This window comes from Crocuta crocuta, unplaced genomic scaffold (assembly GCF_008692635.1).
Source record: "Crocuta crocuta isolate KB4526 unplaced genomic scaffold, BGI_CrCroc_1.0 scaffold163, whole genome shotgun sequence".
Classification (NCBI taxonomy): domain Eukaryota; kingdom Metazoa; phylum Chordata; class Mammalia; order Carnivora; family Hyaenidae; genus Crocuta; species Crocuta crocuta.
This window is the reverse complement of record NW_027529533.1, coordinates 233,943-306,031: the sequence shown is the minus strand read 5'-3', so window position 1 is coordinate 306,031 and position 72,089 is coordinate 233,943. Positions and strand designations below refer to the sequence as shown.

Here is a 72,089-nt window from a genome sequence, read left to right as displayed (position 1 = left end):
CTCCGGTCAGATGCAAGATTTTTGACTCAGAAGAGAATGTTAGGAAAAGCTATTGTTAAGGAGAGATAGAGCTAGGGATAGGGACTGAGAGGAAGAGGAAACTCCAGGCTGCTTTGAAGTTCTGGTTCTTGACCTGGATCATGGTTATGTGGAAGCTTGTTATGCAATAATTCTTTTATGTTTTGTGCATTTTTTTGCTTGCATGTTATTCTTCATTAAAAAAAGTTTTTTTAACTCAATTCTGGCCAAGATGGGGGAGACAAGGAGCTTCCACAAGGCAGACAGCAGCCCCGGGATTTGTCCCACGCCTTGGTGAGCAGTGTGAGCTAAAGATAGATCTCCCACCGTGCTCTGTGGAAGCCGTCCTGCAGGGAATGTGGGTGCAGCTCTTAGCCTATAGCCTCCACATCTATTTCTCGGGCTTTCCTAGTGTTCTGTGAGCCATCTTTCAAGTAAAAACTCTTTCTGCTCTAACTAGCTACAGAAGGTTCTTGGTTGGCAATTAAGAGCTCTGGCTATACAAGGGAGTTAAGGTTCTTTTCAGATGCGATCTTAACTTGATGCTGAAAATGCTGTCCTCGGGGCCGCTAGAATGCTGGCCTGGTGGTACCTCCAGAGTCTAGGGATTCCTTTATTCTACAGTCAGAGCATATAGGGCTGAAACTATGCATAGCATAGTTTCCACTGCTTTGAATTAGTAATTTCTGCTATTTTTCTTTGTCCCAGAAGATACAAATACAGACACACACACACACACACACACACACGCATCACAACCTGGGATACCCAGGAATATGTGAAAATCATGATATACTCATATGTCACAAGGAGGTAAGCTTCATGGGCAGAGATATTTGTCTATTTTGCTCAGGGCTGCACCAGAGCTTTTAGAATGGTGCCTGGCACATATTAGATACCCTATAAATGTTTGAAATTAATGAGCACCTTCCTAAAAGGCATCTGTCTCTTAGTTCACCTACCAAAGACCAAATGCTTATGCAGACTGACATGGTGGTGAAGGCACTGGATGTCGAAGATGTCAAAATGATTAAGGCACAACTCTGTCCATGAGCAATTCAGAATGAGCTGCTTATTCCAGGAGCACTGGTACCAACCCTCAGAATATATTTTGTCACTCCTATGAACCCACTGGGAGCTTCTCTTTAATGGAGGTGTGGGGAGTGCAGGTAGGAGGAATTTTTAAAAAATCAATTAGTAATGCCTTCTCTCTGTTAATTTCAGTTTCAGGCTAGACAGGAGGGAGGCAGCAACAATGCAGAATGGTAGATGAGACATTCAGATGCTGTTCACACCTTTTGTCCAGGCTAGTGCCCTGAATCAATGGTTGTGAACCAATTGTAACCATAAATAAGGCAATATCAGGGTGGCTATGATCTGATCCGTAGCAGATCCTATCACACTCCTCAGTGGCTTTTATTTACACGTGGAATTCAGCCCTCCATATGATCTGGCCCTTGTATGGCCTTGCCTGCATCTATGACTGCCCTGCGGTTCTCTCCTCCTCTCCAACCCCACTGGTCAATAGCACAAGCTTGTCCCCACCCTCTGTCCTTTATCCTCTCTTCTAGGTATGTTCTCTTTCTCCCTTTTCCCTCCTTTCCTTCCTTCTCTCCCTCTATCTGCCATCTCCACTAGATTGTTAGCTCCCTGAAAGCAGGAGCTTGTCAATCTGAGTCACCCATGTGTCCCCAGCGTTTGAAACAATACTTCACATACAACAGGCATGCAATTACACATTTGCTTGAGGAATACATTAATCTAGACCTTTAAAGCCAAGCATAACGTCACTCCCAGGGTAAAATATTAGATGACACATGTTAAGCAATCTTGGCAGAATTTTCATAATTCTGGAGAAACCATGTGTAATGTAAAAGCAAAGCTTCCTGAGAAAAGTGTCTGTTAGAATTATGGTCTCGGATATCACTGGCTGAAGGAATATAAAAACAGGAAGTGGTCTGAGCCATGAAAATTCAAGTTAATCTATCTGGAGGACCAGAAAGAAAGTAAGCATTTCATTGTCCAGAGCATTAAATTTATTCCTTTTTAATGTAAAAGTTAGAAAAGCTCAATGTCTTCATACACAGCTCTGGGAACAATTATGCAAGTAAACATGTTCTCCTTCCTAAGGACCAGCTTGTGCATTACTGCACTTAACAGCAACCCTTTGGGGAGGGACTGTTATCCCATATTTTAGGTGAAAAAACTGAGGTTAGTGAAATTAAGCAATTTGCTCAAAGGTGCAGAACCACATCTGTCTTCAGAGCACTTAGAAATTTTTATTAGGCTCAGAAATGGACAGCAACAATAATGTATGTAGGCTAGGAGTCCTTGGAGACTCCAGAAAAAAATTCCTAGCTTACTCGAAGGCTGGACAACAATGACTCTGTTACGGGCTCTGCAGCCCACCAGGTGTAACGGTGGATGGTGGATGAGACACTTAAGATGATAGATGAGAAAAGGCATAGACTATAGGAAAAACCTATTTGACTCAAACATTTTTCAGCAAAACAGTCAGAATATAAAGGTTCTTGGTGCATTTTTGGTTGATTTTACAAGATTAGCTTAATCAAACTGACAGTAGCTGAGAGAATGGGAAAAAGAGTGGGAGATACTCAATCATGTATGACACATTTAATTACTATCTGGCAGAAAAATAGGAGGAGATTTCATAACAGGAGATTTGTAAGACATCATCTGGAGCACATGATCCACTTTCCATTTACCAGAATAATGGATTTACTGTGAGCCCAACCAAGCTAAAGCTTCAGGTCTCCTTCTTGCACAGTATCTTTCAATTTTGTATGCTTTCTATATTTTATCTTAAAGAAAGGCTTCACTGAAACTTAAGTAAATGCCCACTATAGCTTTGGGGGAAGGTTCCCTCTTCTATAGAATGAGTTAGCATTTAAGTTACAGTTGCAGTCTTAAAAATGATACCATGTTACAATCACTTTTTTCCTTTGATTAGACATTAATTGTAAGAAATAAAATACAAGATGTGAGGAAAGAAAGAGAATGAGCGAAAACAAAAGAGTGAAAGAAAGACAGAAAGAAAGAAAAAGAGAGAGAGAGGGAGGGAGGAAGAAGAGAAGAGAAGAGAAGAGAAGAGCCACGTAAAATCTGGTCAGTTTGTGTATGTCCCACATGGGAAAAAGAGCTAAAATTAAATAGTCCTGAGAAAGCTAACAGAAAATTGGCCCTGCTGAGAGGCTGCGCCTTTAAGTCCCAAATCTGCTTAAGTGTCTTTGTTCATGTTTAGGGTTAGGCTAGGTTGGTGGGTTGTTTGGTGTTTATTAAGTGTAACACAAAAATGAGATTTTAAATAAATTTTTGTTAGTCATTTAATGTATTTTAGGGGCTAACTTATAAGGTTATCAAAATGGATTTCAATAGGACAAAAATGACACTGTATTTTCATTTTAGATACAAAAGCAATGGGGGTGCCTGGGTGGCTCTGTTGGTTGAGCACCCAGCTCTTGATTTTGGCTCAGGTCCTGATCTCACAATTTGTGAGATGGAGCCCCTCCTCAGCCTCTGTGCTGACAGCATGGAGCCTTCTTGGGATTCTTTCTCTCCTTCTCTCTGACCCTCTCATGTACTCTCTCGAAATAAATAAATAAACATTTAAAAAAAGAAAAAGCAATAAACTTGAACATGCTGTCACTCTTAGCTCAGACCTCAGGATTTTGTGGTTTGAACTGGCTCTTAGACAAATACCATTCCTTCTTTCTTTGGTGACTTGGCAATAAATAGTAGAGAAAACCTAGAAGAAACATTGTTGTATTATTATAGTTATTCTATCTGAGTCTGTTTTGCATAGAATTTTTTAAACATCAACTGATGATGTTTACACCCAGTTATAAAGACAGTGGATAGGGAGCATTCACGTTCTAACTGGTCTCAAAATGATGTGAACAACATTGGGTGGGGCACACAAAAAGTGGTGAGAGAACATTTACTTTGTCAATCAGATTAATAGAACCAACACAGGAAATGGTTCATCCAGAGGGTCATCACACCCATCAAAATGATGAGCATGAATCACTTTAAGGTTTGTATTTTGAAAGCTTCTGTTGAGGTCCAAGAGTCATCAGAGCTTTATTGCCTGAACAGTAGAACAGGGAACTTTGTAATCCTTCTAGCCAGTCTAAACTGGGGGGCGGGGTGGAGAGAGGAAGAGTTCTCAGAATCTTAGATTCATAGGTTATTTCTGTGGGAGCTTAAAGAGAAAAGAATAGAGCACATACTTGTGCTTCCAGTACTTTCTTCCACTTTTCCATTTCCTGTTAAAACCTGAGTGTGATGTGTGTACATGTGGGTGTGTGTGAATGTGTGTGGGTGATTGTGTGATTACCCCAAATCTTGGTAAGAAGAGCATATTCTCCATCTAATCATGATCTACACACCACTGTTCCCCACCCTCCACTTCCCTACTCATCCAACAACCCATCCCATGCTCACCTCAGTGTCTGTGGTTTACTTCTTCTGACCAAAAATGGGCTCTAAAGGGGGAATGAGGAAGAGAGGGAGAGAGATACATAACAAATGCTAGCTACCACCACGACCATAATCACCAACCAACCACTGATACCTGTCATGGCCCACCTCCTATCTTGGAAAGAAAGGCATCCCCCAGAAGTAGAGTTGGAGACTATTATCCCTCCTGATTATAGGTACAAAAACCCTTTAAAAATATTAGCAAACAGAATTTAGCAATATACAAATAACTTACACCATGACTAAGTGGGTTTCTTCCTGGAATGCAAGCTGGTTCAATATATGTATACCAATCAATAAAATCCACCATATTAAATGATACAGAAAAATCATCTGACAAATCCAAAAATCATTTGTGATTTATGATATTAAGAAAAAACTCTCAGAAAAGTAGGAGTAGAAGAGAACTTCCTCACTTCACAATAAGCATTTACAAAAAACCTATAGCCAACATCATACTTAATGGTGAAAGACTGAGTGAAAGCTTTTCCCCCTAAGATCAGGAACTAAGCAAGGATGCCTACTCTCACCACTCTTGTTCAATGCTGGAATTTCTATTTAGTGCATTAAGAAAAGGAAATGAGATTCATACAGAACAAAGAAGAAATAAATTCTTCCTATTTGCAGACGATATATACAGAAAATCCCAAGAACTACAACAAAGAAACTAACTAACTAATTAACCTTCTAGAGTTAATGAGTGAATTCAACAAGGTGGTAATATACAAGAAAAACATATAAAAAATCAATGTATGTGCTTCTTTTCTAGCAATATATACATAGACACCAACATGTATAATCATTTTAAAAAGAAATATTTGGTATAAATCTAACAAAACATGCGCAATACTTTTTGTGCTAAGAGCTACACAATGCTGATGAAAGAAATCAAGGAAGATCCAAATAAACAAAGAGACATTCTACGTTTACAGACTAGAAGACTCACTCTCACAAAGATGTCAATTCTTCCAAAACGATATTGAGATTTAATACAATTCCTATCAAAATCTCAATGACATTTTTTTGTAGATACAGACAAGATTATTTAAAACTTATATGGAAAAGAAAGCTGCTTTCTAATTAAAATAACTTTGAAAAAAGAAGAATAAAGTGAGAAGAATCAATCTCCCTGACTTTAAGACTTACTATGTTGCTACAGTAATCAAGATTGTGTGGTATTAGTGGTAGGATAAATATATAGATCAACAGAACAGAGCAGAAAACCAAAATAGACTCACATAAATATGCTCAAATGATTTTTGACAAAAATGAAAAAAGCAATCCAATGAAACAAAGATAGACTTTTCAACAAGTGATGCTTGAAGCAATTTCACATCCATAGGCAAAAAATGAACCATGACCTAACTCATACCTTATACAAAAATTAATTCAAAATGGATCATGGAAACTATAAAACTTTTAGGAAAAAGAAAGGAGAAAATCTACCAGGTCCAGGGTTAGGCAAAGATATCTTAAACTTGACACCAAAAGCTATACCCATAAAAGAAAAAATTGATAAATTGAACTTCATCAATATTAAAACCATTTACTCCATGAAAGCTCTGGTCAGAAGATGAAAAGACAAATCACATAGTGGGGGAAAAATATTTGCAAGCCATGCATCCCATAAAGGATATCTAGAATATATAAAGAATTCTCAAAACCCAACAGTGAGAAAGCGAACAACCATGGACAAAAGACATTTTACCAAAGATCTATAGATGGCAAGTGAGTACATGAAAAAAATGCTAAACATCGCTAGCCATAAGAAAAATGCAAATTAAAACCACAGTGAGATACCGGTAAACACGTACCAAAATGGCTAAAACAAAAAAGAGTAAAAATACCAAATGGTAGAGAGAATGTGGAAAAGCCAAATCACTTGCGCATTGCTGCTAGGAACACAAAATGATACAACTACTCGAGGAAACAGTTTGACAGTTTCTTTACAAAAATAAACATGCAACAATCATATCCAACAATTGCACTCCTGGGTATTGGCCCCAGAGAAATGAAGACTTAGTTCACACAAAAATCTGTACATAGATGTTTATATTAGCCTTACTCATAATTGCCAAACAACCCAGCAGCCCTTCAATGGGTGAATTATTAAATAAACTGTGGTACTTCCATGCTGGGGGATATTTCTCAGCAATAAAAATGGATGACTGATTGTTACATGCAACAACCCGAAAGAACCTACCAAGAGTCATGCTGAGTGAAAAATTCAATCTCAAAAGGCTTTTTTCACATGTACGTAAATATACGATTCCACTTATAATACATTTTTGGAATGACAAAATTAAGAAATGGAGAACAGATTAGTGGCTGTCAGGAGCTGAGGAAGAGGAAGGGAGGGGAGGAAACTGGGGGTGGTTGTAAAAGGGCAACGTGAGCAATTGCTGCAGTGCTGGAACTGTTCTATATCTTGACTCTATCAGTGTCAATATCCTGGTTGTGATATAATATCATCTTGTAAATGTTACCATTGAGGAAGATGGGTAAAGGGTACAGAAAATCACTCTGGGTTATTTCTTACAACTGCATGTCAATCTACAAGTAGCCCCAAATTAAAAGTTTTACTTAAAAACTCAATATTGAAATTATCAGTTTAACCACAGATCTCTGTAAAAACTGCCTTATCTCTACTGTATCCTGTTATACATCATGCCTCTTCCCACCCTTCCTCACCCAACCCACACATGAACTACACAGTATCTGTGGTTTACTTTTCTTGACTAAAATTGGATCCTAAGAAGGTGAGAGTAAGATAAGGTGAGAGTAGGAGAGATAGAGACATGTAAAATATGCTACCATCAGGACCATCCCTGCAAATCAACCATTGGTTTTCCTCATGGCCAAATCTCCCACTTTGGCAGGAATGATGCTCCCAGAGGGAGAGTCAAAAGTTAGGATCCATCCAGTGCTTGAGTTTACTATCTGGTGACATGTCTTGGGCCTAGCAGACTCCCTGGCTACTTCTGATTATTTCTCATTGACCTACTAACCTATTTCCCTTTCCCACTGCCCACACCTGTTTCTTACCTTTGACATTGTTTTGTTTTGTTTTGTTTTTCTACTCAGCAACAATAGTCTCACTATTTGTCTCTTCTTTGGGGGGGAACATATAGGCTTTTGAGATGTATTAAGTATTGCATTTCCTTTTTGTCTTAATAACAAAAGGAATGTAGTCTGAGATAAAACAATGACAGTATTGTCTCCTTCATGCCTCAGCTTACTCTCTTTAATTTAGAGCAGGTAGGAAAAGACAATGGGCTACATACATATTTGGCCCTCCAGCGGTTGCCAGTTCTGGTTATGCATAATGACCCCTAAAAGGGTATGGGGGGGCGGTTAAATAAACATGACTCCACCTTCATGGATTCAAAACTCCAGGGCTGGGACCCATCACAGGTGTCTTTATAAAGCTCCAAAGATTATTCTGATAGCCAGGTACTATTGAGAACAATGATTCTACAAAACACATTAAAGCAGTATTCATCTCTAAATCAAAGGAAAAGCAGATACTCTGTAAACTACTCTGAGGTCAACAGGCTCCTGGGGCGGCAAAGCCCTAAGACAAGACATCTGGAATGGAAAAAGCTGAATCAGAAGCTGGGAAGCTGGGCTGACTCCAGGAGGTGTTGATTTTTATCATTCCTTCTTTCAACCGGAACTAAGGCACAAGTCTAGTGCATTACAGGGGAAACAGAGGTATCCTGTTTCAATGAGAGCTGACGTCATCTTCTTTAAGATAAACATCAGTAAATGTTTAAGGAATGTTGATTTGAAGGGTCCTGTATTCATTTGCTAAGGCTGCTGTAACAAAGAATCACAAATTGGATGGCTTACATAACAGAACTTTATTGTCTCATAGTTCTAGAAGCTGGATATTTCAAATCAAGGCATTGGCAGGGCTGGTTCCTTCAAGGGCTGTGAGGGAAGGCTTTGTTCCAGACCTTTCTCCCAGGTTTTGCACCTCAGATATTCCTTGACTTGTAGATGGCCATCTTATCCCAGCATCTCTTCCCATAACCTTCTCCCTGTGTTCATTACAATCTCTGTATCTGAATCCCACCCCCCACCACCCCCACCCCCCCACTTTTTGGACACCAGTCATATTGGATTAGAGCCCCATCACACTCCAGTATGGCCTCATCTTAATTAATTACGTCTGCATTGACCCTATTTCTAAGTAAGGTCACATTCTGAAGTATTGGGTGGGGGTAAGTTTTCAACATATGAATTTTAGGAGGATACCATTCAGCCTATAATAGGGCCCATTGTTTTAGCTACCCCAGGGGTGCTCACATGGGTTGGTGAGGCTTTGGGATGGGGAGAAAGATAGGAAGAGTCAGGGGGGCTGAGGAGAATGAGAGGTCTGGGAGAGGGATGTGATTGAGAGAATTAATTAACCAGAAAGAAGGAGGGGAGTTGTATGACCCCTACTCTCTCCCCCACTCATCTCCCTGCACATGGTTAGCACTGAACAGAATGGGAATGAAGACATGCTAAGCCACGGAAGAGTCTACAGAAACAATGGGAGAAACAGAAGAGAGACAGGTCGTTCTTACTTCCAACTAGGGAACAACAGTGAAACAGGACAGCTGTTGCTAACGTTCCCCTCTAAGGGACAGCAGGAAACTCCCTGAATTTTGTTTTTAACATCATGATATGTGGGTTACTTAATTTTTTTAAAAAGTCAAAGAAGCTTTAAAATACTAATGAAATAATAAAAAAGTAATTTTTTAAAATATTACTTTACCATGATAAGTTGACTATTTTAAGAAGAAAACCAGTATATGTACTTTAGACTCATTTTTAGGAGTCTTCTTGAAAAGCACATGTTATATAATTTACAGGCATGGCTGGTTTACCCAAGAAAGGGGTCATATTTAATACTAACCCTACTTCACTTTGTATCAAACTAGCACATTTTTCCCCTGAAAACTTGAAACAACTGTCATGTGTTATCTCTTCTAGGCTGATCATACATAAAGATAGACACTATTAATATCAAGCTTTATAGGTCCCCAGGAAGATCAAACTGCTTGCCTAACTCAGTCCACAGCAAAGCTCTAATTTAAACCTGCTGGGTTGTTTTGTGTTGCTTCAATGGAGATTATATTTCTTTGCTGTCTGTTCAGGAGGATGGAGGTCTCTGAGAGTTAAATTAAAATTCTAAGCAATTTAGGTCTTAGTTTCCAGGAAGAAATCAAGATATCAGTATACATCTAACTGTATGGGAAGACAGGAATAACATTATATAATGGACTGGATTAAAAATATGGAGTTAGGAGACAACTGGGAAGTAATAAACAAATACATAAAAGATGGCTTATGTTCAACCATTTTCCCTTATTCTCTGGCCACTTTTTGTACTTCTAGGTCCTTTCACTGCTTGGAGTTCACTGAGTTCACTTCAGCCTAATTGACTCAACACCATAATGCTTTTGTGGAGGATACTACAGGTACCAGTGTTGTAGCCCTGAATTTGTGTCTTCTAGCCAGGCACAGCCCAGTTTTACAAAGTATTTTCCTTTTATGAACATGTATTTGATATAGTGTTGTCCTTTATTAAGCTTTCTATTTTTGTAAATCTTATGATGTTCATGTCCTATAAGAAATATTTGATACTTAAAATGACCCAGCTGTCTTTCTTAAAAGAGATTTATAATTATTAATTTTGGACAGTTATTTGTGATTTTTTTATTTGACCTTGGTAATTCCTCCAATTTTTTGATAAATAAACTTTTGAGGATAAAAGTGAACCCTTTGACATTACAGAAGGATTGTTTACAAGTATCTCTGAAGTACATTGACCCTGTGCTCAGGAGCTCATGTTCAGGGAAATGTTTTTCTTCTGAAGATGCATTGTACACTACTCTGAATGCTTTGAGTTTAGTTAGTCCCAAGAATTCTCTTTTAGTATATCAATTAATTCAAATCTGGATTTTGTAACCATGTTACAAAAATCCCCCCAAATTCTTTTTATTAGGATATTTCTAATTTAAATATGAGATTCATCTTTCTTCAGGCAACGTCTCTATGGGGAAAAAAACATTTTTTTTTAGCAGAGAACTTGTGGTTTCAAAGTTGTTAAAATTGGTTCAATATCCTGTTCCAATTTCTGGTTCAAATGTCAGAGTAGAACAAACATTTAATATCATGAGTTATGTCTAGACTAATGAAATCATAGATTGAATGGTTGAGTCAACAAGAAGCAAACTTTGATTTGGTACTATACCTTTTGCTTATTTATAGGGAAAATAATAGTATTTTTAAATATAAATGTCTAGGGTACCTAGGTGGTTCAGTTGTTTAAACGTCTGACTCTTGATTTCAGCTCGGGTCATGATTTCACAGTTCTTGAGTTTGAGCCCTGCATTGGGCTCTATGCTGACAGTGCAGAGCCTGCTTGGGATTCTCTCTCTCTTCCCCTCTCTCCCTGTAACTTCCCCCTGCCCCCCATCCCCTTACCCATGTATTCACTCTGTCAAAATAAATAAACTTATTAAATAAATAAGTCTAATGTAAAATATAAGACATACAATCAAAAATAATATTTGTACATGTGCATATTTTCATTAAATGTGTTTGGTGTTTTGGCTGAAAGTACTATAAGCTATAATTTTATAAGATATTAAGAAGGCTTTACTTGTCATACTCAGCATGCTTAGATATGAAATATCCATACAGGCAAGGGTTCGCTTTCCACTTAAAAACTCTACAGGATATCAAGATGTTCAAGAATTCCAACTTAAACATTGTGAACAAGGAAAAAAAAGGATAGAATCATAGCAAACTCACAAAGATAACATTTACTTGGAGAATGTGTCTCATTCTTATTCAATATTAGTCTCTCCAAAAATATTAAGTAGTGACTTAAGAGAGTTAATATCATGAGCTGTGTGCTGCAGTGTTTGTTGAATCTTTCTAATTTTCTACTTCTTATTTTAGCAATGGCTAATTTAATACCACTGACTTATTTATATTTTATGAGATCTTACTCCAGTTATTCCAAGATCTTTGCTGGTCTCTGATTTTGTTCCAAACGTATACTTTAATGAGCACTTTATCTTAGCTATTAATTTCATTCAGCAACATCTAAGACCAATAAGCTGGCTGGACCATCATTTTTTTTCCTCATTTAAAAGTGGAAAATGAAGTTATGATGTTTTCCCTACCACTGTCCACTTAAAAGTCCTAGAAGCAATGGTCAACCCATTGAAATGAGAACAGTTATCACAAGATAAACCTGAAATATCTTGTCATATCAGAAAGAAAGACAACAATCAAAGAATGTCAAAGACAAATTGAAAAGCTTTGTACTGATAAAAGACAGGCCATTTGAAGCATCAAAAGTAATGCAAGGTTTAAAATTTATCAGGTTAGACCCCATGAGTCCATAATGATATGTTTCTAAAAAAATCAATGGCTGTCTTGGGAGATAAGTAGAACACAAATTCATTAATATGAAAAATGGTAAGTAAAAGGATAGAAACAAGTATTTATTCTGCTCTTCCTATATAGATGGGATTTCAGCTAATACAGCGAGATGGAATGATAAATTATCATCCATTTATAACCCTTAATGAAATAATGGATCTTTACTGCTGAAGTTATCAGGTGAAAAACTGATAAATAGCATCATAATGAGTGAATTAGTCTAACAACACCAAAACATACAGATCAATCTTAACATCATGAAGAGAGAAAGCCAGGCATCATTGTTTCCTGGTGTGACACAATGGGAAGTATACAGCACCCTCTGGGAACCTAAATCATGCATTCAGAATGTGGGCAATTTTACCGGACAAATGACCTGCAGGGGAAACTGGAGTAGACTAAAAGAAATTTGAAGAAACTCATCAACAAAATGCAACATGTGGACCTTGTCTGGCTCCTGATTCAAACAAATCTACTGTAAAAAAGACACTCGTAAGACAATTAGAATTTGAATACGGAGTTCAATTAGACAATGTTAAGTATAATAGATACTAAGGAATTTAAGAATATGTTTCAATATGTTTATTTTTAGGGAAAAGAGCATTGTGGTCATATTAAACCAAAGGGAGCCCTTGTCTTAATCGGGATACATACTGATGTGGTAGAGGAAGAAATAATACAATATCTGAGAATTGCTTAAAATGATCTAGTGGGGTATGAGGAGTGTGAAGTCAGTTGTTGCACAATATGGGGGTTTATTATACGTCTTTCATTCTGTTTTCATATAGTTGAATATTTCCTTAATAAAATGTTTTGAAGACAGACAAAATACCTACGTATTCATTCATTTTGACAATGACAACAGGAGTGTCCTGCGTGTAAGGTTCGAAAGCAGGTTCTAGGCGTAGCAACAAGATAATGACTCTCAGCATATTCCCTTCTCTTATGTTGACACATTTACTTTTGGTGGAGGGAGAAGAAAGTTGCTAAGATGATAAAAACAGAGATAAAAAGGTAAGTTGGAAAACATTTCATTAGAGAGAGAACATTTGAACTGGGCTATGAAAGAATGATACTCTCTAAAGAGTCAAATCCTGTTTTATAACAGTTGAAGGGCCATTCCAGGGAGGTTCTCTTTCTTTCATGTATAGTAACATGTATTATCATTGATGTTCAGTCCTACAGATTTTGACAACTGTATAAAACTGTGTATCCACCATGACAGTCAGGATATAGAATAGTTCTACCGCTGCAAACAAAATTCCCCCATGCTACCCTTTTGTAGTCAAGTCCTTCCAAAATTTAATCACTGACTAACATTGACCTGTTCATATCACAATAGTTTCACCTTTTCCCTAATGCCATAAAAAGGGAATCACACAGCCTTTTGAGTCTGGCTTCTTCTCACTTAGCACTGAAATTCATTTGTGTTGTTGTAAATAGTAGTAATTCATCTCTTTTTTATTGCTGAGTAATAGTCCATTATCTGGATGTACCACAGTTTGTTTATCTCTTCCCCATTTGATGGGTATTTGGGTTTTTGTTTCCAGTTTGGGGCCATTATGAATAAAGTACTGTTTAGGTTTTTGTGTGAACATAGGCTTTCATTACACTCAGGTAAATACCTTAGGAGTAGAACTGGTAGGTTGTATTGTAAGTACATATTTAACTTTATTTTATTTTTTAAAATATTTTTAAATCTTTATTTATTTTTGAAAGACAGAGAGAGCATGAACAGGGGAGGGGCAGAGAGAGAGGGAGACACAGAATCTGAAGCAGGCTCCGGGCTCTGAGCTATTAGCACAGAGCCTGATGCAGGGCCTGAACTCACAAACTGCAAGCTCATGACCTGAGTTGAAGTCGGCTGCTTAACCGACTGAGCCACCCAGGTGCCCCTATATGTGTTTAGCTTTAAAAAAAAAAACCACAACTGTCAAACTACTTTCCAAAGTGGCTGTACTATTTTGCATTCCAAGTATCCATGTATGAGAGTTTCTCTGTCTCCTTGTTACAGCACTTGCTATAGCTGTTGCTTTGTTGTTTATTTTAGCCATTCTGATAGGTGAGTAGTGGTATCTCTTTGTGGTTTTAATTTACATTTCCCTGTTGAGCCAGGCAGATTGTTGATATTATTATCGCTTTTCAAAAGTCTACACCAGCTATTCAAAAATATACACGAGCCTCCAACTCCACTCCATTCCTCATCTGCTCACCTACTTCTTCAAGAACATAGAAGTGGTCAAGTATGAAGTCCTTAACTTTCTTCCCTTATACTTCCAGACTTTAAAAAAAATTCTGGGAGTGCCTGGGTGGCTTAGTCAGTTAGCATTGGGCGCTTCATTTTCAGCTCAGGTCATGATATCATGGTTTGTGGGTTTGAGCCCTGCATCAGGCTCCATGCTGACACTGCAGAGCCTGCTTGGGATTCTCTCTCTCAAAATTAAAAAATTTAAAAAACTAGTTAAATTTTTTTTTAATTTATTTAAATTCTATTCCCAAATCTCCTTTCTCAGAGAGGGTGATATCTCTCCCTGCCAAGACCGGTCTGTCTTCTCATGTGTCTGGGTCCTTCCCAGCTCCCACCTCTAGGAACCTCAGTGCTGACAACAACCCCTTTTCTTCTGTCAGTCTCTATGCTCTCTAAGGACTCCTTCTCTAAGGCCCACTCCTTCTGGGCTAGGCCTTTTTTTTTTTTTTTTTCCCCTATCAGTGATTCTCAAATGTTTGCATACACCAGAATCACCTGGAGAACTTCTTAAAGCACAGATAACTCGGCCCTATCTCCAGACTTCCTGATTTAGTAGGTCAGGGGTGGTGCTGAGAATATGCATCCAAGTGTGCAGGTGATGCTGCTGCTGGTTAGGGACCAGGATAACCTCAGAAATGCCCCACTTTTATATAGGTATTGAGGTGAGAGTTTCAGGGTACCAAGACACGAGTCAAAAGGTTTCCCTACTACTCTTTTTATCTCTACCTAAGACCATGCTAACTGCAGGTCACTGCTAGCAAGATGAGAGTATTTGACTGGAAAGAAGGATAAACACAGATGACTTTGCCTATAATACAAACTCCAGGAGTGATACCAAGTGGGGAGAACTTATGCCTTCTGTTTCCTCCCATGGACACATCTGATCATAACTTCATCAGTTCATTTGAGGCCAACTCAATGGGCAGGCTCTCTCTAAAATATCTTAAATTTGGGAAAAAGCAATACATCTCATAGGTATTTCTTAAGCATTCAGTTTTCTCTCTTTAGTGCAATATGTATGATTTGTCTTTTGGGAAAGGTACACACAAATCTGTGTGTGGCTTACTTAAGAAAAACTCAGGGCGCCTGGGTGGCTCAGTTGGTTAAGCATCTGACTTCAGCTCAGGTCATGATCTCACAGTTCGTGGGTTCGAGCCCCACATCGGGCTCTGTGCTGACAGCTAGCTCAGAGCCTGGAGCCTGTTTCAGATTCTGTATCTCCCTCTCTCTGACTCTCCCCTGCTCATGCTGTCTTTCTCTCTCTCTCTCTCTCAGAAATAAATAAAAAATATTAAAAAAAAAAAAGAAAAACTCAATGATCGCTATTTGCTCCTCCCATTTATGTTCCAAAAGAAGGGAGAAAATAACTCATTTTATTGAAATTACAAAGGCAGCCTCTGGCCTATAAACGGATAATTAGGCTAGCATCTCCTGAAATAAATCAGAATTTAGAAGGTATTTTTTCTAATATTAATGGGGAAAAGATAATTATCCCATATCTAGATTACCATCTTTACTGACATTTATATTTTGTAGATACCATAGATATGATTCTAGGGAAAAACTATTAGCCATTGCTTCCATAATTTGTTTAGATATGATAAAGCCCTTTCCTGGGAATAATTGTGTTTTTTCCCCTTGACCCCAGTGGAAAAAAAACAACACTGGCTATATCTTCATAGGACCACCAATTATGAAGGCACTGGGAGGCTTTTGAGGTTTGGGATTAGGGAAGATTTTGATTGGCTTTGCCCATTTGGGAACTATTAGTGAATCATCTTTCTCATCACTGACATCAGTATATATACACATTTAAAATCCTTATATAGTAAAGGATAAACTCCTAATTGTCACTGCCCAGGGAAAAGCATAATTGAGACTGATTTAATAGAGCTTGAGCTACTGGGAACACACCCAATTGCTCTGAGATTGATCCCATTGGCATAAAAGTCTGGCATGTCTCCTCAAGGCCACTCCACATCATGACCCCTTGACCTTGGTTGTTGTAGGGAAGACCCAGCAACCAAATCTGGTTGAAAGCCACGTGGCGGTAGCAAAGTATTAATATGCAAGATCAGTATTTATAGATCAAGATGCTATGGAGTAGGATGAGGAAAAATAGGATTAATTAAGGCATTTGGTATGAATCAAAGCTAAATCAGTAGATCATCTTTGAAGCTGAAGAGAACAAAGAGTTTCCTAGTTAGACCTGTCAGGAACAGGTCAGAATCCCAAAAGGTGATTATCTGACCTGAAGACCTCCAAACCAATAGAGCACAATAATAACAAATTCTTTCTTTTAAGCTTTTTAAAAAATGTATTTTGTAGACAGAAGAATAACAAACAGCCAGTATCTTGAGCATAGCTAAAGAAAATCATCCCGTTGCACAGATTGGTGCATTGGTAGAATGTTTTTCTATAACCTTTGCCGGAGCCTCAATGCTATTTCCTTCTTAGAGCCTCTTTGCTTCTTAGAGTCTATTCAGAGTCTCTTAGCTTTTTTTCCTGTTCTCCACAAAACTTATTTTAAACCTCAGCACCTACTCTAAAATCCCTGGTCACCCCCCACACACACACCAGTTATTCTCAGTAAATGAACTCAGCTTCCACTGAATGCTGTCAAATGGAACGTACTCCAAGTCGGTGAGCCCCAACAATCAAATTTGCACATCTGTAGAGGTGCTTTCCCTTCCACCAGCTTGGCAGAGGCATTTGCTTCTATAAAGCTAATTTTTCATTTCTGTTTCCATTCCCTCCTGCCTCCTCAGAAGCTTTCCTTTGGACATCAGCACTTTGCTTCTCTGTCTTTAAGATGTCTGTTCTGCTGGTGTTTCCTGTCAGCATTAAATATGTGCTTTGATTTTCTTGTCTTAAAAAAATCGACCTACATTTTACTTTACCACCTTCTCTTTCCCTTTAGAGTCAAGCCTCCTGAAAACTTTATCTATCCCTGTCTTTGCTTCCTTAAGTCCCATTAACTCTTCAATCTGCCACAAACTGGATTATCTGGATCCAGTCCCTCTCTCCCTGCTTCCATCCACTACCATCAAAGCTGCCCTGACAAAAATGCAAGATAATAATGCAAGATATCAATAATACTTGAAGCTGTATGCATGAATGAGGGGAGTTTATGGGAATGCTCTGCTCTTTCTATTCAGTTTTTCTGGAAACCTAAAAGTGCTCTAAAAATTGTTTATTAATTTAAAAAAATGAACAAGGGTTCAGTGACCTTTTGAAGAACACTTAGTGATGTAGCATATGTGTAGTTGTGTGTACTAGGAAGTGTGGGGAGGAAGAAAATAGTTGGAGAAATGCCAAATTTTAGGGAAAATATTAACACACAGGTCAAAGATATTTAACAAACATTAAGAAGGATAATCACAAAGAAAACCGCTCCAAGACATATTGTAATTACACTGTTGGAAAACCAATGATAAGAGAAAATCTTAGAGAAAAAGATACACACAGGGGACTATAATAAGAATCATGGCCAATGTCATCAAAACCAACACAAGTCAGGAGTCAAAAAAAAAAGGAGGATATAAGAATAGTATTAAAGAAAATCTACAAGGGAGAAGCATACATAACCCTACCTAGATTCTTCATGCAATTTGGATTACAAACAAATATATTTTTTATTGTTGTAGTAACACTATATGTGTAATTTTGCATCTCACGTTTGTACTTGATACTAAATGATTCCATTTTCACATATCTGTAGAATACTCCACCTTCTAGCTTCTATTCTTTTATTCTTTCCTCCATCACCTGTGGTTAGGAGCTTATTTCAGTTTGGATTTTTTTAGTATTAATAGGTAGTTTTAATGGATAACACTGAGTTCCCATGTTTTTGATTTTACTTATTCTTGAGTGAACTCTTTCTGATCTAAAACTGGTTCTTGTAATATCTCATTTACACCTGAATAATCAAACATCACAGGTTTATTTTTTCAACTTTCCCATCTCTGCATTCTACCCCCAAAATGTGTAATTTCATCCATCCTACAGTGGCCATTTCAAATCTTATCCTCTTTATTTATCTGCACTTCTCTGATCCTCTGTAGGACAAGATATGTAGTGATGTTCAATAAATATGTAGGTGTGTTGAGTTAAAGTTGAATAAGAAGTGTGTTAATTTAAAATAAAATGGAATCTAAGACCAGTCTTTGTAACTCAATACAAATCACTTTACTAACATTATTTTATTGGAAGTTGTGAAGATTTGGGAAAAGCTTAATGATTTAACCATTTAACTAACTTTATTTTCCTTTTTCTATATGCAAAAAAGTACTATGTGTAAAAAAACCAAGTGTAATTCTAAATGATTTCCATTTTCAAATGATAATAAAGCACTGTGGTATAACTTTATCGGCATCAATTTTTCACAGGATACAAAGAATTATGGTATACTTTATAACTGATGGCATCTTGAATGCAATACATAGGTAGTTGAACTCAGATGTGGCAAGAACACAATGAGAGGGTACACTCTGGCTGTCTGGGAAATTAAGAGGAAGACCCAGGGAGGAGGAAAGGAGCAGAGAAATAAGGACTTGAGAGAAATAAAGCTGAGCAAATGCCAAAATTTTGTGTCAGAACTGTTCTGTATGTTCCACAGGGTAACTCTGAATCACATAACCCCTTGCACAATTCCCTTGTGTTCTTTATGTGGTAGTTCTGTCTTCCCAAATAAATCATAAGTTTTGTGAAAACAAAGATGATGTCTTCCTCTCCCAGAGAGCTGGTGGGGCACTTGAGTTGTGAGTGTCCAGTTGCTGTATAGTGATGGTGTTTTTTCATCAAGGCATATACCTACCAGAAAGACATTTTCACCAAATTATCCTTTCATATTTCTGGTCTTGTGAGTTAATATAAATCACAGTCTCATTAATATATAAAAGACATTGCTGTTTACTTAAGACCACTCTAACTGGACAGCCCACTGACTATATTCTCATGCCCATTTATGAATATGAAAATATAACAAAAAGAAACCAACAAAACTTTGCTGATGACAACATATAAACTGATGCTAACATGGAGAAATGAAAATATTTAGATCCATCCCTAAATTATCTTAGGATATACAATGCAGATTAATTTTTTTCAAATATTTTAAAAGAATTTTTAAAACCTCAACACATCAATAGGGAAAAATAAATAAACAGGAGACTGATAGAAGAGAAAGCAGTATCGGTAAAGGAAGTAAAAATAAGATCTAATTCTAAGACCTGGTAATAATGGATCAAGGTCACTTGTGGATTTGCTTACTACTGACAATGGTAACAACACTAAAACATTTTGCCCTGTACAGGATGAGATTCTGGAGAAAAGATCAGATCTCCCATGTCCTGAAAGTACCCTTATTTTTAATTAAGCTTGTAGGCATATTCTGGAAATAACATTATTTTCATTACTGAATGTACTTTAAAACATTCATGTAGCTGAGGAAACAGATGTTATTAAAATTTTTACAGCTATTGATGTTAAAAATATCCATGCACTACCAGAGCTTATTTTTGAGCCAACATTCACTTCATAACACAATATTTATATCATTTTATAATTATATTTTTAATACAGTATTTGTTTTAAAAGCATTTTGAAGATCTAAATAAATTACATTGACTAGTTCCTCCTTGTCCACATTTCTAATTAACCCATCGCCTCCCAGAAGGCTAATAAAATTTTACTAAAGCTTCAGAACTGTAAAAATGGAGTGTGAAGTAGTAGCAAAATAACCAAATATTCTAGTTAAAAGTTTAGAAGCCTCACTCAAAGTCATTATCTTCATTTTGCAACCACTATATTTTTCCCCCTGACAGCTGACCATAAATTCATAAGACAAGAATTATGACTTTAGGTGGGGGAAATGCAATGGGTGGGGAAAAATTGCTCAAATAATTACATCACAGATTAATAACATGTATATTTCATATATTTATGCCTGTAAAAAGATATATAATATATATCTTGTATACATGGTAAAATATATATGTATTTCCCATGTGTATATTTAATGTATGTGTACATATATGATTATGATGTGTTCATCATATGGAGAAGAGCTGGAGGCAGAGAAGAGGGTTGGGAAAGTGATGTGAGAGCGTTCAGAGGCAGGGGGAAGGGATATGTGTGATAACATGGAAGAAAGAAATGAAGCTTGTTTCCTGTGGTCATAATTCTAAATGCCTCAAAACATGACTCATCATCTCCTGGTATTCCAGTGGGAGGATGGAAAGAAGAGGAAATTTTGGAAAGATATGTAGAAAACAAAATCACCAGGACTTGGACGAGAGCATGACCCAGTGGAGAGAGCACAGCCTGTAGGATCACATCTGACCTTGAAGCCCACCTCTGCCATTAACCAGCTGTGTGACCCTGGGCAACTTACTCAACCTCCATTTTCTAATCTGCAATAGTAATGTGCAATAGTAATAATTATCTCATTTGACTGCTGGGAATATTAGAGTCCTTACTAGGCTCTACAGAGTACCCCTTTTCCTGCCCCTTCCATCTTATCATCTCTTTAGGCTCCTTTCCCAGCCTATAAACATGTTCACTCTTCTATTCTTTATTAAAACAAACAAAGTCTCCCATGAACTTTGACTTTCTCTAGCCTTATGCCTCTCTCTGTAATATTGCCTTTTGCTTCATCTTGGATAACATCATGCCAAATACGGATCAGTACTTTCCCAACTGTTTTTTTTTAATGGAAAACAAATTCTATAAAATGTTAATGTAATAGGATTATTTGAGAAAAAGTACCCCCTATATTCAAATAAATTTAGGTAGTGTTGGGTTAGAGAAAATTAAACAAGATTCTTCTACCTGATGGTTTCTCAAAGCCTTTACTATGCATTATAAGTCCCCAAGAGAGGTAGACTGTATGCAGTTTTTTACAAACTTCATAAGACTCTTTTATCTGAAGAATTATATGACACTAATATTCCCCCCAAAGCAATTTTTGTGGTAGAGGAGAGAGTGGTTCAACCTCTGCCTTATGGTTACCACATCTGTCCTTTTTCCACCCCCTACCTTTTGGGAAATCCTAGTCAGGGATTTCTGACTTTCTCCTCCTTACAAGAGTCAGGTGGGCCATAACTGGCTGGGTTAAAAGATACTCATTCAGTACAAGAAGGCTTCAATCAATATAGGAAAATAACATGGAGGCATCAATGAAAGTTGCCATCTAGTTGATGAAGATGATCCAGCTAGCTGGCAAAGCCTTTAAAAGATCAAACCTGATTGATTCATAATCTTGAGAAGCAGAAAAACATAAGGACAATGCATCACTCTGGTGGGGATGTTGATAGGAGGGGAAGCTGTGCAGGTATAGAGGCGAGGGGATATATTGGAAATCTGTGCTTTCCACTCGATTTTGCTGTGCCCTAAAATTGCTCTAAAACTTAAATCTATTTTAAAAACCTGGGGAGGGGAACCCCACAAAATAAACATAAGGAAAATTCTGACATTCTGAAAAACAAGGACCACAGGTGTTAGTAAATGTTAAATAAAAATTATTCTTTATTATCTTAAAATTATTTTACAATTATTGTAACACTCATGAATTTATATCACTGCCAGTCTAGAGATTGACAACTTAATTAGTCTAGCCACAGGGTTATAAATTACTACCAGGTCATTAGTTATAATTTTGAATCTCGTGGTCTAAATCCTAGGGGACTTGAAAGAGCTAGCTAGTAAGAACGGTCCCAAGTCTTGAAAATATGATCCTGAGATGACATGAAGGGGTCATTTTTAAAAATGTTTTAAGACTGATTTTCCTATCTTAATGTGATTTTATGGGTAGTTATTTATAAATGTAAACACATTATAGTTACTTCAACTCACTGCCATGTAGAAAGAGGAATGAAAGAGCTGTTCACTGACCCCCCACTCCCTTAAATAGAATTTAACTAAAACCCAAACTCCTGACATTCTTTACCTTTTCTTATAATGTCCCTAAAAGCATATTCTGTTTTCTCTGCCCTGAAGATTTCTGGGCTAGTTTGGGGTGAGAGATTTAACTCTACCATTATAACAGATATCCTAAGTTGAGAAGAAGCTAGGACTCAACCCTACAAGGATCTGGGAACTGGTAACGCCTCTATGTGTATCTGGCTTGGGCAGAAAAGTTCGCAAAGCTCCTCTTCTCCTAGCTCCTCTCCCTTTTTTCTTGTACCCCAGGGAGAATGAATATTGATCTGGTTTGGTCAGCTGTCAGAGGTCAATGTTTTGACCTCGTTTTCTTTTTGAATTTTTTTTCTTTTTTTTCTTTTTGAATTTTTTTTCTTTTTTTCCTATAAAGCGTATTTATTTAAAGTATTCTCTACTCCTAACATAGGGATCAAACTCACAACCCTGAGATCAAGAGTTGTATTCTCTTCCGACTGAGCCAGCCAGGAGCCCCTTGACCTAGTTTTCTAATAGGTACGGTCACAAGGTTTAAACACCTATATGGGGTATGGCTTTCTTTAAACATCTCTTTCATCTTGGCTGGAGTCCTAAGTCAGAGTCTGTTCCCGCATGGAAGGAAATCAACTTAGCTCTCTCTGCTCCATCCTTCCACATGGCTGGGCCAGGTCTACGGCCCCGCGTGGCCTTGCTCAGCTCCATGCTGTGGGGAAGCACATGGATGCCATTCTCTCTGTGGTGTCATCTAATCAGTTGCTGGCAGGTGGGTGTTGGATCAGTCTCCGAGATGCCCAGGGGTGTCATGGGGGATGGTGGAGAAGGAAGTAATGGGTGGAAGAAAGAAGAACTCATAGCTTCTTTGGTCTGAGGCAATATTGCCTGACAGTTTATATAAAAGGAGAGCTCCACAAAGCAGCCCACCTTACCAGAATTCTCTGGGACTAGAGACTAAAGACACACAAAAATTAAAGTGTGACTTTCCTTTTCTTGCTACATTTCCTTGTATATATACTTCCTTTAGAAACCACAAGGAGGGGTAGCTATGGTCAAAAGAAGACTTAGGTAGTTCTAGATCTCATGGTCATAGTGACCTTTAATGAAAGACTCCTTAATCGTCATGAGATACTCAAATAGAGTTAAACAGGAATCTAACCCCCTCCTCTAATCTCTCTGGAGCCTAGAAGCTCTACTGCAAGAGAATCTAATCTCTCTCTGCAATTAGAGTATTGTAATTTAAATAATATATAGATGCATTTGATATAGTTGATTGAGATTGGAAAGGGCCACAGAAGCCAAATCACAGAAGAGAAAATAGGTGTGTGTTTGTGTGTGTGTGTATGTGTGTGTGTGTGTGTTTAATAAGAAGGACAATTTAACCTGGTGAACACTGTCAAACCTGAATGTTAGACAAACAAGGTATCTAGGGGCCACCTGAATTTGGACTTGAACTTTTTTTTTTTAATTTTTTTTTTAAATGTTTTATTTATTTCTAGGAGAGAGAGAGAGAGACAGCGTGAGCAGGGGAGGGTCAGAGAGAGAGGGAGTCACAGACTCCGAAACAGGCTCCAGGCTCTGAGCTGGCAGTCAGCACAGAGCCCGACGCGGGGCCCGAACCCACGAACCGCGAGATCATGACCTAAGCGAAAGTCAGACGCTTAACCGACTAAGCCACCCAGGCGCCCCTGGACTTGAACTCTTCTAGCTCACCCCTGATGCCAAGACATCCTGAGAAAAAAAAAGTGCCAGTGCCTCCTTGCATAATAAAATGGGAAGATCAGACAGTCTTCTGCGGAATCTACCCTCTTTTTAGAGAGGAGTCTTAATTGCAAAAAACTGAAAGCAACTCTGATCAATTTAAGTAGAAAAATAATTTATTAAAGGATTTGAAGTTTCTTTGATGGCCAGGGAAACGAGGTTTGGAGGCAACATCACCAGGAACCAGGCCCCCAGGTCACACTGCAGAGCTCACCACGGATACTGCCATCCTGGGCTAAATGAAGCTCACTTCACCAAGACTACTGATGGTAGACAACAGGCCTAGATAACCCCTCTGAAAACAAGAAACAGCCCCCCCTCAACCTTGCCAGAATGAACACCTCCATTTCTTCAGGATCCAAGCTCTGGCATCTGACTGATGGATCTGAGGTCCATGACTATGACTATGACTATGACCCAACTTCTGGAGGGGGAAATAGGGAATCAATGGGGGACTTCCCTGCCTAAACATTGGGAAAATGTTCAAAGGTACTGATGGTCAACAAAAACTGACCTGAGTCCACTCTTTAGCTGACGTTAGAAGGGGAAAGAGTTTTCTGACTACCCAATGAGCTTCAGTTAATTGGAAGGTGAGACAAGATTTAAACCCAGGCAGTTTGGATCTCAAGCTTGCATTCTTACATACTAGAGAATTCTGCCAAGATAGATATCTTACTAGGACCAACAAACCAATTGAATCTGGGCACATCTAACTCGTGCATAATAAAATTTTGGATGCATGTTAGTCCTTTACCATAAAATCCACAAAAAGATCAGAATTATCATTTATTATCTCTTTTACTCTAGAAGCTATCGTTTCATTGCTAAGAATAACTGGATATCAAGATGTTCACTGTGGCATTGTTCAGAATGGTAAAAAGTTGGAAAACACAGCATAAATCAAGAAAAGAATGAATAAATAAAATGTGGCATTACTATATGATGGGATACTACAGTTAAAAGGAACAAACTTGACGAAAGCAAGTTGCCCAACAATTTGCACAGTATGACATATTTTCTCTATTTTTAAAACACGCAAAGCAATACATTATATTGTTTATGAGCAGACATATGTATAGTAATAAAATTTTTTTAAGTGTGGATGAGAAGAATCTACACCAAATTCATGATATAGATGTGCTTGGGCAGAGAGGGAGATGAATGGGACTGAGGAGAGGGACAGCTTTATTTGTAATTCTTTTTTTGTGTGTGTGTGTAGTTCTTTTTGATTAAAAATATTTGAAGGAAGTATGATAAAATATTAACATTTGTCCATGCTGAGTGGCAGAACATATATAAAGTTTTCTCCAAGTAAAAGAAAGACAGGGATTCCTCAGAGGCTCAGTCATTAAGCATCTGACTTTGGCTCAGGTTATGGTCTCATGGTTCCTGAGTTGGAGTCCTGCTTTGGATGAGCCCCAGTTCTCTCTCTCTCTCTCTCTCTCTCTCTCTCTCTCTCTCCCCCTCTCTCTGCCCATCCTGGGATTCTCTCTCTCTCTTTGCTTGTTGCTCACTTGCACTTGCTCTCTCTCTCTCTCAAACAACAACAACAACAACAACAACAACAACAGCCAGAGAAAAAGGAGATGAACAGAAATGAGGAGAAGAGATGGATCTCAATTTCCAGATAGAAAGACAAAGGATTTCATTATTTAAGAAGCAATTCCCTCCAAGGGGCACATAGGTACCTCAGTCTGTTGAGCAATTAAGCCTACAACTTCAGCTCATGTCATGATCTCCTGGTTTGGAGTACAAGATTCCTATGGGTTCGGTGCTGACAGCTCAGCGCCTGCAGCCTGCTTCCGATTCTATCTCTTTCTCTCTCTCTCTCTCTCTCTCTCTCTGCCCCCTCCCACTCCCACTCTGTCAATCTCTCAAAAATTAAAAAAAAAACATTAAAATATTTAAATTAAAAAAAAGCAATTCTTTCCAGATGTTCTGTCTATAAATAAACTCCCCAAAGCCATTCGAGTGGGAATTCCAGCCCAAACTCATTGTCAACAGCCTTGGTTTCACACAAATTAATTTCTTTCTGCTTTTGAGCCTTCGACCCTGTTTATCTTTCATGTTGGTCTGTGCTACTTTGTCCTTTAGAGCCTTTCGTTTTCTCAGTTTCAGCCTGGATCTTCTTGATGAAATTTTGCTTTCCTCCCTGGGAATTGCAGTCCCTGCCACTTCTGCCCACTTCTCTGCTGCTGCTATTAATTGATTTTATTTTGTTCTTGACACTGTTCTAAGTATTTTACAATACAGACTCATTTTATACTAAAAATCTTTTCTACTCAGATAGGTACTATTGTGATCCTCCTCATTCAGTAAAGAAACAAAGATACAGAGGGTAAAGCTCTAGATCATATGGCCAAGGAATGAGTGTGAAACCCACCACTTATTTATCTATTCTTCTGTTCATAGACATCAATGAGATTTCCAGTTATTTGCCACTGTAAATAATGCTGCCATGAGGGTCCTGTACATGCCTTCTTGAGAACCTGTACAAGTTTCTAGGGTATACATCTTGAGGCAAAATTGTGGCATTATAGGGAAGACACATTCTCAACTTTGCTATATTTTGCCAAACTGCTCTAAGAAGTGATTCTGATATCTCCTCCCCACTCCTGCCCCGGCAGTGTTAACCCATATTGTTCCCACCTGCTAGAGAACTTAAACCTTAAAACTTTATTAATATGATAGGTGTGAAATGGAACCTCACTGTGGTTTTCACTTACATTTCCTTGATTACTCTTAAAGTTAAACCCCTTTTTAAAGTTTTCAATGAATTACCCTTTGTCATTTCTATATTGTGTTATATGTTACTTTTGTCTTTTCAGGAATCCTTTACTTATTAAATACCAATCCTTTGTCTATCACTTGCACTGTAAATAGCTTCATTCAGTCTGTGGCTTATTTCCTCCATGCTATCTTTTATAATACAGATTTTTTTTTTTAAATCTAGTTAACATTTCCAATCTTTTCCTTATGGTTACATTTATTTTTCCTTACCTAAAAAATATTTTTATGCTCGGATATAAAGAAATTCTATTAAAGTTTTCTCCAAGGAGTTAAAATTTTGCTTTGGACATTCAGGTCTAAATTACCTGAAGTCACATTTGTGTCTGGTGAGATGTGGTGCCCTACTTGTATTTTTCTTCCACATGGTTTACAATTTTCCCCAGGACCATTTTGCACATAGTTGATCTCCTGATCTGTATTACCATCTCTTTTATTTATTTAGAAAGCTTTCTTATGTCCATAGACCCGTTTGAGAACTCTCTAGGCTGTCCCATTATTCCATGGGTCTATTTCTGCATTTATATCACACAGTTTTAATTACCTAACTTCATTATAAATATTGACATCTGATAAGGCATGTCTCCCTGCTTGTTCATCTTTAAAATTTTTCTCAACTCTTTTTGGCCCTTTGCTCTTTTGTACTAAATCAAAGTCAGCTTATTTGGTTCCACAAAAAATGGCATTTTTATTGTATTAACACTCATAAATCCAAGATTTTTATTTACATCATGGGTTAATTCAGCAAAAGTCAACCTTTTTATATTGAATCTACCTAGCCACAAAAGGTTTAAATATTTCCATCTATTTAGGTCTTCTTTAATTCCTTTTGATAAAATGTCAAAACACTGAACATATCTTGTACATATTCAATTATGTTTGTTCTTTGACTTTTTGGGTTTCTGACAGCCCTCAAAAAATGAGGTTTTATTTTAAAAATTTACATTGATAGGGGTGCCTGGTTGGTTCAGGCAGTTAAGCGTCCAACTTTAGCTCGAGTCGTGATCTCATGGTTTCTGAGTTCAAGCCCCGCTTTGGGCTCTGTGCTGATAGCTTGGAGCCAGCCTGCTTTGAATTCTGTCTCCTTCTTGAAATCTCTCTTTCACTCTCTCTCTCAAAAATAAATAAACATTAAAAATATTTTTAAAATTTACATTGATAAACAAATCACAGGAATGAAAAGTATAGAATAGGGAATATAGTCAGTAATTTTATAATTTGTATAGTAACAGAGGATTACTATACTTATTGTGGTATTTTGTAATGTATATAATTTTCAAATCACTGTTATACACCTGAAACTAATGTCATATTATATATCAACTATACTTCAAGTAAAAATTAAAGGAAAAGATTACATAGAGCTAACTTATTGGTATAAAGGAATGTAACTGATTTTTGCATAAGAATCTTTTATCGAATAACTTTGATGAATTCCACCATTAATTTCAATAACATGTCAGTCAATTCTCCTGGATTCTGTTTGTACAGAATTGTTTAATATACCATTAATGACACCGTATTTCTCTTTTTAATTCTTATGTATTTCATTTGATTGATTAATCAATGGATTGATTGACTTACTGTAATGGCCAGAACATCTAATATTATGACAATAAAATAATAGTAATGTGATAATCCCCAAACCCCTTTTTGCTTCTTGATCAAAAAAGGAATGTGTCTAACTTTTCTACACTTAGAAAATTGATTACCATTAGTTTTTGGTGTATAGACTTCATGAAATTAAGATAGCTCTCATCTACTTCTTGTTTCCTTAGAGTTTATTTTTAAATTATTTTAGGCGTTGAACTTATAAAATGCTCTTTCTACGTCTATTAAAAGAGAAAAAAATCACATGACTGTTTCATTTCATTGAAGTGATAAGTTACATTATTAGTTTTGTCAGATTTTAGAATGTCCTACATTCCTGAAAGAAACTACTTGATAATATATTTAGATTTGATTAGTTAATAGTTTATGATTTTATGTCTTTGTTAATAAGTGAAATGAGCCTTTTCCTTCTCTTATTCAATTTTGGAAGCAAGGTTAAACTAACTTTATGAAAAGAAAAAGAGTTCAGGCATCTTTTTCTATTTTTTTTTGAAACAACTTGCATTTAACAAGTATTATCTATTCCCTGAAAGTTTAGTAGAATTCATCTATACTTCCCTCTGAATCTACATCTTTTAGGGTGATCTCTGATGATTATCATTTTAATTTCTTTTGTGATTATTAGCCTGTTCAAGTTATCTTTTTTTTTTAAGTTCATTTGTCTATTTTGAGAGAAAGAGAGAATCTGAGTGAGTATGAGCAGGGCAGGGGCAGAGAGAGAGAGAGAGAGGGAGAGAGAGAGAGAGAATCCCAAGCAGACTTCTCGCTGTCAGCACAGAGACCAACTCAGGGCTCCAACCCATGAACTGCAAGATCATGACCTACGCAGAAATCAAGAGTCAACTGCTCAACCAACTGAGCCACCCAGGTACCCCTCAAGTTATCTTTTTGTGACAAGATTAGTATTTTCCATTTTTCCCAGAAACTCACTTTTATAAGTTTCAAATGTATTAGCATCTAGTTGTTAAAAAATATTCTGTGTCACATGGACATAATTAGCTGCAAAGAAGCCTGAGAAACATAGTTTTTATTCTGGGTTAATCATGTGTCCAACTAAAAATGGATCATATTTTTTTAACTTAGGAAAAATTTTAAAATGGTATTAGTAGACAACTTACAGTCATCCTCATAGCTGCCATGATTAGCAACATGCTCCAGGAGATGGGCTGATTGCCTTAGTCTGTGTCCTTCTAGTAGGTTTAAGAGGCAAGGTTTAGACGTAGGTTATAGGGTAGGTTTAAGGGTAGATATCAGAGCCTATGGTGCCATAGATGGGAATTACCATTCCGACTTTTCCCTTCATGAGGCAATTGCTCAGGAACCCCCACTTAGTCTTCTACCCCAAGAAGCTTTAAAGCTTCTATTTAAAGTTTTCTCCCTTGTTCTACTCCCCTGGGCTTCAAGAAACACAAGGAGAGGAGAAATATTCAGGGTTTGGATGTCAGCCTATATCCAACTAGACTTTCTGTTCTTATCCCCCATATACCAGGCTACATTACCCTTGTAACTGTCCATGAAGGGTTTCACTCAAATTTTCCCTTACTTTATTCATTTACTCATTTTCTATTCATTTCCTATTTTATTCATTTATTTTTATTTACTTTATTCATTTAATATTTTCTTTTCTTTTTTTTTTTCTTTACCTCCATAGACTTTCCTCCTCCCTGAGGCACCCCCAGAAATAGGTTTGAAGGAGACCAGCACCTAAGCTAGTCTGCTACTTGTCAAGAACCAGAAGTAATTTTTTGTGCTTTAATTTGGGAGGGGCAGCAGAGCTGTGTTTTTCCTCCCCAAAGGAGTTATTTCCCTTCCCAAAAGAAGATGAGAATTCAACCTGTGGCTGAAAAGGGACATGTGAAAAGGACATGAACTGAGATGCACAATTTCTGAGAAGAGTCTGGAGCCAGGCTGCTTCCTCTGTATGCTGAGCCCCAATATTTTGGGGTTGATGAAACATTTCTGATGAGTTTAGGGAGCTCCAGAACAGAGGAGTTTTGTACCTCTTTTCCCAGATGTGGCCTGAGGAAAGGGAAAAGGACCCTAGAGAAGCCCCAAGTCCAGCCTGATTCAGATTAATGAATTAGCAATACTGAGGACAGTGTCTGGGAAAGCAGACCTGACAGCAGCCCCGTAGAGGCCCACGCATACCCAGGTGGCACAGATAAGCCTCTGGAATTGTCATTTTCCCTGAAGAAGGACATAGAGGTAGGTTGAGAGAAGGCTACAAATGGAAGAGGTTCACAGTTTGGACAAAGAAGCAGCAATATGTGTGGATTTGGGGACTACAAGCCACGATGGAGCTGAAGAAAATATCTGTAAGAGAGCTGAGTGGACCTAGCACATGGCTGAGCCCAAAGGGCAGAGGCCAGTGAGGGCAGAGTCAGGCCCACCCACAGGTGTTGCATTCCCAATCTCAGAACACCATGCCAGTGTCTGGAGTCTCAGGCCACTCCTAGGTGCAAGGAAAGGAAGCAGAGGGAGAATGCCAAATAAACAGAGCCATTAGACAAAAGTGATTATGTTTTAAAACATAAGGTAGTGAATGAAAGTGAATTGGCAAGTTTAAGCTTTCTACTGTTAGTAAAGCCTGAATTGAGCCTATAGAGATATAAGGGAAAGCACCATTCTTTTTTGTATACCTCAACTGAAGTAGTGAATTTCATACCTGAGACAAACCTCACTTTGATTTTTATCTTACTGGTTTAGGCCTTTTTTTTTTTTAACCATTTAGACTTTCTCGTTCTACCTGTTTTGTTGTTTATTGATCACTTAATTATTTCCTTTTTAACCTTTTCTGCCATTTCCATTTCTTCTATTTTATTATTGATTAATCTTTATTTTATCTTCTCTTTCACTAGATGTTTATTAAAATCTCATCTACTTATCTTTTTACAGTTACATATATTTGCAATGAGTAGCAAATACCATATATAACTAAATCTGTAAGGTAAGGTCTTCAATCATCATTTCAACACTTTAAAAAAAAGAAAATCTTGTAAAAATTATTTAAAATGGAAGATAACCCGGGCAATTTAATATGGATGTGTATAATTTAACTTAATCTGTATAACTGTGTAGTTCAACTCCATTAAAGATACAGTCTGGAACCCCTGAAGGGGGGAGTTCTTATGCAATACCTCTTGCCCTAAGGAGCATACCTCACATTCTCCAACAGGAAGAAGCTTACTTTACAAAGAACAGCAGAAGAAGGAAGAATCTCTCCTTGCCCAGCAACAGCTCAGCCAATGAGAATGCAGCAAAACAGCCCTGCCCAGTTTTTTCCCCCTTTGAAAACAAGCCCCTATCTTCATTCTCTAAACGTGTCTATGATTTGTCATAGTTTACTTGTAGAAATTCTTCTGTTATTCCTGAATAAGCTCATTTTGCTGGTAAAATAACTGGCTCTTCTATTTTGTTTTCTTTTCAAAGTTTATTTATTTTGAGAGAGACAGTAAGAGAGTGCAAGCAGGGGAGGAGTAGAGAGGAAAGAGAGAATCCCAAGTAGGCTCCATGCTGACAACACGGAGCCTGACATGGGGCTCCATTGCATGGACAGTGAGATCATAACCTGAGCCAAAAATCAAGAGTTGGATGCTTAACGGATTGAGCCACCCAGGCACTCTGGCTCTTCTGTTTTTAAAGTCAGCATTACATGGCAACCACAAAGGTACCTGAAGGAGATCAACCGCTAAGGGACTAACAACCCCCAGAACTATGTGAGGTACTCACATGAGCTCCTGCGGTCTCTCTGCTTCTGGGGGTCATCTCTTTCCTTTTTGTTTGGTGAGTCTCCTCTTGGATCTGAGATCCTTCCATTTGGTTGACTTTTGGTCTGACCTTACTCAGGATCTGATTTTTGTTGTTTTCATTTTTATGAAGGCATTTCCCTTTCCAGTCTACTCTTGTTTTCTGAACCTCTGGGTTATTTTCCCTAAGTTTATCTATTTTGAGAGAGAGAAAGAGAGAGAGAGTGCACACTAGCAGGAGGGGGGCAGAGAGCGAGCGAGGGATGAAGGAGAGAGAGAAAATCCCAAGCCCTGACACAGGGATTGAACTCATGATCTGGGAGATCATGACCTGAGCCGAAATCAAGAGCCTGATACTTAACCAATGGAGCCACTCAAGCACCCCAGAACCTTTGGTTTTGAGTAATGGTATCCTAATGTGTTAAAATTTGTCAGGAGGGTCCTCCTTCTGAGGCCATGGCTGGTTTTACATTTAAAAATTACAGTCCTATCTCATGCACATTTTTAACTAATTGGATCAACTTAACAAGAAATAATTTAGAATTCCAATCGTCATTGTGGCAGACTTTTGATCTCCGCAAACTTGCTTTTCTTAGAACCAAGTTAGAAGATCATGACTCTAAAATGAAATACACTGAATTGGATGCTTATTTTAATTGGTATCTCGAGGCTTCCAAAAGTATTCAGGACTCTAAAATCAACTCTTTACAAAGAGCTTGGTTCTAAATGTATCAAGGCACACAAATAATGAAAAGAAATATAAAAAACTTTCCAAGCCTTTCTCCCCTCTCCCATCCCCTTTGTCTTCATCTCCACCTCCTTTATACTGTCCAATTCTTCATCCTAATTCTGTCTTTGAACTCTCCTTTTTCTTGGAACCTCTCCCTGCTCCTTCCTCCTTCAAGCCCATTAGAGCTTACCCTTTCAAAGTTGGATCCTCTTTGGAGCACCTGGGTGGCTCAGTTGGTTAAGCATCCAACTCTTATTTTTTTAAATTTTCTTTCTTTTTAAAAAGTTTTTATTTATTATTGAGAGAGAGAGTACAATAGGGGAAGAGCCGAGAGAGAAAGAAACAGAGGATCCGAAGGCTGCTGTGGGACTCAAACTCATAAACCCTGAGATCATGACCTGAGCCAAAGTTCAACACTTAACTGACTGAGCTACCAGGCACTCCAAGCATCCAACTCTTGATATTGATTGGCTCAGGGTGTGATCTCATGATTGTAAGATCGAACTCTGTGTTGAATATGGAGCCTGCTTGGGATCCTCTCTCTCCCTCTATCTTTCTGCCTCTCCCCCACTCGTGCTCATTCTCAAAATAAATAATTAACTTAAAAATTAAATTCACTGAGGATTCTAATGTTCGGCCCCTCATGTCCTATGTCCCCTGGACTAAGGTCAAACTATGAGCCATAGTCAAAGATTTTCCTAGAATTTCCCAGATCTGTAGAATCTGAAGATCCTTACAGATTTTCCAAGGATTTAATGTAATCATCCAGACTTACTAACCAGGTTCCTCAATTTGTCCCAGCTAGTTCACATGCTTGTCAGTGAAGGCTGAGCCTGGTGTGGATGAAATAGAGAATTGGGATAATTCTGTTTTCAGAATCTCTACAACTGCAAATGAGAGACCAGCCTCCTGCCTTGTTATAGAAGGCTCAGCAATCCCTAAACTGCTTCACCTGGTAATCCCTAGGGCTTTGTCAAATCCTGTTGATTGGAATAAGATCCAGGCTTATACTCAGAAGTGCAGTGAACCTGTGCTTACCTATTACAATCGACTCCAAGCTGTTTTCAAGGAAAATTCTGGCCTTCCTATGGATGTTGAATCCACTCAGGTAGCCTTCCACTCTATGTTCATTAAGGGGCCGAACTGAGATCTTTCCCTTCTAGTGAAAATGCAAATCATCTCACCTGCACCCTAGAGGATTCAATTAAAGGGAAGTCCACTAAAATCTTTACTGTTCAGTGTCAACAAATGGAGGCCTCTAAACAAAACATAACCCCTCCTGGTCTCTGCCATTATTGTGAAAATCCAGGATGTTGGAAGAAAGATAGTTACAAACTTAAACACTCCAGGTGCTGTCAGCCTTTCCAATGCCCTCCTAAACCCCAATCTGGGGACTCCAAGGAACCAAGGGGCCTTTTCCCCACCCTTACTCATTACCAGCTTGGATAAATAACCCTCCAGATTGGGAATGAATTTCTCTGTTACTGGCACTAGAGCTACACACTTGGTGCTGAACCCCACTGTTGTTAAACAGCTCCTGCCTCAAAGTATTGAAATGGTTCAAATAGTGGGGCTCTGTAGTAAACGTCAACAGGTTTCCATCTCTAAGCCCATTTTTTCCTTTTTGTTCCAGCCCTCTGAAAGATCCTCATCCTTTTCTCCTTAGTCCCTTCACCCATGTTCATAGATCAAGATTTCTTAGAGAACTATCTTGCGGGATTTTCTTTCTCCCCAAAGGGGGAGGTAATTTTAAAAGTTGACAGCAGCAACCAAATAGCCAACCAGGTGAATCAAATCACCCTTCAACATCTTTTATTTGCTCTTTCACTGATGGCATTGGAGCTAACTTTGAGGACACTAACAATTTGTCCCGATTGGATCAGCTTTCACTCTCATTATGGGTCAAAATCTTTAACTGATATTGGCAGAATCCACAGTGCACCACCTATTAACATCCAAGTATATCCCTCAAAACCTCTCCCAGAATTAATTAATAAAATTAATTACTTAATTAAAAGGAGCACTTCAAGGCATCAAGCCCACAATGGAATATTATAAGGCTCAGGGCCTCCTCCTCCCTGCCCTAGTCCTTGAAATACTCCTATTTTTCCTGTGAAGAAACCCAATGGCCACAGATAGAGATTTTTCCAGGATGTCTGAGTCATAAACAATATTGTTATCTTACATAACCCTGCTGTTCCAATCTTCATACTTTGTTAGAATCATGTAGTGCCTTCTAAGCTTCCCTGTTGATAAGGCCAGCAAGGCCTTCACCAGGAAAGGGAAAGAACACACCTGACAATAATGCTCAAAGATTTTACCAAAAGTTCTTTCCAAACCTTGAAAGCATATTTAGATAATAATGAAGTTACCTGGAAGCTCTACTTTCTGACAATGTATAGACTGTTTCTCTACTCCTCTTCTCAGGCCTCTTTGTAGTAAGATAGCATCCACTTTTAAAAATTTCTAGCCTTGTGGGGACACAAAGTCTCCAAGGAGAAACTGGTTTGCTTAAACTTAGGTTTGTTATTTGGAGCACATGGTTTCAGAACAAGGACTATATTTAGGTCCAAATGGGCTTCATGGCATCCTGAACTTTTCTAACCCCCACACTAAGTGCCATTTATGAGTTTTTCATGGGCTAGCTGGCTACTGCCAAAATAGGGTTCCAAACTTCTCTCTAATGGCCCAAGTCCTGTATGTTTCATCAAAAACAATAAACCTGATCATCTCGTTTGGGAAGATCAGGGTGAACCTAGCCCTGAAAGCCCTAAAGGAAAGCTTGAAAAATTCCCCTGCTGTTGAACATACTCATTATCCACTTCTCTTTTTCCTTTTCATATCTGAAAGGAAAGGAAACCCCCTTGGGGTACTCACCCCTAAATGTGGAATCACTATCAACCGATAGGTTATTATAGCCAACAGTTAGACCCTGTGGCACAAGGATATCTCCCTCGCCTCAGGGCCATTCTTGCCACCACCCTGTTAGTCAAGGCCACTGAAGACCTAGTCATGGGATCCCTCTAGCAATCTAGCGCCCATTCAGTAGAAGCCCTCCCAGCACCCCACCCCCCCACCAGAGTCCTCATCACACTCACCACCTTTTGGCCATTCATTTCACCTCCTATGAAATCCTTTTGCTAACCACTCCTCATTTAACTCTTTGTCACTAGAATAATCTTAATCTTAACCATGTCACCCTTCTTCCCTCTGCTACAGATGACACTCCTCATGACTGACAGATCACCTCCCAACCCCCTGCGACAACTTGCGGAAAACGCCTTTGGATAATGCTGACTTTTTGCGACTTACTGATGGTTCTTATTTAAAAGGTGAAAATGATAAATATGTTGGGTATTCTATTGCAGCTCCCTACAAAGTTGTTGAAGCAGAACTTTTGCTCTCGGCTACCTTCGCCCAACAGGCTGGATTGTACACTTTTGCTTGGGTCTACATTTTACCAAGGGAAAAACTATAAATATTTATACTGATAGAAGTTATGCCTTTACAATAACTATGACTTTGGAATACCATGGTAATAGTGAGGCTTCTTCCTTTCCAGTGGGGACAAAAAAAAAAAATAGCCTTTGTGTCCAGGAATTATTAGATGCCATATTCTTGCCAGTTGCTTTGTCATTATTCAAGGTACCTCAGCATCCCAGACATGATTGCCTGGAGGCTAGAGGAAACCACCTTGCTGCTATTTATTTAAAGAACACTGCTTTCAAAGGCATGAAAAACCAAACCTATGTCATGGTCCAAAGGGATGTTTCCTCAAATGATAACCTAGAAAAAATGACTAGAGATTCCCAAATTGGCCTCTCAAAAGGAAAAATGATATTGGGAATCTAATAACTATTGATTCCATTTTAAAAAACAAAAACAAGGGTTGTCTGGGTGGCTCAGCCAGTTAAGCATCAGACTTCGGCTCAGGTCATAAGTTTGAGCCCTACATCAGGCTTGCTGCTGTCAGTGCACAGCCTTCTTTTTTTTTTTTCTATTTACATATTTTATTTTTATTTTTTATGGTTTTAGATTTATTTTTTTAACTAGTTTATTGTCAAATTGGTTTCCATATAACACCCAGTGCACAGCCTTCTTGACATCCTCTGTCCCCTTCTCTCTCTCTGCCTTTCTCTCTCTCTCAAAAATGAATAAACATTAAAAAAAAAAAACTCTGGCTTGGGCTAAACAATAATCCAGTTCTGTCAGAGACTCATTGGCCTATTCATAAAATGATAAACTTCCTGAATGAATACTGGTGGGGATATTTTAACAAGGTTGCAAAGAGTGTCTACTTTGTTTACCCCACTGGCCTAAAGTACAATCCAGAAAAACCTATTTGCACTGTTTCCAGACACTTAAAATTGTCCAATGGACCACTTGAGATTTGGCAAATGGATATTATTTACCTATTTCCATCTCATGGATATAAAGATGTCTTGGCAATGATTTGTATGTTTTCTCATCAAACTGAGGTCTCCCCTGCAGAAAGGTAATGACTACTTCTACTAGAAAAGTTCACCCTACTTGTAGAACCTCCCTCAAACCTTAGTCCTACACTGTTTGGAACCCATAAATTCATAAATTAGATAATTATAGGATGCCCAATGTACTTGGCCCCTGCTTCTTCCAATCTAGAGCTGATAAAGGGGGCATAATTCAGTATTGCAGAGGCCTAATAGTTTCTGTTGAGAATACTCATGGTTTAGTAAATGAATCTGCAGCATGTTCTAAAAAGACAAAGTCCTTAAATACCACACCTTGCACACTGGATATTTCATCTATTGGGAAAGACCTCTCTAGAAAGACTCTTTGACTCCATTGGAAATGCTCCCATCAGATACTATTAACTAACCCTTGTGCTATCAAATTCCAAGGAACAGGCTCTTGGATCCAGTGTAACATCTGGAGAAAGCACTAAACTCTGACTTGACATGCACACCAACTGATGACCTGAAAATAAAGATTTCCAGGAACCAAGGTGGAAAACAGCTGAAGGGGACAGCTTTCCCAAGATTACTGGACTAGGGCTATATACCTTTTTGTCACTGTTGCTTCTTATTTCTTCCCTTTCTTTCTTGGCCCAATATATTGCAAAAGGGGAAAACCTTTCTGACTGTTGTATCTGCCCAGAAACTCCAATCTGTTGGTAATGCCAGAGATCCCTTAGTCTTTCCTATTTAAGTATTGTGTTCCTCTGTACCCAAGAGGAGTACAAATGAGCTAACTCATATAACAGTTGCAAGGCTGCTAGAAAAAACACCTTTAGGCTGGGATGGTTCCTTGCAGAATGTCTGCTTCTCATCTTCTGTATAATCATTATTCAGGTTTACACCTGTTGTCTGACAAATCTTAATAGAAATTATAAGCCCATACAAATTTTTGGATAGTTTGTTCTAGTTTTGAGAAGTATGCTGGTGCAATTTTGATTGNATCATGACCTAAGCGAAAGTCGGCCGCTCAACCGACTAAGCCACCCGGGCGCCCCAAAACCATGAGAGACTCTTGAATGCTGACAAAAACTGAGGACTGATGGATGTGGGGGGGAGGGGGGATGGGCATGGAGGAGGACACTTGTGGGGATGAGCACTGAGTGTTATGTGGAAACTAATTTGACAATAAACTATTAAAAAAAAAAAAAGAAATTATAAGCCCAATAGGGTGATGCTAGCTCAGTGCTTTGAGATAACGTCCAGTGCTTACCCCAGATAGGAAATGCCTGAGAGTTCTCCCTCCTAATCTCTGTTACTCAAATGTGGCTTTAGTGTTTTTTTTTTCCTTTTTCAATTTTTAAAAATGTTTATTTAGTTTTGAGAGAGAGAGAGAGAGAAAGAGAGAGACAGACAGACAGACTGACTGACAGACAGACAGACACAGAATCTGAAGCAGGCTCCAGGCTCTGAGCTGTCAGCACAGAGCCTGATGCGGGGCTCAGACTCATGGAGCACAAGATCATAACCTGAGCTATCCAGGTGTCCCAAATTGCTTTCTAATCTATGTACTTTCCCTCTGATATGGGATGTGACAACCAGGAAAGGTCCTTCCTGGCACGGAGGGATGAAACTTCTAGATACAAAAAGCTAGTCTTAATCAGCTATGCTTTTGAGGAAAGATCTTGATCAAAAAGGGAAATGTGAGAAAAAGTAAATTTAAAATGGAAGTCTGGCTGGGGCGCCTGGGTGGCTCAGTCCATTGAGCATCTGACTTCGGCTCAGGTCGTGGTCTCACAGTTTATGAGTTGGAGCCCCACATCACACTCTCTGCTGTCAGCGCAGAGCCTGCTTCAGATCCTCCATCTCTCTCTCTCTCTCTCTGCCCCTTTTGACTCATGCTGTCTCTCTCAAAAGTGAATAAACATTTATTTTTTAAAAAGTTAAAAAAAAATAAAATAGAAGTCTGGAAACCCTGAAGAGGGAGCTCTCCTGCACTACCATTTTCCCTAAGGAGCATACCTCACATTCTCCAACAGGAAGAAGCTTACTTTACAGAGTGCAGCAGAAAGAAGGAAGACTTTCTTTGCCCAGCAACAGCTCAGCCAATGAGAATGCAGCAAAACAGCCCTGCCCAGCTTCTACCTTCCCCTGGGCTTCTACCTTCCCCTGGTAAAGGCAAGCCCCTCTCCTCTGTTCTCTTGATTTGCATATGGTTTGCCATAATTTGCTTGTCCCAAATTGCAATTCCTCTGGTATTCCCAAATAAACTCATTTTATGGGTAAAATAACTGGCTTTTTTATTTTTTAAGATCAACAGGGTTTTTTTTTTAATAGGCAAACTCAAATATCCAATATAAAATTTAATGTTTGGAAGTAGCACTTGCTATCTGAAAGTTAATATACATATTGATATATACTCTATAGAAAAGAACACTTTTTATGATTTAAAATTAATATATTAAGAGTTTTTGTTTTGCTTGGAAAATGCTGATTCAGTGTAATAAATTGGTGAGTGACAACAGCTTTCTATTGCAAACATAGTTTACAACTTTAAGTAAACAATCCCAGTTTTCTACAGCACATATTCCAACAGGTGTGTTATCAAACATTCATCTCTCAATTGCCCTTGAAACTGTTAACACAAACTTTCAATATTAAAGGATGTTCTTTGCCCTCTCAGTAAATAGACTTAGGTGCAACTGCAAATTTATGCAGAGTAATTATAGATTTAACTCACACTCTATGACAAATCATACTGTGAATATTCATTCACCATCTTCCTTATCTATTTAATTTAAGGGTTAATTATTAATCCAATGCTTTCAATGTTTTCAATTTACAAAAGTACTTATATCTGGCTTCTCAAAAGTTTCCCTGCAAGTTTCTGTTTCAAAACAATTTGTCTTCTGATGTTAACTTTAATCTTAAATCAAGGCTGAATCAAAAATTTTGCAATGGATAACAATTTGTTTCCATATATACAATCTTAAAACAGTTTATCAGCACAATGTTGATTTCATTAGTTGTATCACAAAATCAAAGAATAGATCACACATTATTGTGTATGTTTTACCTTGTCCCTGTTATTACACATGCACGTTGCTATGGTTATGAGGAGTCAAACATGAATACTGTAATTCTCTCGTCTCTTGTGTCCTGGAGAACCATAACTTTGGATGTAGACAAAAGGAGATATAGATATAATAAAATGAAGAGATAAAGTAAAAAACCCAGAAGTCTGAAGTGGAATTTCCAGTATCATTATGACCACATGAGGCATTTTATCTTTATATTATATATAGGATGTCCCAAAAGTTCTTGAGCAATTATAAGACTTAAAATTTCAGAACTAAAGATGTTACAGATTTACAAAACATCATTTAAAGGTTTAATTATTTAAATGTATTTCATGTGTATTTAGTTTTGTGAATTTTGGATAATCACTTTGCCATCTTTAATTAGGGGGACTCCTGATGAAAGACACCATAACTCCTGTGGCCTTGTCAAGGTGGGTGAGGCTGAGGGGGATCAAGCCTCTAGATCCAACTGCCACTTTGCAGGAACTACAGAGGACAGAGGGATACGTTAAATGTCATTGGGGGCACACAGTCAGCAAAGTTGAGACCATAAAATGCTGTCTGTCAGAGGGTGCCTGGATGGTTCAGTAGGTTACATGTCCAACTTCAGCTCAGGTCACCATCTCACGGTTTGTGAGTTCAAGCCTTGCGTTAGGCTCTCTGCTGTCAGTGCAAGACCATGACCCTCTCTCTCTCTGCCCCTCCCTTGCTCTCATGTGTGTGTTCTCTCTCAAAAATAAATAAGCATTTAAAAATGTTTTTAAAAAGCTGTTTGTCATATGGCCAAGGTTCTTTCATAGATAAGTCGTCAGGAAAAGAAGGGTACGGAAGGAGAATCTATAGATTGTAAGAGTCTTTGAAGAAGTAAACTTCAAAAATAAACAAGTCTAAATTATAGTGATGAGGGGATGCACTTGAGTGATAAACTATAAATAAAGACCAGGAAGTGATGACTATGAAAGTCAGGATGGTGGGAGGAAAGGGCTTATAATTAGACAGGGCTCCTTGGTGGCTGGAAAGGTCTGTCTTGACCTGCTTATTGGTTGCAGGAGTATTTCTCCTTTTTAAATGTTTATTTATTTATCTATCTATCCATTTATTTATTATTTATTTACCTTGAGAGAGAGAGAGAGAAAGCATGAATTGGGAAGCAGCAGAGAGAGAGGAAGAGAGAGAATCCCAAGCAGGCTCTATGCTGTCAGTGCAGAGCTTGACACAGTGCTCAAACTCATGAACTATGAGATCATGACCTGAGCTGAAATCAAGAGTTGGACACTCAACCAATTGAGCCACTGAGGCACCCCTCTTGTATTACACTTTTTTAAAAGTTTTTTTTAAATTAATTTATTTATTTAGAGACAGAGAGAGGGTTCATGCACACAAGTGGGGAAGGGGCAGAGAGGAGAGACAGAATCCCAAGCAGGCTCTGTGCTGACAGCACAGAGCTCAATGTAGGGCTTGAACTCATGAACTGTGAGATCAGGACCTGAGCAGAGATCAAGAGTCAGATGCTCAACCAGCTGAGCCATCCAGGCGTCCCTCTTATGTTGCATGTTATAGTCAATCCTCCCTTCCTTGGTCCTGGCAGCCACTGATCTTTCTATTCCTATAATTTTGTATTTCCCAGAATGTAATATAAATGAAATTACACAGTGGATATCCTTTGGCATCTGGCTACCTTCATTAGCATACTGCGCTTGAGACTCACCCCTGTTGGTGTATCCGTAATCATTTCCCCTTAGTAGTGGTTGTTCCCCCTTTTACTGCTGAGTAGAATGTTTATCCATTCACCATTTGAAAGACTTTGGTTCGTTTTCAGCTTTTGGCAATTATTAGCAAAGCTCTGTCAATATTTACATACAGAATTTCATGTGCACATATTTCCATTTCTGTTGAGTCACTTTTAGGTTTTTCTTTTTAAACACTATTCCTAAATTTTTGTCCTTTAGTTTATCAAGTGAAATGAAAGACCAGACAGAAAGGGGGTAGCTGGAAGGATACTTCAGGTCCTGCAGAAGAGAGAGTTTTACTTTCCATTTTACTGTGTCTTGTGATGAGCCCTTTAAGCCCCCATAATTGACCTCTGGTTTCTTTTAGAATTAATCCCCTTTCTCTTTTAGAAGTGGGACATTATAAGACACATATTTGAAAATTCAGCTTTGGCCAGGAGCTATAGCTGAAGTAGAGGCTAGAAGTCTCAATTAGGACTTTACTGATGAACTTCAAGAAAGTAGATTGTGTGGACAGCAGCTTTGAGGAGACAAGACTGAGCCAGCCCTTTGCCTTATTAAATAAGATTAAAAACTTATTTAATATTTAGAATATTTAGAAAAGGCTTATCTTGAAAACATTATAAATATATTGGGGCGCCTGGGTGGCTCAGTCGGTTAAACATCTGACTTCAGCTCAGGTCATGATCTCGCAGTTCATGGGTTCGAGCACGCTTTGGGCTCTGTGCCGACCGCTAGCTCAGAGCCTGGGGCCTGTTTCAGATTCTGGTTCTCCCTCTCTCTCTCTGATCCTCCCCTGCTCATGCTGTCTCTCTCTCTCTCTCAGAAATAAATAAAACATTGAAAAAAATTTTAAAAACCATTATATAAATATTAAACCACATTAGAGTCATGATCCCATCTTGTCAAATGTATACATATTCTGTATGTTGTTTATATATTTTTCTCTAATTATGACTGCAAGAGTTCCCTTTAAATCCTGACTTTTAAGTAATTAGTGCTGTCTTATATAACCCTAATCTTGTGGCTAAGCTATATTCAGTTATTTGTTACAGAGACATTAAATTTCCTCATTACATGTTTATTATAGGAAATTAAATTTGTTAAAATATTGTTTTGTAGCATATTAAATGTAAGTAAGCTGATATAAGAAAATGACCTAGATAAGTAGTAACTCAAATAAGAGAGAAGTGTATTTCTCTCTCAGGTAATAGTCCAGAGGTAGGTGGACAATCTAGGCAAATATGAGTCTCTATTCCACCAGGTCATCCAAGGGTCATTAAGGGAACCATGCTCCTCTCTTATTGCTCCATAATCACATAAAATATTGGTCAGCAAACTTTGTCTATAAAGGACCAAATAGTAAGTATTCTAGGCTTTGAGGGCCATATGTGCTCTGTCGTAACTTCTCAAGTCTGCCAATGAAGCATGAAAGCGGCCACAGATAATATATTTGTGAATGAGGGTGGCTTTATTCTGATAAAACTTTATTTACAAAAACCTTTATTTACAAAAACAGGTGGCAGGCCAGATGTGGCCCACGGATCATGGTTTGTTTGACAAGTCCTGTCCTAGCATATGGTCTTCGTGATTGAAGCCCCATTCATGTTCTGGTCTGTGGGAAGGGATAAGGGGGCAGTAGAGGACAAGACATTATTCAGAAATGGACACATCATTTCTGCTAACATTCATTAACCGAAACGTAATCATCCATCCATCTACTTCCAATAGAGATCCAGAAATGCTCTAGCTGAGCGATCATGTGCCTAGATAAAATGAGGGGGGTTGATAATTGAAAGAAAGGAGAGAGTGGATATTAGAGAACAATTTTAGTTGGCGGACAAAATTCCTTTTTCCCTGTGAATGCTGAAGGCCTTGCTCCATTAGCATCTAATTCCAATGTTGAAGTCAAAAAAGTCAAAAGATCCTCTCATCAAGCCTTACCTTTAGCCTCCATGATACAAAATTTCATAATGATATGTTCTGGTGTGATGTTTCTCAACCATTTGGCTGGAGATTAGTGGGCACTTTACATTTGAAACGTGTATCCTTCAGTTCTGGGAAATTGTCTTGAATCTCTCTGGCAGTTTCTTTCCTTCCATTTTCTCTGTTCTCTCTTGCTTTAGTACCGATTCAACTGATATTAGATTTTCTCCATCGATTTGTAATTTAATATACATATTACGTTTAGTTTCTTTGCTCCCCTTTTAAAGTTGATGGGATCCTCAATTTTCAATTATAACCCTTCAAATTTTTATTTGCTGTCTTGTTCTGAGTTTCTAAAAGGTTGTTTTTTGCTCTTTCTGAATGTTTTCTCTTTAGATCAATGTTAATTATTTTATTATGGATAGCATATCTCCCCTAATCTAAAGCGTTCTGCTGCTGGTATTGTCTCTACTTCTCTGAAATATTTCTCCTTGGCTATTTTATTTTCTGCCTTAAATGTTGGAGGGTGTCTTTAAGTATCCGGATGTCCTACAGATGTCCATTTATAGGCGAGAATTTAAAAAACATATTGTAAAAAAAAAAAACACACACACACACACAAAGAAGAGTGATTGAAAGCTCCCTGCAGATGGGCTGGACATGTCCCATGCTTCCCGGCAGCTTGACCAGGAGAATGCTGCTTGTATTTCAGGAAATCACCATTTCCTGGAAAATGGTGACCACCATTGGAGGTCTTTTCTCTTGAGACTGTCCAAGAATGAGGTTATGTGTTGTGTTTTAGAAATGAATATTCTTTAAGCTCCATTTTGTTTTTCACTTTCACAACTGCAAGGAGAAGTATCTAGGGAATTTACATAACTTCTACACTGGTAAAGTTAACTGTAACAAGGCAATTATGGTGATAATTAGTGGTTGAATTACAAGAAAACAGGTCAGAAAATTCAATTTTCCATGATGAATAAAGTTTATAACTTAAGTGAACAAACACAATTCTATCTAGCAAATAGAATTTTCTACAGTGTGCATAATATATACATAATACAGCTGTTGTATTTAGAGGTTAAATACGAAGGAGACTCTCTGCCCTTAGTAAGCAAATATGTACCAGGAAGTATAACTATGTTTTAAAGAGTCAAGCATGTGTAAACTAAAATATAAACTTAGAACTTTGCCCCTTTGGCTCAAAATGTTCAAATATAAGAATCCCTTAGTTATCCATCTGATTAATGTGAGACAGATAACTTAACTCCAAATCCAAAACACGTGTTTCAACCAAGTCCTTCTTATTCATGGTTTCTCACTACATATATTTACACCTTGTAACCTGTTCTTTTAATTTTAAGCAGGACCAAATTATAGTATTTTCAAGTGAATATATTTTCACAAGCCAGTCATTTTCTCCAGGAAGCCTTCCAATCTCCTACCTGGTGGAGGCAGGAGGAAAATGGGAAAGAGGTGACAAGAGGTAACAAATCCAACAGCCAACTAGTGCACAGCCAAGAGAAGAAAGAGAACAGGAAGAGACCTTACCATAGAGTTGGTAAGGTCTTACTTACCACTTACATACCACTTACTCCTCTTGATTTCAGTTAGGTACCTCACTCTCTATTTTAAATTTATCAAGTGTTGGGGTGCCTGGGTGGCTCAGTCAGTTAAGCATGTGACTCTTGGTTTTGGCTCAGGTCATGATCTCATGGTTTGTGACACTGAGCCCAGCATCTGGCTCTGTGCTAACAGCACGGAACTTGCTTGGGATTCTCCCTCTCTGCCCCTCCTCTAGTTGCACTCATGCTCGCTGGCTCTCTTGCTCTGTCTCTCTCTCTCTCTCAAAATGAATAAACTTTAAAAATTTTTAAATTTATCCAGTGTCATCCTAGATGAGTTTTGGGAGATAGGAGAAATTAGTCTGTGTTCAGTCTAATATATCTATTTGGTAACACTGATAGATTTCTTTGGAAATAGGAAGCACCTCACTAATTATTCATGAAAATAAAAAATAGATTTCTTGCTTAACTGTTCATGATGTCAAAAAGTAAAAAACCAGAAGTGCCACAATTATAGAGTGCTACACTTACTCTCTGTGAAAGACTATTAGTTTTGTCTTAGTATCTATTCTCCCCTTTTCCCATAAGAATTCTATTTATTTTTCAGTTTTCTTGAAACATAATTGACACACACCACTGTGTGAGTTTAAGGTATACAACATAATGACTTGATATATATATATGTATATATATATATAGTGAAATGATTACCACAATTAAGTTTCATTAATGTATATCACCTCGTGTAGTTACAAAAAAAGTGTTCTTATGTTGAGAACTTTTGGGATCTACTCTCTTAACAATTTTCAAGTTTACCATACAGCAGTGTTAGCTAGAGCCATCATGTTGTACATCACATCCCCAGTACTATTTATTTTATAACTGTAAATTTCTACAGGAACTTTAATTTTAATTGTGTGTCTTGCCATACAGCTAACAACGGCAATCTCTGGCCTCCTTTATAGTTACATTTAGCCATGTGCCTAAGTTCTGACCAATGAAAAGTAAGAAGACGTGATATATGGAACATCTGGGGTGTCTCCTTAAAATGAAGAAAGCTTTGTCCTTCTTCCTTTTCTTCATCCCACTTTTGCATAATCAGATGAGATGCTGGGCCACCAGTAGCCATCTTGGACAAGAACCACATCCTAATATTAGTGGACTACACATCTTGAAGGGAGCTAGATCCATGGCATCTTCTAAATTAAAGGGTATAATTGAATGGGTTATCTGTCCTTCTTGGGTTCTGGAAAATAAAATCCCCATTAACTGTTTAAAACCCTAGCTTTATCTTTTCCAAATACCCAGACTACCGAGGCTTACGCTCTAGGCTGCCTCTTACAGAGGTTTAATTCCCTTCCTCAGTGCTAGCTTGTTCTTTTGTCCTGAATGACTTTCCTGCCTCTCCAGTCATCTTACATCCCATGTACAACCCAGTCTCACTGTGTTCAGAACAGATCAGGTAGATGCACCAGAGCTGTCAAATGTTGACTCCAGACTCATCAACCCCTCAGCTGCAGCTACTGGGTTTTTCTTTAGCCAATACTCACAAGATTGTGCCTTTCAGTGACGCATATTCTTCTCCTAAAGTGTGGGCACACTCATAGTTCCTCACTTTCTTCACTCTTGATAACAGAATCTCAATTTTGTTTCAGAGGTGTATTAGTTTCCTATTGCCACTGTGACAAATCATCACAAATTTAGTGGCTTAAAACAACACAAATGTTCTCTTATAATTCTGAATATCAGAAGCCTAATATGGAGGTTCTAGGGGGGAGTCCATTTCCTTGCCTTCTCTAGTTTCTAGAAGCTGCCTGCATTCCTTGGTTTGTGGCTCTGCATCATTCCAGCCTCTGCTTCCATTATCCCCTTCTCTGACTTTGACCTTCTGACTCTGCTTCCCCTTATAAACACCCCTGTGATTACACTGAGCCCACCTGTTAATCTGGGATAATCTCCGCAACTCAAAATCTCTAACATACTCACATCTCCAAAGTTCTCTTTTCCGTGTGAGGTAACATAGTCACAGATTCCAGGGAGATTATTATTCTGCCTATCATAGAAGGCAATGAACCCAGTCCCAAAGGATGAATCACAATTAGTCTAAGCCAGCTATGGCAATCTATTTGTTTATCTTTGACAGTAATGGGTCTATGAGGGGAACATGTGATTCATTCTGTCCAGTGCGATGTAAGAAGAAGTCCAGGGTGTCTGGGCAAGATTTTCCTCCTGATAGAAATGCAAGAGGAGAGAACCTCACTTTTCTGGCTACCCTCTGCCTCATCTTTTGTATGCTATCATGTGAGGACATGATACTTAATACAATTCCAACTACCTTGTCACTTAAAGGAAAGGCCAAGACAATTATCGAGATGCTGATTTAACAGCTTGACATAGTTTAGCCATTAATCCAACTCTGGAACCACTTATCCTTAGAATTCTCATTAAATAAGATACTGAAATGGTTTAGTTTAAGCAACTGTTAGTAGGATATTTTTGTTACTTGCTGCCAAAGGCATTCCAACTAAGACTCTCAACTGCATATCCCTTGGATTCTGTTACTTGCTTGCAAGAATCCTGGCTCTTAGAAGATAATTTCCAGCCATACAGGAAAAAATAAACATAAACAAAGATGGATGTGTTGGTGATAGATTTTTATATCAAAGGAATCATATTTGAACTTCCAGACTCATGTAATTACAAGCTATCTTGTTTTTATCTTGTCTCATATTCCTCCCACCCAAACATACACAGATGGTTTCTATGTCTGGTCTCAAAACATATACATACTCAATACACAATATACTAGATGGTAAGTTAAACAGAATAAGCCCTATAAAGTACCTAGAATAGAGCTATGTAGTAAGTGCTCAACAAAACGTAGCTATTATTATCATATATTCTCTGTGCTTGATGGCTGACATTTTATTTTTAGCAGATCAAATCCCATGATTAATAATATCACCAAAGCCCTACCTTCAGACAAACTGGACTAAGAAGATGCCTTCTACATACCATGATCCTCCCTTGGAGAATTAATAATCACACCCAATACTGAATAAATTAATCTCTGAGAAAACTCTGGGAAATTGTCACTTATTTTCCAATGAAGATCCCATGTTAGAAATTAATAATACTAATTTAAATATGGGTATTTTCAATGATGTTGAAGCCAGGCATCTCCCCCAAACAGATCTGAGTGAGCACCTGTTTATACCCTCTGCCAAACCATCCTAGATGAAGATAGAACAAGAAGGCCCTTGTCCATAAAAAGCTACATTATCCGGTGACCTAATGTTCTTCTAAAAATACCTCTTGAGAGAGGCTTTCAAATCTTTCATCCCTACAGACTATGGACAGACTGAAATCAGACCTGTCTGTCCCTCCTTAGGCAAATATGGGACTTGTCCTTATAACTCCTGGTTGAATAAAGGCTGTTAAGAATTCATCATCCAATAACAAAAGTTGGCAATAATGCATGTAAAATAGCACCCAGAGAAATGACTGCTCCATGCCATACCCAGAAGTCTAATTGGGTTCTGGTTTCACTCAATGACATAAAACATTTGAGACAAACAATTCCATGAATATTGACCAAGAAAATGTGTATTAGCCCATTTTAGAGAACTACATCTAGCCAAGTATGCTGAAATACTGGATAGCTCTCATGATTGTATCCCCCTTACCTAGAATGGTGCCTGGCTCATGACTGCAAATAATATTTTTTGAATGAAGTTTTTAAAGCTTGGAGGGACCAAGAGGCTGCACTACAACAGTAGTCCAAAGGAAGTGATCTCTGAGCCCTAAAGTCTTCTTTCGAAGCAAATAGAATTTTATGATACTGCTTCAGGCTAATTTGTTTAAAAGTTCTCTCATTGATGCTTAACTCCTTTGCTAATGTATCCTTAAAACTTTAATTTTCTATTATCCTGCACTATCCCTTAAAAAGGAAAACTCTTGTCTTATTTCGCTCAGCATAAGTCAGGCAGAGAAGGACAAATATCATATATTTGCACGTATAGGAGGATTAGGAGGAACTTGACGGAGGAACAAGGGGGAGAAGAAGGGCGGAAATGGTGGGGGAAAGGGAGAGAGGCAAACCATGAGAGACTCTTGAATGCTGACAAAAACTGAGGATGGATGGATGTGGTGGGGAGGACCATGGGGCATGGAGGAGGACACTTGTGGGGATGAGCACTGGGTGTTATATGGAAACCAACTTGACAATAAACTATTTGTAAAAAAAAAAAAGAAAAGAAAAGAAAAAGAAAAACTCTTGTTTTTAACTTTATACATATTTTATGTATTTTCATGTTCTGCAAATTGATTTTGTGCAGCCACCAGGAAAATAGACACTATAGTTCATTTGTAGGTTGCATGTTTCACACAATATGGAAAAACTATTTGACTTAATTTTTCTATTGAACTGTCCTACTCCAGAACCATGTGGCAATACCCTTTATTCAAGTCACCAGGTAGAACTGAAATTCAATCCACGTTGTAGTTGGCATTTTAAATCCAAAGCACTTAAAAATCCTCCCCACACCATAGGAAAAGCATAAGCCAAACAGATAAAGCATATACAGAGTCATTTAGCTGAGGCCAGAGAAGAGAATTCTTCTACATCCATCCTTGAGAGAGCAGCCCATAAAGGGATTAAGCAAGATGGCAGTTCAGATTTCCCGGGGCTGTTTTCATAATAAGACTTCTCCATTCCTTCTAAGTGTTATCAAGTCAAGGATCCTAGGTGCACAGTCCCTGCTTAGCTGAGCCCCACCTGTGTGAGGAGCTATCTCACCACCATGGCAGACACCACCGCTCTTTCACCCAAATCCCAGTCATGGCCACAAAATGGGCTGGTGTGTTGCCACAGGGATATGGGTGGTGTGATATTTTGGTCACATTAACAGTCCTTTACACAAACCCCTGCCCCTCGCTGGCTGTGTCCTCATAACCAAGCTAGATATTTGCAGTACTCAGACTTCAGCAGAATGTGAGAAACTCAACTTTTCTTCTTTTGCTGTGTTCAAAATCTTTGGGCTCATCCCTAGGAGGATTAGAATGATTGTTTCATCCACTTCAGGGAAGGTAACTGTCCCGGCTTCCAGGGACAGTCAATAGAGCTCATGTGTGTGAAAAACCGGGGCTCTGTCAGACACGCCTTTCCTGAGGGACTGCAGCACACATGCTCCATTCGCTCCCATTTCCTTCCCTGCACCATGAGGTGGGTATGGCTCAGAGTCTTTCATTGGCTAATGAAATGGGGGTAGAATGACGTGTCATTTCTAGATGGAAGGAGGCATTTTACTGCAGATACTCAAACCCCAGTGTGCTCGTCTCCATCTCGGTCATCAGAGCGGCACATGCTGAGCCCCAGCCTGTGTTCTTACATGCCTGTGACAAGTAGAACCCTTCTGCCCAACTGTGTCACACATGCAGTGCAAGAGAAAAATAAATCATTGTTATTTTAAGTCACTTAGATTTTCTTAACTCCATGCAAACTAGTTCATTCTAACAGAGGAACATTAAAGATTACTCTGTGTGGAAATAAGGAAAAATTACTGTTTTGTGAAGGAAGGACTAAAGAGAGAAATGGCAGCCCCATTTCTCAGAGAGGCTGAGGGGCAGCTTCGACTGTGGGTCCTGGTTCAGAATGGGTGCGATGCTTCCGTCTCTGCGAGTGCCCCACAGGTGTTAAGTGGCCAGAGTGCTGCGGCCAAGCACAGGACGCTTTTTTTTTTTTTAATGTTTATTTATTTTTGAGAGACAGAACACGAGCAGGAAAGAGGCAGAGAGAGGAGAAGACACAGAATCCAAAGCAGGCTTCAGGCTTTACATTGTCAGCACAGAGCCCAACCTGGGACTCGAACTCATGAACTGCAAGATCATGACCTGAGCCGAAGTCGGACACTCAACCAACTGAGCCACCCAGGTGGCCCAAGCGCAGGACGCCTCTCAGGGAAATGTTCCAGTGCCTGGGAACTGAGTAGGACCATACAACTGACGTAGTTCAGGAAGCACGCATCAAGGGAGCATCCGGGGTCCAAGGGTGTTGGGGAGACTGTCATTGCCAACAGCTAACGGTGCTGTGGGACATTCACAGGAAGTTGAATGCACTGTCTTTGTGTGTCTGAGTCTAAGAAGCAGATGCTAAAACATGATGAACACAGGCAAGAGGTCTATCAGGAAATGACTGGCAACCCCAGCGGAGGACAATGAGGAGGGAGGTCCAGAGGGCAGGGAGGACGGTCAGACTGCAGTGACTTTTGGCTCCTCTGAGGGAGAGATGAAGGGGAAATTGAGGTGAAGCTGCTGACAGTTTCTAGGGACATTTCAGCAAGATTTATGAGAATTCCTCAGCCAAGTTCTCACTCCCAAGGAGCTTGTATTTCCCATGTGTTAGACTCCCTAGATACACTTAGCCATCTGCCTGGGAAACACGGCCTGGTGCTGATGCTGTGCTAGATGTCGGAGAGCAGCCCGTGGGACTCCTCGGAAACTCTGTTCCCACAGGAGGAGGTGTCAGCGGAGAGCTGTTCCAGCCACCACACAGCCACCACACTGTCTTTCATATAGCTTAATAAAAGTCTAAGAGGGAAGAAGGCCAGCGATCACACACAACATGGGCTTGTAGTATTGCCTTATATTTGTTGCAAGGTATACAGCTCACCTAGTGTTGTTACACACCTCCTCTCATTGTATGGTCAAGGTGACATTTTAGATATTATAAGGTTGTGAAGCCTGAAGCTCCAGCATGCCTGTGCACGCAGAGGGGTGCTGCTCTAGCACTCAACCGGCTCACTCTTAGGGCTCCGTCCACTGTATAACGAAAACACCTGCTGAAACCCAGTGCCCCAGAGATGTCTGTAGTGCTGTTAAGCAAGAATTAATCTTAGGTCACTTGCATATGAAATGCTTAGAAAGAAAATTGACTCTGAAGAAGGTTCTTCCTGTGTTTACCCTTTCAGTAGAGGTGACGTTCATAGGATGAGATTTGTCTCTAGCACAGACACCCAAGTGTGGGTCACAGGAGATCCTGCTTACCAGGAAACGCCCTCCAGGGGTGACCGTAGGCAGGTGTCTCCAAATGCCAGAGCAGCCCAGTGTGGCTTCAGGATGGAGGAGGCAGGCCCCCAGGCTGAGATGCCTTGCTGTATGTGAAGAGGAGAAGGACTTGCTTCAAGATGCAGATACTACGGAGAAAACCCTCCCCAAACCATGGTACCTTCGTCAACCTTACAACAGGCTGGTTTATGTGGGACAAGACCAGCACCTACTTTTCATTAACATTAGTAGAGATTTTCTTCTTCCTAAAGAGAAATAAAAACAAAAATGGTGAAGCAAGAATTACCCAGACTGTAGGAAAAACCAGAATCACAGTTCCATTCTCTGAATCGGTGCAACTCAGTAAAGAGGAAGAAGGTACAGGCTTTGTGCCAAGCTTTTGGGTTACGTCTAAAATCAGAGACCAGGTTAAGGCACCCCAATACTGGAAATATGGCACATGAGGTGAAAATAAATGTGAAATCTTCAAATTCTAAGAAAAAAAGGGTTACAACAGGTCAATTTTACGATTGTTGATTATATGGAAACCATTGGGAGCATCAGTATTTTCACTGGGTATCAGAAAAACACCCAGGACCAAAGACTTTTTAAACTATGAAATTATTTCCTAGGGGAATATAATGTGAAACATTTCCATAAGCGCATTTCTCCATGCAACTTCCTTTGAGAGTAAGATAGAAAGCAAGGCACATTAGACTCTCTGAAATTGCTTCCAGCACAGGAACATGTTCTGGTGAAATGGAACTCCATTAAATAGCACTGGACCTCTTATTTTATACTTAAGAATCATCTACTCAGGGGTGGGAAATTGCTCTCCTTTCTTAGCAGAAGAAATTTCCCAGGGCAGCAGAAGAGGAAATAGCAGGGTGATGGACTAAAAAGGTCTCTAAGGTTCAGTCTTAATGCTGTCACTAACTAGGTCTTGTAGGGTAGGTCACATAACGATTCACAGTCTATTTCCATATTGATAAAATAAGGTGATTATTATTGGGTCAAAGTCTTTTTGTTCCTTTAATTGATCTGGGAAGCTCTCGGAAAATACAGATGCTTAGGATCTTCACACAGACTTATCAAATCAGAACCTCTGGGAATCTAGGTTTTGAAAGCTTGCCTGGTGATTCTGATGCAGTCGCTCCATAGGCCAATATTTTAGGGGTAATTAGACAAGATGTTCAAGACCCTTTACAGTTCTGAAATCTATGATGGTCAGGAGGTAGGAAGAGGTGGTCAGGTAGAAGCATTTTTCTGTGCCACAGAGCAGAAGGGTCTGACTACTCTTGGACCCTAGTCAGAACCCTGCTGAATTAGAATCTATATGTATTTTTTATAAGTTTATTTTTATGTACTTATTTACTTTTATTTTTTTAGTAAGTTCATGTCTCACATAAGGCTTGAACTCATGGCCACAAGATCAAGAGTCACATGCTTTACCAACCGAGCCAGCCAGTCACCCCTAGAATCTATATTTTAACAAGATTCCCCACAAGTTCATAAATACACAAAAATTAGCCCTGCCCTATCCCACATAATCAGGAGTGAACCTGTCTATTGAATATGTTCATTGGTCATTCTCTTGTCCACGCTCTGAGGTGTGGCTGACCTAGAAATCAATCACTAGGGAAACATTCAGCTTCAGATGATATCTTTTCCCTGCTATCATTCTCCTCAAAGAATACGAATTTGGTGAATTGCCACCTCATGATAAGTACTTTTTCAAACTTGTCTTAAATGTCTATGGAGGTAAAACAGTGAGGCCAAAGGGAGTGAGAGCCAGGATATGTGTGTGTGAGTGCACATGTGTGTGGGGGGTGGGGAGGTGGCATTATTCTTCCACTTCTCAATCAGGCAAATTATCCCAGGTGAGTTACCAGAGGTGAGGCTAACCATGTGGGAGAGAAGAAAATTTTAACTTGTGTTCAACTGCTAGTCTTTGATTAAGATAGGAGGAAATTTTAAAGTAGTACAGCTCACTTTCTCAGGGGTTTGCTATTCTTTTTATTTTTTAGTTTCTTTATTTTGAGAGAGAGAGAGAGAGAGAATGTATGCAAGGGCAGAGAAGGGGAGAGAAAGATTCCCAAGCAGGCTGAGTCATCAGCACAGAGCCTGATGCGGGGCTCAGCTCATGAACTCTGAGATCATGACTTGAGCTGAAACCCAAACCCAGAGTCAGATGCTTAACTGACTGAGCCACCCTGGTGCCCCAGGGGTTTGCTATTCTTATACACATCCTGTCTTAAGAGCCTATTTTCAAAGGAAGAGAAAAAAGAAAAAAACAACAACACATGTCTACACAGAAAAGACTTATTTCTGCTATTGGGGGAGGGAGAGAAGTCCAATTTACCAAACTCAGATAAAGCATGTAAAAGACAGAATTTAAAAACCAGGGGGAAAAAAAGATTTTAAAAAATTTTCCCACAAAAAAAGACATTCTATTGGTACTTTTTCCTCAAGAAAATAAATACCCAGTTTTATTCTTTTATGATATTCCACTGAAATAAAATTCTTAGAGAAACCCTAAGTCCTCTGGGTGTTGTGTTGATAAGTGTTCATTATAAGAAGCAGATGATATCCTTCCTGTGAACACAAATATTCTTTCTGGTACTTTCAAGATGTTTTATTTTTACTTTTTTTCTAAGATAAAACTGAATTTCCTATGGGATTTTTCCATAAATATTCATTTATTATTCATAGGAATTATTCCTGATATAACACAGAATAATGTTTCACTTGCCTAAGTTCATAAAAGAAAGAAATCCGTGGCCAAGAAGTATAGTTTTTTAAATCTCTATACTGATAAATAAAATTAAAATTTGTAAATAGGCTTCCAGGTTGCCTGGTCCTAAGGACTGAGGACAAGAGAAATGTTCTCCCCGGGCCCGTCCATGATCTTTGTCCTCCAAACCCATAACACATATCCCAAACCACCACCACTTACATTCCTATTTCCTAAAGATAGGTGAGCCAATGGTCATTCATCACATATAAATTTCTCAGATTGTCATCTTCAGAGACTAAGCAGACTGGAAAGTTTGGGAGAGAATCTGGTGGAGAGGAGAGACCAAAGGGGAAGGTCAAAGTTTTCTTTTCTTTTTTTTTTTATGGTTACTTTTGAGAGAGACAGAGTGCAAGCAGGCAAGGGGTAGAGAGAGAGAGGGAGACACACAATCTGAAGCAGGCTCCAGGCACTGAGCTGTCAGCATAGAGCCCGTCACGGGGCTCAGACCCATGAATCGTGAGATCATGACCTAAGCCAAAGTCAGATGCTTAACCGACTGAGCCACCCAGGTGCCCCAAGGACAAAGTTTTCTTAGGGACTTCATTAAGGTTACATCTCTAGGAATGAGAGAGTCAGGGAACACAAAGCCTCCTCAAATCTCTTAGTCAACCACAGGGTCTTTAATGGTATCAGCCTTTAAGTTCCAGGTGCAGATTAGTACAAAATTACCGCTTTGACCCCATGGGCTGACAGATGGAGTAATTTTTTTCCCTGACCCAAAACATAAACGGCATGAAGGCCAGGAAACTGAGGAGCTGCTTAAACATTAGATTCCAAGAAATGGGTGTGGGGGATGTGTCCACACGGTTTCTGGTTGTGCATCTAGGTCCCAGTGCATTAGTCCACCCCAGTTCAGCCTCAGGTCTGGGTAATCCCATTCATACCACAGACCCCTCTCAAGCTGTGAATGGTCAGGGAGCTTCTGGAAATTGTCATACCCCATGCCATCAGCCAGGTATTGCTTCTAGTTATCTATCTGCATATTATACTTTTTGGCAGCCTCAGCTAGTTCTTCTAGGATCTTGGGATAGGGCCCCAGGGAGCATGTCCTTGGTGATGTGGGAGACTGTCTGTGCACCCATGTACCAGCTGCCCTTTGTGGCCACAGTTTTCCCAGGACTCTGGTTCTGGCCACCACCTCTTCACCTTCTTTATTAATTCATTATTAGTTTACCTGGAAACTATTTACAAGAGCTCTAAACCTACCATCTGTGTAAGACCCTATGTAATTCTAATTTAAGCTTTTAATAGTTTGCCTAACAAGCAAACAGATGAGCGTGCTTAGCAGTGTTCTCTTTCCTTCAGTGAATTAGACAGTGTATCGATCCTACTTACTTTTCAGAGTATGGAATATCAAGTTTGTTAGTACATTAGAATTACCTGGGGAGCTTTTAAAAATCAGCCCATACTTCATACCATTTACATCAGAATCTCTGAGGCAGTAGAGGTCGAGCATCAGTATTTCCTAATACTCCCCAGATAATTCAAATGTGCATCCAAGATTGAAAACCAACCAGAAAGGGAAAAAATGGAGGAGGAGCTCTACATGAAAGGCCAGTTGTAAAATGTGAGTTTTTGGCTGGTTGATATAATGGCTAGTGGAATGAAGGGTTGTTTGAGAGGACAGAAGGCATGGCTCTCCATGTGATTTAGGACTTAGAGCAAAGTTGGAAGCGATATCAAAATTCCCACTTTAGGAGCACATGGGAGGAGCATGGCCTTTTCCTTCCAAGAGGTGGCTTCGTAGACATACATCTACACTTATCCCTTACCTGGGCCAGTTCAGAGCATCCTCTGATTGGGGGGCTCTGTGCCTTTTTTCCCTCCACTGTAGGCCCTTTTGCGGACCTCCCCACCTACCAGCCTAAGATGGTTCCCAGAGCTCTCAGTTGCCCATCTTGAAATAGTAGTCCATGTGATGCATGGCTTTAATGGTGGCTGGTAGTAGGAAGACAGGAGGGAAATATCTGCCACTTCTTCCCTGATGATCCTTGACTCATGCACCAGAGACACAATTGATTTACTCACAACTTAAAAAACACCCTACATTTTAGCCAGTGCTTCACTTCTCTCATGGGCAGATGATCTACTTCCCTGTTTATGTAATTTCCATGCTTTGCACAAAGCAAGAGGTGGTCAAGAAATGTGTGTTGAGTAAATTAACTTGACACCACCTTTACTTTGTAGCACTTGTAACACTTATGTCTGCCAACCTTGCCAGACCGAAAACTTTGTGTTTAGTTTCTCTCCATTATATCTCCAGCACCTATCAGGTGGCTCTCAATAAATACTTGCTGTGTGATAAATGTGTAACTAATTGAGTGCTTCTTTTGACTCTTACACAACATCCACTATAATACTAACGCAGGTTAATATTTGGTTAATTGATGTTAATCCAAAGCAATGGGATTTGGTTTGCAAACTGTCTCTGTGCCAGAGGGCAAGGAAGAACAAAGGAAGGGGCAGACCGCACCAGATTGGCAAGTGGCAGGTTTAATAAGCAAGGGAACTTACAAAGCTTGTCTTGGGCAGCTGCAAGATGAATAGACGCTATACCTGCTTGCCAAATCTTAAAAGCTTATGTAGAGGCCTTAACTGGGATCAATCATGTATTCAGTCCAGATGGCCTGAACTACACACTGTTCTCTTAAGGCTATGACCTTGGAACAACCTTCACTGTGGGAATAATAGGCAGAGCGTATATTCAAGGATAAGGGAGGAAGTAGTCTATAGCTGCCTGGGTCCAGCTTGAGGGTCAACTGGCAGTCACGTCGTCTGGATGACCTCCTACAATACTACACCCCTTGTGACTGGCTTTTACAATCTTACACGCCCTCCTCTTGCACCATGTGCCCTGAGTGGAGTGCAAGGGGTTTTGCTAGCAGGGAGGTGGCTTGTGTGGTGGCTATCTAGCTGTGTTGGAGATGGACAAAACAATATAGACACATGCAAGAGAAAACACAGACTAAGTTGATTCCCAAAATAAGTAACAAGAGCCAAGAGCCCCATGATTCAAGCTATCGATTTGCTAAGTCTGCTAGACTGGGGGTTGGATCACTCATGGTGTTCACTTGTGCCCTCATGTGATTTAATAGAGCTGATACATTGGCAGACTCATCAGCTATGAACACACAACACTCTGGGTAATGACACAAGTGTCCCTTTGTGAGGCAATAATAATATCCAAGGCCCTTCTATTTTGGAGGAGAGCTTTTCTCATACGAGCCATGTCAGTAGTGTTTGTTGGCTATCATTTAAGGCTTGCTGGGTAAATTTAGTAAGCGCTCCTAAGTACATTATAATGTCCCCAGGCCAATGGAGGGAACAAAGATTGTGGCTCAAGGTACCAATGGAAAATACAACATGCCTTCCTAGCCTCTAGGAGAGGTAGGTTGCCAGCTTTGGGAACTTGACCTGCTTGAGCATACTAAACACGTTAGCCAGGGGAGGCAGCATTGTCAGGCATGAGGAGATGGACTGGGAATAGGATCAGGACCCCACCTTTTTTCCTCTTTTAATTGTGCATGTTCCATTCCAGGTATAGTGTGTTTCAACGGTTCTAACCTGCAACAGGACGATGGGATCTCAGTGGGCACTGAGTAGTTTCCCCTCACTCCGGGGTTTGAAGCAATTCACCCATTCTGGTGGGATGTCCCATTGTAAATTCCAGTCAATAACTCCTTTCCCAGGCATGACGAAGCTTGGTGTTCTTAGCAGCACAGCACATTGATCTAAGTGACACTCAGGGCAATGGCTGTTTCCCTCAACTTCCATAATTTTTCAATATTGGCTGCCTCAGCAGAGGTCCCCAGTCTAGCCTATGTATGGGACAACAGATCCTACTTGTTGCTCATTCAAATGTATTAAAGCTTGGGTGCCTTAGTCAGTTAAACAACTGACTCGTGATTTCAGCTCAGGTCATGATCTCATGGTCAAATACAGTGGGCTCTGAGCTGGGCACAAAGCCTGCTTCGGATTCTCTCTCTCCCTCTGTTCCTCCCCTACTTGTGCACATGCTCTCTCTCTCTCAAAAAAAAAAAAAAAAAAAAAACCTGGGAAAGTTCTTCAGTCCACCTGGCCAAGGCGGTTTTACCTGTTAGCAATTTAATCTGCTGCTATAATATTCCATTTTTCCTTTCTATCAATTCTCTCCTTGCAGGTCATAGGGGAGATGGAGCTTCCATTCTATATCATGTTCTTCTGCCTAGTCTGACATGTAATGACCATTGAAATGTGACCCCCAAACACTGTCTATTCAATGAGGGTATCTATACATGGTACTCAGTTTTTCTAATCCCCTAATGGTAGCAGTCTGGTTTGCATGGCAACAGGGGAAATCTTGGATTTGGCCAGACACAGCGTCTATGGCACCAGGGCACATTTAGAACTCTCACTCAGAGGAAGGAGGGCAATATAGTTAATTTGCCAATCCATCACAGGTTGGGAGCTCCAGTGGATATCCCCAGATCCCTTCAACAGCTGCCTTGGGCACTGTTTAGGATACATATGACAGCATGACTATACACAACCGCATTACCCAAGTCACTGCATTTCATAGGCAGTCCGGCATTCTCGGCAACATGTCATCCTGCCTGGGCATAATGATGGACGCTCTTCCTATGCAACCACTCTGCTATATCTACTGAAGGGTCAGTTGTTAGGGCTCATACCCAGTCTAAGGCCTTAACTTTCTGATTTCCAGGGGCTTATAAGTAAGCTGGAATGTGGAAGACAGTGAAGATTGCTTCAGTCCCTTTCAGGCAAACCCAAGGGTCTTTCCACATATGCTGACCCTGAAAGGGCTTATTCATGATTATCTACCCTCACTTGCCATTGTCCAAGCTTTAGGGTTAATCCCTTTAGAAAAGCTCAACAGTCACTGCAAAGGGTTAACATCCAGGGCTTATGAGTGATCAACAACCAAACTGCTCTGAGTTCAGCCCACCACCTGCTTTGGTTTGTTCCTATTTCCAAGGCATCTGTGTACCAGGCATCAGTGGGCATTTCCCTCCCTCCCTCCCTACAGGCCACAGGGGCCACCAGAGGAATAGGAGCAGGGACATTCAGAGCATCTACATACTTCACAGGGGCTAGCAGCACCCACATTTCTGGAGACAGTGGGCTGGCAGCCAGGGTGCTCCTCTGCTGTAGACAGGCATGCCACTTAGTCCAAGTGGGACAGTGGGGTATTCCTCAACCCACCCCTTGAGAGGAAGGGAAGTTCTTACCATAACATGCTGTTCCTCTTTGAGAGCATTGTGCACACTGTCAGGGGCCAATGCTCTGTGGACGGTATACTGGGGAGAGGAGGGTCCACCCCTTCCAGAGCTGGGGCCAAAATCCTAAGGATACCTCTGCCACAGTGCCTAACCCATCTCTTCTGGAGTCACAGACATCTCTCACTCAAATGGCAGCACTGTGTGGGAGATGCCAAGAGCTTCCATCCGCTTCGGCAGTATTTTTACCCTTCTAAAGCCGGCCTGTTGCTCTGCTACCCAGTCCCACACATCCCCTCTCTTCCTCAGGCAACATAAGAGATGGAGGTGCTATGCCAGGTGGGGAATAAAAATCTTCCCAAGCCCTCAAATCCCTACAGAGGCTGGCACCTTTTTCATGTCCTTAGGGACTGGATATGCTTTCCCCTTATTAATCACAGCTTCTGAGACGATGCACACCTCACCTGACCAAACGACTCCCCAGAACTTTACAGCTGTGCCTGAGCCTTGAATTTTATGTGTGTTCACCTCCGGTCCTCTCTCTCACAAATGTTCCAGCAAAGCCTGCAGAGTGTCCTGCGGCTGACGTGGAAAAGAAAAACTGAGACAGGTCTCGAGCTAACATCCCATGATATATTGTGGGGTTGTACAGGCAGCCTTGAAGAGGACCTAGAAAGGTCCATTGTTGCCCCTCCCACATGAAGGGAATTTGATCTTAGCTATCAGAAATGTGTACTTGTTAGTGTCTTTTTCATGAATCTCTTGGAAAATAATGCGCTTTTGCAGAAACACTTCTGCAAAAGTGTCAGAGTGAGACAATAAATGTCTGTAGATGAAAAAAGACTTAAAAATAACCATACTTAAAGATCTAGTAAGAGTTCATTATAATGCAGTTAGCAAGGAAATTTGGTTATTTCTGAGACATACATTTTAAAATTATGACTGATAAAAATTATTCCAAGACATATCAGATTTTTAGGGATTTCATGTAAATATATCTTAAAGAAAGTTTAGCATCAGTTTTTCTTTGACTGTTTCCTATGTAATTTAAAATATCACATAGGCTTAATCAGTTTAATCTCTCTTTTGAAGGAGAGAGAATACATCTTACATGTATCCAGGAACCATCCAGAAAATCCTGAAGTCAGTTCAAGGTCAATGAGACTTCATTAAGAAATTCATTTTTATGAGGCATCTGGGTGGCTCAGTCGGTTAAGTGTCCAACTTCAGCTCAGGTCATTATCTCATTATCTGTGAGTTCTTCTAGCTCAATGTCGGACTTTGCGCTGATAGCTCAGAGCTTGGAGCCTGCTTTGGATTCTGTCTCCCTCTCTCTCTTTCTCTGCACCTCCCCCGCTCATATTCTATCTATCTCTCCCTCAAAAAATACACACGAGGGGCGCCTGGGTGGCTTAGTCGGTTAAGTGTCCGACTTTCGCTTAGGTCATGATCTCGCGGTTCGTGGGTTCGAGCCCCGCGTCGGGCTCTGTGCTGACTGCCAGCTCAGAGCCTGGAGCCTGTTTCAGTCTATGACTCCCTCTCTCTCTGACCCTCCCCTGCTCACACTGTCTCTCTCTCTCCTAGAAAGAAATAAAAACATTAAAAAAAATACACACGAAAAAATTTAAGAAAATTCATTTTTAGGAAGCTTGTCAAAAATACCAAAACATTTTAAAAGACTTGAATAAATTAGGATCCTAAGTCACTGTGAAACAATACTTAGGTATCTATTTAGTGAGAGTGACAAAGACTTGAAAGGCAGATACAGAAAGTTACATTATGGTTAAAAAAACAAAAACCAAAAATCTTTGCTCTTTTAACAGAAAAGACTCTTTAGTAATCAAAGACCTAATAAAGACAACATGAAGCACAGGAAATTATTTTGATAAAACACAGAATCTTTGTTTCCTAGGCGGATTACTTAAAAGGTGAAGGAAAACCTTTCACTATCCTAGGAACTGACCAACAGTCCAAGAAAATCTTGTCTTTATAGCAGATGAAAGAAAATTAAGTTTCAGTGTCACATAAGCACACTATTGATATAAAACTCATTTTTCTTTAAGCCAATTAAGTAGAGCTATTTTACAAAATAATTTTGGCAATATCCTCTGGAGGCAAAGAAACATCATATATACATAACATATATCCACAGACATATGTAAACACACCGACTGACACAAACAGGGACTGTACAGCTCTCATTCCAAAACTTTATCCATGAGTCAGGTACCCACTCACAGAGCTGAAGCTTTTTACTAATATATGTAGAGAAGACTTTTAAGATTTGAATTTGCTCTTGATGAATAATCTTATGGAGCTGTGGACTAGATTTCTGGGCCAGGGAGCTTCTACTGCAGTCTGTATTTTACAAAGCCTCATTCTCCCTCTTTTCCTCTTCTGTCATTGAAGAGGAAACAAACATTGTTTTAGTTACCTTTTATGGTGTTTACATCTCACACATGATAAGATTTACAAACAACTTCAGAGGATAGAGAAAGAATGCAAATTTTCTTCTAGGAGTTTTGGGGTGTATTTCTCTATTATCAGAAGTCTAGGGTAATTGCTATTCACAATTTTTCTTTGTGTTAGGGGTTAGATGGCACAGAGCACTCCAGCCATTTTACTGTTGATCACAACATTCTTCCCTTTGCTCTCCTCACTTTTCCAGAAATTCTACCTCTTAGCGTTCTAATCAGGCTTTATCTCCAGCACTCAGACCTTCATCTGTGGAAGGTTGTGCCTTCCTAGCTTTGCCAAAATGGCACACTAAGGTCTCCAACTTTCTTTCCTACTCGCCCGCCTTGCCGGCCAGCTCCAAAGATAGCTGAGTGGCCAACTCAGGATAGCCTTTGTGGTTGCTTCCTTTGCAAGGCCCATTGCTTCAGTCTCCTGGCTGGCTCACCAATTGTTGCTTCACAACTGGTCCCTCACACAGAAGGCAAGGGGAGATGGAAGAAAGAAGTAGACCACACCAGGTTAGTAGGTGGCAGGTTTAATAAACTAAAGAACTTACTTACAAGGTTTGTCTTGGGTGGCCACAAGATGGGAAAATCTCCACACCCACTTGCCAAATCTTAAACATTTATATGGAGGCCTTAACTGGGTTCATTCGTGTATATTGTACAGATAGTCTCAACAGAACACGGCTACCTCAAGGATATGTCTTTGGAACAATTCCCTCTGGGAAAAATAGGCAGATATCCATATATTCCAAGGACAGGGGGTGAGGAGCCTCCAATTGTCTGGGTCCTGCTCATGAGTCAACTGGAAGTCATGTCCTCTTAATTGTCTCCTCTAATAATAAAGTTACTGGGAACTAGGACCTTTTTAGAAAATACAGTGCCATGCATCTCCATTATTTCTCTGTCTCCAGCTCACTGGTGATATTTTGCAATTTCCTCAAATGCAAAGCAACAGTAGTAAAGTGCATTAGGCTGGAAGAAGCACTAATAAAATTAGTGCAAATACGAAATTAAAAAAAAAAAAAGGAAAACATGTGGCAAAAGAAACCACATAGCACTAAATGACAGTGGTCCGTGAAGGATCATTTCCTGTTGCTTCCTGCCCCATGATACATGTGCTGAAAATAAAACAACAGGAAAGCCATATTTTAGGAGAAAATGTGAAGAGATAATAACTTGGTCGTATGCTTGAAATACTAATGACAGCAAGAAAAACAGACTAAAACAAAGGAAAACAAGTGTTCTAAGAGATGTGCAAAACTATGTGCTCACTCTGGTGAGGACAGCGGTATTTTGATTCCTGACCTGTATGGAAAGTCCCAAAAGCACAGGTTAGTCTGAATTAAATGTTAACATTCATGTAATCATAAAGTTAGAAAGCCCCTTAAGCAATTACGGGGCTTTTATTCCTTTCCCCTCAGTGGGACAAGAGTCAAGCGTGTGTGTGTGTGTGTGTGTGTGTGTGTGTGTGTGTGANAATGCAAAGCAACAGTAGTAAAGTGCATTAGGCTGGAAGAAGCACTAATAAAATTAGTGCAAATACGAAATTAAAAAAAAAAAAAGGAAAACATGTGGCAAAAGAAACCACATAGCACTAAATGACAGTGGTCCGTGAAGGATCATTTCCTGTTGCTTCCTGCCCCATGATACATGTGCTGAAAATAAAACAACAGGAAAGCCATATTTTAGGAGAAAATGTGAAGAGATAATAACTTGGTCGTATGCTTGAAATACTAATGACAGCAAGAAAAACAGACTAAAACAAAGGAAAACAAGTGTTCTAAGAGATGTGCAAAACTATGTGCTCACTCTGGTGAGGACAGCGGTATTTTGATTCCTGACCTGTATGGAAAGTCCCAAAAGCACAGGTTAGTCTGAATTAAATGTTAACATTCATGTAATCATAAAGTTAGAAAGCCCCTTAAGCAATTACGGGGCTTTTATTCCTTTCCCCTCAGTGGGACAAGAGTCAAGCGTGTGTGTGTGTGTGTGTGTGTGTGTGTGTGTGTGTGAGAGAGAGAGAGAGAGAGAGAGAGAGAGAGAGAAAGAGAATGGCACCAGATATTGAAAAAAATTCCCACAATAGTGTTTAACTTTTTCTTTGGAAGTATGTTTCACTCCTAAGCGAAACTTATATTAAAACACACACACACACACACACACACACACACACACACACACACACACACTTTTGTTTAACTGAAACCCATGTTGCAATTTAAGCCTATTTCTTCATTTGGTTCTCAGTGGCAATGGAGAACAGTTCATTTCTTCTTCATGATCCATCAAGCTAATGTAATACCCCTAAACCATTCAACTTTTCCTATGAAGCCCATTACCTATAACCCTTTTTTACATTTTGAATACTAAAATCCTAAATCCTAAATCCCAAAATACTAAAAAAATTAAAATGCTTTTATAATCATTAGTGACTTGGAAAGCATTATTATACATGCAGTAAAAAAGACGTTAAAAATTATTTACAAAAAGTTAAAGGAGATTTTACATCTCAGATATTAAAACTGATAGTCATAACTGATATTATATGAAACTTCATGTAATTAAAGCAGTACAGTCCTGGCACAGGTATAAATGAACAGATCAACAGACCAGAATAGAGTCTGATCCACAATCTATTAATCCTGTTACTACTACTGAGTCAAAGTGATATCCAACACAATGACTTTAGTAAATGCACCTTTGGTGTCAGTACCACCCATAAACTCCCTCCATGAATCCCCACTACAGCAGGGAAGAGGCAGAGCACTCACTCCCTACACAGATACAGATGTCTCCGACCCCAGACTCTTGTGGTCTGAATGAAAATATGTTAGAAACCTCCCTGCAAAGGCTTCAGTAACAGTTAAAATTGGAGAAATGGCATCGGAGCAATTAGCTATACATATGGGAAAAAGTAAAGTTAGACTAGTTCCTCACATCATTAAAAAAAACTAGGTGGATTAAAATCTGAAATGTAAAAATTAATTAATAATTCATTAATTAAATACACTATATTAAGTACTGAACATTTATATAACCTTAGCGTGAAGAAGGACATTTGTAGAATGACACCAAGGTCAGAAGACAAAAAGGAAAATGGGCATATTTGACCACTGGCATGGAAGAAGACGCTATTAAGACAGTTAAACAAACCTAGAAAAGCGCTTGCACATGTATATGAGAAACAAAGGGTTTCTCATCAGGTAATGCCCTTAGTTATAAAATGCACTTATGAATAAATATAAAAAATATCAACATCCCAACCAAAACCAACATTTCACAAATAATTTTATTATTTTTGAAAATTAAAGTGTACTTGACATACAATATTATATTAGTTTCAGGTATCAGACATAATCATTTGACATTTATATACACTCCAAAGTGATCACCACAATAAATCTCATTACCATCTGTCACCATATAAAGTTACAAAAATGTGTTTTTCTTGTGATGGGAACTTTTAAGATTTACTTTCTTAGCATCTTTCAAATTTGTAATACATTGTTATTGATTATGGTCACCACGCTGTACATTATATTCCCATGATTTATTTATTTTACAGCTGGAAGTTTGTACCTCTTCCCCTTCACCAATTTTGCCCACCCCGTGACCCTCCTCCTCTATAGCAACCACCAATCTGTCCTCTGCCTATGAGTTTTTTGTTTTGTTTGTTCATTTGTTTTGTTTTGTTTTTTTTTTTTAGATTCCACATATAAGTGAAATCATATGGTATTTGTCTTTCTCTGTCTGACTTATTTCACTTAGCATCATATCCTCAAGATTCACCCATGGTTTCCCAAATGGCAAGATTTCTCACTCCTTTTATGGCTGAGTAATATTCCATTGTGTGTATCTTATTTTTTTAATGTTTATTTGTGGGAGAGAGAGAGTGTGTGTGTGTGAGTGCGGGAGAGGCAGAGAGAGAGGGAAACATGGAATCTGAAGCAGGCTCTAGGCTCCAAGCTGTCAGCACAGAGTCTGACACAGGGCTCGAACTCACAAACCAGGAGATCATGACCTGAGCCAAAATCAGATGCTCAACTGAGTGAGCCACCCAGGCGCCCCTCCATTGTGTGTATCTTCTTTATCCAATCACCCATCAGTGGACATTTAGGTTGTTGAGAGTTTTTATCATAAATGAATGTGGAATTTTATCAAATGCTTTTTCTGCATCTGTTGAGATGATCACATGATTTTTATCCTTTGTTTTGTGAATATGGTTTATCACACTGATTGATTTGTGCATATTAAACAATCTTTGAATCCCTGGAATAAATCCCGCTTGATTGTGGTATATGAATTTTTAATGTATTATTGAATTGGGTTTATTAACATTTTGCTGAGTATTTCTACATCTATGTTCATGAGGAATATTGGCCTGTAATTTATTTGCTATTAGTTTTTGTAGTGCCCTTGTCTGGTTTTGGCATCAAGGTAATGACAGTCACATAAAATGAGTTTGGGGTATTTCTTACTCTTCAATTTTTTGGTTTCAGAAGGATAGGTATTAAACATTCTTTGAATGTTTGATAGAATTCACCTGGGAAGCCATCTCTGGTCCTGACTTTTTTGTTGTTGGGAGATTTTTTTTTCCTGATTCAGTCTCCTTACTAGTAATCAGTCCATTTAAATTTTCTATTTCTTTATGATTCAGTCTTGGAAGATTGTACGTTTCTAAGAATTTATCTATTTCTTCTTGCTTGTCAAATTTGTTGGCATAAGATTATTCAACTTATTATTCATAATAAGCCATATATATAATATATATATAATGTAATTGACTTGCTACCAGGTGGGTGATTGGTCTCAAGCAATAGTATCATATTCAGTTGCTCAGTATTGGTCTCTATTGGTAACAAGTCAGACATTCAGAGGCAGAAGTAGCTGAATCAGGTCATTAGCCTCCATCCCAATCACCATGGCCACTCTATTCATGTGCCCATCATGCCATTTCTGGGGTGGCTGAAAGCACATCACACTTTGTGCTTTCTCCCATAGGTCCATCAAATATCTCTATACCAGACTTCCTCATCTCTGATTTTCAGGTACATTTCTTTTTCAGACAGCCAGGCCATCGGCCATGGCACAGGAATCTATATGCATTCTCAGCTCAGGCCACTTCAACATAAAGTGGGTGGCCAGGTACACGTCTCACAGTTCCACTCATTGGAAGGATGTTCATTCTTCACTGTCTTTCAAGGCCACTCCTGAATGTGACTTTCATGCAGCCATTGTTCATTTTCAGTTTATACAACATACCAACCCAATTCATATGTAAACCAAGCTTGGACTTATGCCTCCTCCTTCAGCTAGTCATATGGGTCTCTCCATATGGCTATAAGTATGGGGGAAGGGCACTGCTGCAACTGTGGGAGTGACATGAGGGTCTGGATAACAGCTTATTCATGCCCTTTGGTCCTACTTGGGCTTGATCCCAGATATATCATTTCCTTCTTACAATGGAGCGCTCCTGGGCTTATCTGACTTAAGACATGGTGGGTTTATTAACAGGAATCTTGGTCAGTTTTGTTCACTGACTTATTCCAAATGCCCAGAACAGTGTTTGGAATATAATAAGAGCTCAACAAATATCTACTGAGGAAATAAGAACAGAAATGAATAGAAAAGAAAGAAAAATTTAAAGAATTTTTTAAAAATTAGTTCCTTAAAAAGACTAATGAAATCAATCAACTGTTAGTAAAATTTATCAATTCAAAAACATAGATGGTGTGGGGCACCTGGGTGGCTCAGTTGGTTAAGCATCTAACTCAACTCAGGTCATGATCTTGCGGTTTGTGAGTTTGAGCCCAGTGTCGGGCTCATTGCTGACAGCTCAGAGTCTGGAGCCTGCTTCAGATTCTGTGTCTCCCTCTATCTCTGCTCCACACCCCCACCCTACCCCCACTTGCACTCTGTCTTTCTCTCTCAAAAATAAATAAATGTTTAAAAAAAATTTTAAAGGGAGAATTTAAAGGAAGAAATAAAAATTTATTTATTATTTATAAATAAATAAATGAGACAGAGGTACAGCTATGATAGTTTAAAAAATTAGTAAATCGCTTATCTTTATTGTTACCATCTTTACTCTTCCAAACCACATTTCCTGAATGTCTACTTGTTTTCCTGTGTCCAATCTGTTCCCACCCACAGTCTATTTTCTATATGGCTACCAGAGTGATCTCTTTTTAAAAATTTTTTACTTTGAACTAATTTTAGATTAACAGAAAAGTTACAAAAATAGAATATTTCCCATATACCCTTTACCCAGTTTCTCTTCGTGTTATATAACCTTAGTATGTACAAAGATCAAACCAAGAAATTAATATTGGTGCAATATTATTAACTAAATTTCAGAACTTATTCAAATCTCATTAGCTTTTCCACTAATGTTCTTTTTCTGTTCCAGGATCCTATCCAGGCCCCAAGATTGCATTTAATTGTCATTTTTCCTTAGTCTCTTTCAATATGTGACATTTCCTTACATTTTGCTTCTTTTCTATGATATTGACACTTTCGAAGAGTACTGAGCAATTAAAGAAGGTAAGTTACATCACATTTTGAGAGAGAGAAAAAGAAAAACTACTAAGAAAAACTTTATGTCTATAAATTTGAAAACTTGGGTTCAGGAACCATTCCCAGAAAAACAAACTAGTTAAAGGAGATGCAAGAAGAAACCCTAATTAGGTCAAAAGCTATTAAAGAACAAAACAAGGGTCAATTCCACCATCTTATGTTACAAGGCAAGTATATGCTTGATACTAAATCTAGGGAAGAGCAACATGAGAAAAGAAAAATGTACAACAGTCTCCAGAATAAATAGAGATGCATGATTTTTGCCAATCTATGTAGGTCAAAAAATGTGATCGTCTCAAGATATTTATAAAAAGCATTTGATAAAAGATGACACACATATATGACTTTGAAAAAATCTCTTAGCAGGCTAGAAAAACATGGGAACTTCCTTAACCTGATAAACAGTATCTACTAAAAACTTAAGAACAAATTTTATACTCAATGATGAATCATTAGAAACATCTCAAGACAAAACATGATATACACCATCACTATTTCCATTTAACATTTTACTGGATGTCCAAGGAAAAGATAAAAAGCCATACTGACAAGAAAGAAAAAAACCAAAATGGTCATTACACACACAGATGATACCATTTTATGCACAAGAATTTAAAAAAAAAAACAAACTATGGATACGTTATATGGAATAAGAAAGTTCTTTTCTTTTTTTTTCAAAGTTTATTTACTTATTTTGAAAGAGAGAGAATATGCGAGCAGGGGAGGGGTGGGGGGGGGGCAGAGATAGAATCCCAAGCAGCCTCCATGCTGTCAGTACAGAGCCTGATGCAGGGCTCAAACTCACAAGCAGTGAGATCATGACCTGAGCCAAAATTAAGAGTCCTATGCTTACCTGACTGAGCCACCCACGTGCCTTGAAAGTTCATTTATTTTAGAAATTAAGAAGCAGATCCGATTTGGTGATTGAGTAAGAGAAGGAAGAAATAAGGATTGTACCTAGTGTTCCAGCTTCAGAATATATGTGATGTGTTAACATTTACTTAGATTGCTAATTTTGTAGGAAAGTGAACCTTGAGTTAGGGCAGAGTCATACTAGGAGAGTGACTTCCTGTAGAATTTAATCTATATGGGGCCCTAAACATCACAGGAAATATAAGCAGATGGAGAAAACTGTTTGCAGAACTTCTTGGAGAGAGATTACTACATGTAGTTGTAAGGAATACTCCGATAAGCCATTTCAGATGGGGATAAGATGCCTCTCCTTCCAAGAAAACGTTCTTGTAAAGGTGACAACTCACTTGAGTGACTCCTAAAAAGATAGGCTCTGATTAGCCATGTTGGGTTTGTTTTTCTGAATGGGATGTCCAAGTCTGGGACCAAACAGATTGGCCCGGGAAATAGAAAAGAGGCCAGGGTTTTGGAACAATAACAATTCTTTCTCTACCCTTCCTCGCAAAAGTCTCCATTCTAAACAAAGGTTGAAAGGATGAAATGGAGCGTCAAGTTAGTAAGTAGCTAAGAAGTGTGTGTATCTCAGGCTGGGTGGTGGAAACCAATGAACTGAGCTCAGTTGTGACAAGTAACTTGCAAATATTTCAAGTACGTGGCTAGATATGTGTGTGTGGAGCCTAGAAGTGCATAGTTGAGAGTTATCAGCAGGTGAAGGAGAGCTGAAACTATGGGCCTGGGTGAATGGATCAAGCCCAGAGGATGTAGAGAGCCAAAGAGAAGAGAGGCCCTCCAAGAATGGAGTGCTGAGAAGGAAAAACTGAGAATGGATGGCTAGAGAAGAGGAAAACTGTCTTGAAAGAGCCCAGGAGAAAAAGAATATTGTGGAGAAAATGTGCATGGGTGACAAATATTAGCAGACTGAAAAGTAGTCACTGTCAAAGTCACATAGGCAAATTAACCAAGTTCAATATACTCCATGAAATACAGTGATGTTAAAGCAATAAGATTTTACCCTGGCAAATACATTCCTTAACTCGTTCACTCGTATTTAGTGAAGACCCACTGTGTGCAAGATCTGTTCCAATATCTCTTCTCTTCTCTTCTATTGAGCCAAATTCAAACTCTCTTGCTTGTTTCCTGAGTTTCTGAGAACAGGTATGGAGGGACTCAATATATTGACTTTCCTTTTTTACTTATTAATTCCTAAATCCCTCTGACTCAGCATTTCATTCTTGTGTACATTAAAATAAAATAGTTTTTTAAGGTTACAACCTTCAGTTTCCTATATTTTTCTCCCAGGATTTTTTATATTCACTAAAATCATGAGGAATCCATCTGCTCATTCTTTTGTGTTCCCATGTAATCTTATTTCAGAATCTTCTAGGTGAACTCCATTCATTAGTCTCTTGAGATGACGTAGATATTTTATAAAGATATTTCCACTGAATCTAATGTAATGCTTTCCTCACTGGATTAGGATGCATGGTCCCATATTAATCCATTTGCAGCCATCTACTATTCAATACTGATGAGGTATTTTTTTTGCCATCAAAGAACTTAAAATCTTGTAAGGAAGATAAATCACAG

At 39.0% G+C, this 72,089-nt stretch overlaps 1 long non-coding RNA gene across 1 annotated transcript; it reads left to right on the top strand.

Moving 5' to 3' along the window:
• The first annotated feature begins 12,905 nt into the window (after positions 1 to 12,905).
• LOC144229220 (uncharacterized) lies at positions 12,906 to 39,343 on the top strand. Its single transcript, XR_013334402.1, has 3 exons — positions 12,906 to 12,981; positions 35,981 to 36,093; positions 39,234 to 39,343. It is a non-coding gene; the product is annotated as an uncharacterized LOC144229220 (long non-coding RNA).
• Positions 39,344 to 72,089: the final 32,746 nt, after the last annotated feature.